This window comes from Humulus lupulus, chromosome 5 (genome assembly GCF_963169125.1).
Source record: "Humulus lupulus chromosome 5, drHumLupu1.1, whole genome shotgun sequence".
Lineage (NCBI taxonomy): Eukaryota > Viridiplantae > Streptophyta > Magnoliopsida > Rosales > Cannabaceae > Humulus > Humulus lupulus.
Genome location: NC_084797.1, coordinates 127618634 through 127690722, shown reverse-complemented (window position 1 = coordinate 127690722; position 72089 = coordinate 127618634). Strand labels below are relative to the sequence as shown.

Sequence of the window (72089 nt, the reverse complement as noted above, 5' to 3'; positions counted from 1 at the left end):
CTCACCCGCAACAAAATCCACAATCAGATCATCCCCAACATTACCAAAATCCGCCCTGCTGCTCAATAGGAGAGTCCGTTCTAGGATCCTGAGCAACAGCCACCATCTCGCACTAGTCGAGATAATCCCCAACAGCAAAGGCAAAATTGGGTTGGGCAGCGTCCTAAAAGCCCTAAACGCTAGACGACTAAGGAACAAAACCCCTCAAGCAGAGGACAGCGTCCTTCTGCATGTAGAAGGCAGGTGGAATCAGGCTCTACGGTCAGGGGTCCCCCATGACATAATAATGCCCGGGGACCTACCGACCAACGTAGGCCTCCACCTACCTATCGGGACATTCTAGCAGGGAGAGAGGGAAATAGAGCGAACAGCTGGTCGCACCGTCATTGGTCATAATTTACAGATGGCCATAATTATAATGAGGCAGATTCTGGCAAGAGGAATGTTGGTTGATGGCCAGAAGAGAGGGGTGAAGAGTAGAACCCTCCACCAAGGGAGAACCGACCAGTAAGCCAAAATGCTAAGGGCAACCTAAACAGCCCAACATCTTTGATCGACTGGGTGCGAGTGAGAAAAGGCGTAGAGATGAAGATCTGATAGATGTTCTCAATGATAGAAGGGAGAGACACGACGAGTATTTCCCCCAGCACCGGTTGCTTCAATAGTACCAGATGTTGTGCAGGCTCAGCTTAATGCTTTAAATCTGGCCATCCAGCAACTGGTTGGGAACTGGACATCCCATATAGAGTTTGATCGGAGAAAGGGCACTCCATTTGTGCAAAGAATCGTTGTGGCAGAAACTCCAAGAAAATTTAAAATGTCAATCTTGCCCAGCTTCATTGGATTAGAAGATCATGTATCACTCATTAACAAATTCGAGATACAGATGGACATCCAAAAGGTGTCAGATGACGCTTGGTGCAGAATTTTTCTGGCAACCCTATCTGAAATTGCTCAGGAGTGATTTTTCAAATTCCCCTCAGCCAGTATTGTCTCTTAGGAAATGTTTGTAAAGGATTTTTATGGACAGTTCTATGCTGGTCAGGTGCATCCAACCGAGGCCAATCAGCTGGTCAAAATATGCCAGAAGGAAGGAGAAATCCTGAAGGAGTATGTTCAACAATTCATGCGAGCAGCTGCTGGGGCCAAGACGGTTGGGGATGAATGGAAGATGATGGCTCTTATATATGGGGTACGATGCCACTCATCTCTTTGGAACAGTTTGCGGAAGAATGGGGTCAAGAGTACTCAGGAATTTCTTAATCGAGCAGACAGGTACATCAAGCTTGAGGAGGCCATTGCTAATGAAAGAAAGTCTCCCACAGATGACCAGGGCCCGAAAGAAGATCCTACCAAAGCTGCCAATGGGTCTGGGAAATCCAATGGCAATGGCAAAAACAATGGGAAGAATGGGGGGAAAAGGGCGAACCATGAGCCGATGACATCTGATAACAAGCGCCCGAAGCAAAATAGATATAAGCCGAGGTTCACCAATTATACGGCCCTAGTCAATATTCGAGCGGAGGTGCACTAGGCCACTCACACTACTGTTCCCTTCAGGCGACCAGCCCCAATCAGGAAAGATATCTCCAAGCGAGATACTACAAATTTTTGTAGTTTTCATAACGATTATGGCCATGACATCAACGAGTACAACCGACTTAAGGATGAGATTGAGTTCCTAATCAGACAATGACACTTGAGGAGGTACGTGCGAGCAGGCGCTGGTACACCAACGCTCACCCCCTTTACAACCAGCTCCAGTTGCTGGTACATTGCTGACCATCTGCAGAGGACCACACATAGCAGGTGACAATGGGAAGGTGAGGGAAAGATATGCCCGAACCTTACGTCACGACTAGGATATTGAAATGCTAAATGTAGAGGAGCGAACTCCCAAAAAATCTCGAACAGAGGAAGAATTGATAACTTTCTCCGAGCTTGATGCTCAGCATGTTTGATTCCCCCATTCAGATCCTTTGGTCATAGACACACAGATTGCCAATATGATGGTCAAGCGGGTGTTAGTAGATACAGGAAGCTCACTCAACATTCTATATAAATCTTCACTGGAAAGGATGAAATTGTCAGTGCAAGATTTGGAACAATGCAACCAAACCATTTATGGTTTTCCGGCAAAGGGCTCGCACCAACCGGGTCGATCAGGCTTCCAGTCACAGCAGGGGCTGCACCTGCAAACATGACATTACTCGCTACTTTCATAGTAGTTGATTGTCCTTCTGCATATAAAGCTATGATTGGAAGGCCTATTCTAGTCGATCAACGAGCTGTGACCTCAGTTTGGCAATTGGCCATGAAGTTTCCAACCGACGCAGAAGTGGAATGCGTGTTGGAAAACCAGCGAGAAGCGTGGGAATGTTATAATTCCTTGATCACCAATGCGAAAAGAGGCGGATTGGGGGGAAAATCCGAGAAAAGGTTGCTAATGGAAAATGAAGTAAAAGCCCAATTAGGTGAATAGGTCACCAAATAGGGTGTTGCCCAAAGCGAGGATAGAGACTTGGATCCTCGCTTTGGGGATTTTGCAGAAAATGTTGGACCCATGGAGGACCTCAAGGAGGTCCAATTAGAAGAAGCAAATCCGACCAGGGTTGTGAAAGTTGGTAAAAACTTAGAGACAACAACAAAAAACAAACTGGTGGAATTTTTGAAGGAGAACCAGGAGGTGTTTTCCTTGTCGCATAAAGATATGGTTGGAATAGAACCAGTGGTGATCAGCCATGTCTTAAATATTGACAAAATCTTTCCACCTGTACAACAAAAAAGAAGGTTTCTCGACAAAGACAGATCGAAGGCCCTAAAAGATGAAGTCGAGAAGCTGAAGGAAAATGGATTCATTAGGGTAGCATTTTATCCATCTTGGGTCTCTAATCCCGTACTGGTTCCCAAGTCGAATGGCAAATGGAAGACGTGCGTGGATTTCACAGACCTTAATAAAGCTTGCCCGAAGGATTGTTTCCCACTTCCAAGGATCAACCAACTAGTCGATGCTACATCAAGGCATGAAATTTTATCATTCATTGACGCATACTCTGGGTATAATCAAATCAGTATGCATCCACCTGATGAGGATCGCACTAGCTTTTAAACAGATACAGGACTTTACTGTTACAAAGTAATGCCCTTCGGTTTGAAAAACACTGGTGTGACTTACCAGCGACTGGTCAACCATATGTTCAAAGAGCTGATCGGCATTAGCATGGAAGTATATGTTGATGACATGCTGGTTAAGTCGAAGAAAGCTGTAAAACACATCGAGTACCTTCGAAAATGCTTCAACATCTTGAACAAATATCAGATGAAGCTAAACCCTCTCAAGTGTTCCTTTGATGTTGGATCAAGGAAATTTTTGGGATTCATAGTAAACTCGCGAGGAATCAAAGCTAATCTCGAAAAGATTCAGGCCCTGATTGAGATGCAATCTCCTACCAAGATTAAAGATGTTCAAAGCCTAACTGGGAGGATCGCCACCCTCTGTAGATTCATATCCAAGTCAATGGAAAAGTGTGTCCCATTTTTCAATCTACTCATGGGAAACAAGAAGTTTGAATGGATAGAAGAGTGCGAACATGCTTTTCAGGCGTTAAAGTCCCACATGTCACAACCACCAATCTTGTCCAAACCAGTTGAAAAAGAAACTTTGTTCATCTATTTGGCAGTCACAGAGTATGCTGCTAGTGTTGTTTTAATCAGAAAAGAAGACAACGTTCAGAAAGCAGTTTATTATGTGAGCAAAAGGTTAGTGGGAGCAGAATTGCGATATCCACCCATTGAAAAGTTAGCCTATTGCTTGATTCTAGGCTCAAGGAAGTTGCAGCCTTACTTTCAAGCTTACCCCATCGTGGTGCTCATCGACCAGCCATTACTGCAAGTCTTACAAAAACCAGAAGTCGCTAGTCGATTATTAAAATGGGTAGTCGAACTAGGGCTGTTCGACATTTCTTATTCTCCACGAGCAACTGTGAAGGGGAAAGCTCTAGCAAATTTTGTCGCAGAATTCACTGGGATCCCAATTAGCGAGCCGATGGAAAAACTGAAAGTCAAAATCAAACTCCTCCCTGGAAGTTGTTTGTAGATGGCTCTTCCAACAAGCACAATGCATGAGCAGGTTTGATATTAATCACACTCGAAGGACATCGGTTCCATTGTGCAATCAAATTCGAGTTTATAGCATCCAACAATGAAGCTGAGTATGAAGCTCTGCTTGCAGGATTAAGACTAGCTAGCACATGGATATAAAGTCACTGGAAATATATAGCAATTGTCAGCTTGTAGTTAATCAGATTACGGGGGAATATCAGGCTAGGGGTCTCAAGATAGTTGCTTATTTGAACAAAGCAAAGGACTTATTGGCACAGTTTAAAAAGTATACTCTCCAACAAGTGCCTCGCGATTAGAATTCAAATGATGATTCCTTGGTCAAGTTAGTGAGCGCGAAAGATGTTGACACCTTGAACATAGTGCAAGTTGAACACTTTTCGACACCAAGAATTCAAGCAGAAGAGTCTTCACTGGTGATTCAAGCGACAGACACATGGATGACGCCCATCATCAAATATCTCGAGCAGGGATTGCTACCAGCAGATAGAAACAAGGCGAGGACACTTCAGAGACAGTCGGCTTGATTTATTCTAATCGACGGAATTTTGTATAGAAGAGGATACTCAATGCCTTTGTTGAGATGTATTTCTAAGGAGAAAGCCAAGGAACTGATGCAAGAGGTCCACGAAGGCTTCTGTGGAGATCATGTTGGGGGGCAGAGTTTGTCGAAGAAGATCTTAAGGTAAGGATATTTTTGGCCTACCATGAATGAGGACTCGATGGATTTTGTTTGAAAGTGTGACAAGTGTCAAAGATTCTCCAAGATACCGCGAGCAACCCTAAATGAGCTCAAACAGATGCAAAGCCCGTGGCCATTCGCAGTTTGGGGGATTGATTTGATCGGGTCTTTACCTACAGGAAAAGGGAACGTCAGGTATGCAGTAGTTGTTGTTGACTACTTTACAAAGTGGGTTGAAGCTAAGCCATTAGCAACGATAACGACCAAGAAAGTATTGGACTTTGTCATCAAAAACATCGTGTGTTGGTATGGGTTGCCAAGGAAAATTGTCTCGGATAATGGCACACAATTTGACAGTGACCTTTTCACTGATTTCTGCTAGAGGCATGGGATTAGAAAAAGTTTTTCATCAGTAGCCCATCTGCAAGGAAATGGACAAGTTGAGGTTATCAATAAGACTCTGAAGGACACACTAAAGAAAAGGCTCGAAGAAGCAAAAGGTGCATGGCCAGAACAGTTACCAGAAGTACTTTGGTCGTATAGAACATCCCATCGAACAGCAACAGGACATACTCCATTTTCTTTGGCCTATGGGTATGAAGCCATGTTTCCTGTTGAGCTCAACCCACATCACATAGAATGTTGATATATGATCAAGCACTAATGATTAACTATTGATGGAGTCCTTGGACTTGGTCGATGAAAGGCGCGAGCAAGCTCAACTTCGAGTAGCAGCTTACCAGCAAAAGGTCGCTCGATATTTTAACTCTAAAGTATGTGAAAGAAATTTTAATGTGGGAGATTTGGTACTTAGAAGAGTGTTTATCAACACTCGCGACCAAGCTGCCAGAGTGCTCAAACCAAAGTGGGAAGGTTTGTATCAGATTGAAGAAATTCTTCAACCAGGTACATATAAACTTGCTCGCTTAAACGGAGATCTCATTCCTCACTAATGGAATGGAGAACACCTGCACAAGTATTATCAATAAACAGTTCATTTTAAAGAACTGGCTTGTATTAACTTTTTACAAGTTTATGAAAAAGGGCTAGTCAATTATATGACTGGTCGCTTAAAAGTGTAAGATCAATTTTTGATCACTCGTATAGACACGATTTTGTCCATTTATTACGAGAAATAAAAGGAACTGTGCACAGCCAGTTATTCTTGCCAAATTATTGTATTTATTACAAGTATTTTCTCATTACGTGTGTTGTTTTGCTATATTATCATTTTTTATTATGAGTACGTGAGCAGTAATGTTCGAATAGGAATTGGTCATGGAAAGTGACCGAGAACCCTAAGCTCCTCAATCACTTGGGGGTATATAAGATACTAAGCAAGCAAAGCATATCAACAGGCATATGCAAACACATGAGCAAATAAGGGAAAGCATACTATGGTACTTAGAGTATTTTTTAAAAAAATTGGTTTAAATTTTGTAAAATCATAACAAAGTGTTATGCTAAGTTCGATCTATGAACATATGTTATAATAATACCAAACATTATAATATCATAGCGAAATGTTTTTATGCCACGAGTAGTTACTGCTCGGATGTAATTAATAAATTAAAAGGAAAGTCGCCTTGAAGCAGCAAAATTGTCTCGACATTACGAACCGTAGTTCATATGTTCCAGTTACAAATATATATATATATAAAGTATTTAAATCACTGAGCAACAGAAGGATCTGGCTGGGGTTGTTGGCCGACTGTGGTCCACGCATCCTCTTCAACAGCTTCGGTGTCGGTCGCCAACGAGATTTCAGGAGATTCCTGAGCTCTCTTCTCCTCTTCTAGGCAAGCGGCACACTTTGCTAGTTCAGCTTGCTTTACCTGCTTGGGAAGATAGTCGAAGTTCGCCTCTGGATTGTTTTTCCAGAATAAGTAGAAGCAGTTGAAGGTCACTCCTTTGAACTTCTCCAGATTGAGAGTGTTGGTTTCCTCGAGCAGTTTAACTTGCCCCTCAAGCTCAGCAGTTTCCTTCCATCTGATCACCAGGTCATTTTGAAGCTTGGTTGCTTTTTGAAATTAATCTCCGAAGCCTCCTTACAATAATCCTTGATGGCAGTAACTTTGGCCACCGACTCTTGGCACTTCCTTAACTCCTCGCTCAGGCTGGAAATTCTAGCCTCGGCCGCTTTAATCTCCTCGGCATGTCTGGCCTCGGTCTCCTCAGCTTGACGCCTGCTATGCCCTATGGTCAAGATACCATGCGAATAGAAAAAGAAAAGTAAACCAGTCAAGGGCAATTAAAGAAAGTGTTGTTCGACTAAAGAAAAGAGAAGAAATACACTTATACTGAGGACTTCAGACAGCCCACGGCTAATAACCTGGCTGTTCTTTAGCGGAGGGAGATGAGAAAAGGCTTCCTGGCTATGGTGATGCCTGGATAGCCTTTGTAGCTTCTCATGGGTAGTGTTGTAGGCACTACCCAGCAGGTCGTTGGCCATGGATCTCCCCGCCTGCTCGGGGGGGGGGAGCTATTGCGAGGAGGAGGAGGAGGAGTTGTAGTCCTGGATGGAGTGGGCACTGGAGGGTCCTCCATTCGAGCCCTTTTCTTGGAGGGATCATTAATGCTCTCCCCACGGTGCCGCCTGCTCGTTTTCTTTTTGCTCGCAAGAGCTTCGACATTTGTGTATATATCGAAAGCATCTCCAGAAGGCATGACTACAAAACAAAAACAGACGATCAGACAATGTAATTTAAAGGAGTAATGGAATAATGAAAAGGGAAATTCTAAGTAATATACCCGAGCTATTATTACTGGTCGATACATTATTTATAGAACTACAGCTACACTCACTCTCTGCCTCGAAGAAGTCTGAATTAAAATTACTGGTTGTAAATTTAAAGTTATGATAGGGGATGGGCAAGCTAGCTATCTAAGAGTGAGAAGAAAATATTGTTCTCGTCAGAAGACTCAAGTACAGGGCCAGTATACTCTGATAGTTTTTACTTGCCCTTCCCATGTTGGCTAGGGGCAGTAGCAGCCCGAGGGTTGTTGGATGCTTCCCGAATGGTCACTCTTGTTGCCCATCGCCTCGAGGGTTGTGACACATCTTACTGCTGCTTGAGGATTTCCTCTCTAGTGGCACTCCTCGCGGTGGACTCCCTCACTACCTGGTGAGGTGCCAAAAGGCTGACCAGCCTCAGATTTCTGTTAGTGACCAACTCCTTGAGGCTCTTTTCAATGTTCGTCATGCTGGCTAGAGCTGCGGCCCTCATCTCCATCTCTGGAGTGGGGACTGGTCGGTACTATAATGCCCCAAATTTCCTAATGAGGTTTAGGACCTTGATTAGGAGGCTGGGAGGGCCATAATTCATTTATTATGCAATTAAATGATTATATGCATGTTTAGGTGTATTAAATATGCATGTGAACCCATTTCTGATTAATTGGGTGATTTTCATATTTTGGCCATTTCGGGCATATATGTGATATGTGTATGGTGCTTCATTATTATTTGGTTATGCTAGGGTTACTCAGCACGAGACAATCCTAGGAGGTAAGCTAGTGGGAAAGTCACAACGGGATTTATACTTGACTTGAAGTGAGTCAAGGGGTATTTAGCGTTACCGGGTTATTGGGTAATGGAAATACATATTTGATGATAAATTAGGAGTTAATAAGATCAGGGGAAATTTTGGAAGTTTTGACTATTTTTACCCCGGGAACATTTTTGGGACCCCGAGCGTTAGGATTTGTTTGAGGCTACTTAAGCTTGAAGAAAATTGTTAAGAAAGAAAAAAAAAAAGAAGAACGTTATCTCTCCTTCAAAGTTCCATTTTTGTCTCTCGATCACATTTTCAAAGAAAAATTGAGTTCTAGGACTCGGATTCAAGGGAGGATCGAGGCATAGTAATCCTAGGGAAGAATAGAAGCTTATTAGCTAGAGGATTTAGTTGGAAAACAACTCAATCGGAGGTAATCCAAACTTTAATTCTAAGCTTTTAAAGTTCTTAAGCTTGGATTGGATTTTGTATTTTGATGAGCTTTTGGATGATTTGAGACTCGGGTTTTCATGGTTTTGGATGATTAGGATGTTTGGGAACTTTAATTATGGAATTCGGAGATGCTTGTGTAGGTTTTAGGAAGGTTTTAAAATGGTAAAATTGAGGTTATGGCTGGGTTTTGAGCTTGGTGCAGGTGGGCGGTGGAGCTAAAGGGCATGGGGGCCGCGGCACTTGGGAAGGAGGGTCGCGGTGCTTGGTGCAGGTGCCTGATGTTGGCGCCTCTGATATGGCTGGGGGCCGCGGCTCAGTGAGATGGGGCCGCGGCGATTGAGGGCATTTGTGGCCAAAGTGATGTTTTGATCATGGGAACTCAAACCTTAGGGCTCGAGATCGTTCCTACTATCCGGTTTAGTAGGATTCGACGTCCCGGAGGCTAGGTCTTTGTCCGGGAACCTTTTATTACTCATTTTGATGAGGTTTTATATTATGGTTTTGACTAGGTTATCACTAGAGGCTTGGAGTCACGATCGTGCTTGTGGCTTGTTTATTGGTAACCTGTGCTTGGGCCAAAGGTAAGAAAACTGCACCCCGTATGTGATGCAAGTGATGCATGAGAAACATGTGGTTAGGGCATGCCATGGATGTTAAATATGAGATTGGTCAGAGCTTGAGTCTCTGTGTTTGTGCATGATCGTAATTATGCTAGCAATTGTTAAGTAAGCATGATGAATGCCCTATATTCGGATATTTGACATATGATATATGCCTGGTAGCATTGATTACTTGTGTGTGGCACTGACTTACTAGTCAGAATTGGCAATGGTGTCAAAACTAGCTGTGACTTACTAGTCAAGTTCGACAGTAATTTTGAGCACTGGTCGTATGTTACTAACCTAAGTGTCATGAACGTAGAGCCGATAAAAGATTAGATCTAATCGACATCTGCATTGAATGACTCATTATGAGCATTAATGCCGGACCGACCCCAAGTTCAATGAAAAACTATAAGCGCTTGTCTAGTCTATGACTAGTTACTCAGGGCCAGGGCCAAAAGGCCCAGATGACCGTATCATCACATGGCTAAGGGTGCAGATCCCATGTTAGTGACTTACTTCTCAGTCACTCATTTGATTAGGGCTATAAGCCCCAGCATGGATATCAGAACCTCAAGTGTTAAATCACTCATTTGATTAGGGCTATAAGCCCCAGCTGGTTATCAAAACCTCAAGTGTTAAATCAGTCATTTGATTAGGGCTATAAGCCCCAGCATGGTTGTCAGAACCTCAAGTGTAGAATCACTCATTTGATTAGGGCTATAAGCCTCAGCATGGTTATCAGAACCTCAAGTGTTAAATCACTCATTTGATTAAGGCTATAAGCCCGAGCATGGTTATCAGAACCTCAAGTGTTAAATCACTCATTTGATTAGGGCTATAAGCCCCAGCGTGGTTATGGGAACCACCAGTGTTAAATCACTCATCTGATTAGAATTGACTTGATAGTGATCCACTCAGGAGGGCAGGATTTCTTATCCTGGATACCCCATTGTTGCAATATTTTTGCTATGCAAGTGCACACAGTCGCAATTCGTAATAAAATGGTAAAACCAAGTATCGTCCTCAAGGACTGATTTATCAATTACTAGTCAATTAATTTCTTGTTCTATTTGATGAATTGAAATTCTTGATTTTTTTGTAAAAACAGCAAAAGAAACTATAAAGTGCATAAACAATAATTGAAAATTGAATGGAATAACAACTAATAGAAAAACTTTTAATTTAATCACTGAGAAACAATTAGGATATTTAATCTCATCAACTATCCTCCCTATTATTCCCTAATGCAAAGTGTGAATTCTTCTTCTTTTTACCTAATTCAATTAACAAGTTGATACAGCAGCCTATAATCATACTATGAATTATAAACTCAACCTAGGTGACAATTTCCTATATTTCTATGGTAAATTGAACCACAAAGGTAGCATTAATCTCGACAACTTAATAACAGTTACACAATTAATTCAGATACTTTCGTTCTAAATTAGAATTATGTCCAATATAACCACAGCAGAATTAAATCTCACTTCTCAGATTTTGACTTAAAAACATATGTATATGACTAAAGATGGCCAATCAATAATCAATCTATAAAAACAGGATATATGGAATTGAAGAAGATTGAAGAAGAAGAAAATTGAAATTGCATTAGTTCATAACAGGGATTCAAGTGATTCAATTAAACATCCTAAACAGAAAATTAGTTCATAGTCATAATGCTAATCACAACAAAAATTAAAGATAACATCAGGAAGAAGAAGAAAAACATGTAGAAATACTCTAAGTCTTCAGCCTTCAAAACCAGCTCCCATCCCCAATCCATACGTATCCTTTTCTCTTCTCTTTTTCGCCATAATAAAACCAAGGACTTCAAATTTTAAAGAGGCGGGCCACGGCTCTACATACACTATGTCGCGGCTCGTGTCGACGAAATCTGGGTTGATGCTCTTCAATGCCGCGGCCCTCTCTAGCCATGCCGCGGCCCTAGGATTTCCTTCAAAATATTGGTTCTGTTTCCCACCTAGCCGCGACTCTACTTTGCTCATGCCGTGGCTCTTAAGGGATTTCTCAATTTTTCGAGTTTTTATCCCAAAAATTCACCAACACTTCCAAATTATGTTGAGAACCATTCTTCCTCGAAATATGATGAAAAACTTGGTTATTTCTTCCATTTCTTTGACATTTTCTTCCAAGAGCTCAATTCTTCCTGATATTCACAAAGACAGACAAACAAAGCATAAACCCACACTAAATGATAGAAAAACAAAATAAAAGACTACTAAAACATCACCAAAACATGATAAAAACTAGACTCAACACCCATCATTATCTGAACTTATTTGCATGTGTGATTAAGGCTATTATTGCTAGCCATGCACATTATGATTTGATGACAGGTTATTACTGTTCATGAGCATATTGAGTTCTCTTGCTGGGATTTAGCTAACAGGTGCTATGTGTTGCAGGTAAAGGCAAAAGAAAGCGGGACCATCCTTAAGTTGGATAGCTTAGGTGACGATGTGTACATATGCGGCTACTCTTCTACCACGACCAAGGGTCTAAAGAGAAACTAGGGTTAAACTCTATTTTACCGCTTAGGTCGGCTAGTTGTAAATATCTTGTTGCAATAAACCTTTAAATTATATTTTTGGGATCCCAATGTATACAACAAACGTTTTAGTGAAACGTTATGTCTGAACCAAAATTTTTAACCCTAAACCGCTAATCATACTTAGTTACACAATTATGGCCAAATGACTCAATTAGCGAGTTTAGCACTGTTCAAAATGCACACCGTAACGGTCCTTAGAGTTTAGGGCGTTACAACTTGGTATCAGAGCGAGCCAAGGTTAAGGGTTCCTGAAGACAAGCTACGCATGTACACTTGTCACTGAAGATAGCTTCACTCAGGGAACGGTAACTATTTCTGTGGTTATGTGCTTAACTGCTTAAATAGAATGTAAATGCTTTACCTGCACATTGTATTAGGGATCATGAGATTCTGATAGAGCCTGGCTCTTGACTATATGAGTACATGCTCCGTGAATATATATATATATGAATGTGATCATATAATTACCTGCACCATGGTTATATATAATTGTGATATTTGCATGCTGGAGTTGGAGGCATGGTAGATATGTTGGAAGAACAGGGATTATGATTAATGTATGAATGCCATGGGCATGTTTTTAGCACTGCAATGATTTGTGAATGTGATGTGGTAAGATTGTTCCTGTGGGGAAAGCTTTTGATATGCTCATTATGTTTAATGGGTCAAGCTATTGACTACAGATTCAATCAGCAGGTATGTATCTGAGGCAGATAATAAGGCCTGGTGGTGGTTATACAGAGGCTGGGAGTTACAGCCAGGGTTTTAGTTCTTCATCTGCTCCTATGAATTTTCAGCAGATGTTTACAGATGTGCAATTAATATTGCAGAGGCAAGAGGAAAAGATTAGGTGTTTGAAGCAACAACAGAATTTGTTGGAGAACACCTCTTCCATTGTTATGCCAGGAGTGGCACCAGTTTTGGCTCAGCCTAGGGTTGAGAACAGATGGGAATTTCTCTGTGGAAGATTCCAAGAGTATTACCCTCAAGTCTTCGAGGGAGGCCTAGATCCATTCAAAGCTGAGTAATGGATGGGCATGATCAGTTCCATTCTTGACAGTATGGGGCTGGTAGGTCACGATGGGGTGATCTGTGCTACATATGTATTGCAGGATGATGCCGGACGTGGTGGGAAGTGGTATTCCAGACACGAGACACAGCTGTGATGGACTGGAAAGAATTTAGGCAGTTGTTCAATGAAAGATATTATTGTGATGCAGCCAAGACTACTAAGGTGAATGAGTTTCTGAACCTCGTTCAGGGAAATGCAACAGTAACCAAGTATGTTAATAGATTTGATGTGTTGGTTAAGTTTGCTTTTAATATGGTACCCACAGATGTAGCTCGAAAGGAAAAGTTTATCCTAGGATTGAATTCCAAGATAGGTCAGGGCATTAGAGTTACCCCAGTGCATGAAATCTCTACCTTCGCTCAAGTGGTAGGGAAGGCTCTTGCTGTTGAGAGCACGGGAAATTAGATTGAGAAGGAGAGTGTTGGAGGGCACTGAGCTCAGATAGTGGTACCTCCATTTATTGGATCAAGCAGGAAGAAGGAGTGAAGGACTTACCCAGAATGCACTCGGTGTAAGAAGCGTCATCTGGGAAAATGCCAAGCAAGGGTATGTTAACTTTGTGGAATGGTGGGGCATTATAAGAAGAATTTCCCAAAGCTAAGAAAGGATAAGCAAAAAGGGATGGACAACTTGACTCCAGCTCGAGTGTTCGTTCCGATGCAGTCAGAGACTGAGACTAGTTCCTCAGGAATGGCAGGTCAGCTTTCTAATTCTAGTTTTGTATTATGCTGACTGGTTTTGGTGCCATGTTGTTTCTTTGTTTGATGCTTCTTGAGGGGCATAGAGATGCTATGCAGATTATATGCTTATGTTGTGATGGGAATGTGATATTGTATTGGTGATCTAAGAGATGAGTTGGGTTATGATAAAAGGACTCATCAGTGATTTTGATAAAGTTGGTTATGACTGACTTCAGTATGATCCAGGATATGGATTCGTTAAGTAATTATGGGGCAAAGATAAATGGCAAGGAAAGGATAGTAACTCTTGGGTTTGAGAGTGGGAAGCCTTGTGACAGTTGGCACTGTGCATAGATTTGGTATGCTGATGACATCTGTATGAGAGCTAGAGATCTATTGTAGGAGGATGCATAGAACTCTTAGCTGGTGTGGTGGATACCAGTTAGGTTGTGGCAGTGAAATCAGGACAGACTGGATTAGTTTGTGAGTATCTGGATGTATTTCCAGGTGATTTTCCAGGGTTTCCTTTATGTGAAGAGATAGATTGGTGAGTGGATTAATGTCAGGGATGGAACCAGGTCTACGGCACTGTATTGAATGACTTCAGCAAAGTTGTAAGAATTAAAGGTTCAATTATTGAGTAAGATGGTATCCTCCAAGGTGGATCTTTGATTTGGTTAGTACCAGCTGAAGATCAGGGAGAGGGATATGCAAAAAACTGACTATTATATTAAACAAGGGCACTTGGAGTGCTGGGTATGTTTTGAGAATTTGGTTAATGCCAAGTGCTTATGAATCAGATGAACAGAGTATTCAAGGGTTATCTGAATTGAATTTGTGATCGTCTTGGACGACGGTATTATGGTATATTCTCAGTTGGAGATTTGCCAAGGTCAAGGAATGCCTTAGAGGCAGAGGTTTCCTTGGACAGGCAGAATATTACATGTACCTTGGGAAAAAATTCTGAGTCTTCTTGCAGATCAGAATCAGTTGTAGGTTGTTATGACACCTAAGTGACAGGGAAAAGTGATTGCCTATGCATCGTGTTGGTTAAAGGATATGACCAGAACTAGAGTAGAGTTTCTGGTGGGCCAGGTGGCCAGCTTTATGCTTGAGATTATCATTTTGGAAAGGATCAAAAGGAAAACGATTAAGTGAACCACAAATAGGAAAGATTGAGTGGAAAGTCTTAGCTAGATTAGCTAAGGATTAAACAGTGTCAGGTATGAATTTATTGAGATATAAGGATTGGATCTGGAATCCGATGGACACTGAAATTAATTGGGAGATTCTAGATGAATCTTATGCTATTCTTTTATTCTCTTCATTCAGGCATCATGGAAATGTAACATGGTATGAAAGCTTTATAGTGGTGGCCTGAGATGGAGAGGGGCATAATGGAATATGTGGCAAAGTTCTTAACCTGTTAGCAGGTCAAATCAGAAATCAGTAAGGCCATTGTAGCCTTTGAGTATTCCATAGTGGAAATAAAAAAACATCGCGATGGGTTTCGCGGTGGGGCTGCCCAAGATAGTGGGCCAGTATGAGTTGGCATTGGGTCATTATGGACCAGTATTCCAAGTGAGTTCATTTCTATCAGTAAGGACAAGTAATGCAGCTAATCAGTTTTCAGACCTCTTTGTGAAAGAGGTAGTGTGCCTTCATGGAATTTGGGGTCTATCTTATCAGATGAGGACTCAGTTTTACTTCCAAGTTTTGAGGAAGATTGTAGAAGGCCATGAGTATATAGATGGAATTCAGCACAGTTTATTACTCTCAGACTGATGGTAAATCAGAGAGAGAGAGAGAGAGAGAGTTATCCAATTATTATTGGAAGAACATCTTTTAAGATGAATGAGATATTATATCTGGATCCTGAGGTACCTCATGGGACCATTGAGATTATTAGAGGTTAGAGCTTGGATGCTCACTTCTCAGAGTAAATGGAAAAGTTTTATTAAATTGAGAAGTAGGAACATGGAGTTCTAAGTAGAAGATTGTATCTTCTTTAAAGTATCACCATGGAAGGGGTGATGGAATAAGGGAAAGTTGAACCCTAGATTTATATGACCGTTTGAATCCTGCATAGGACTAGTTAGGTTGCCTTTGGATTGGCCTTATCATTGGCACTATCAGTTGTACACAGTGTAGTTTGTATTTTCATGTTGAGGACATGGGTTAAAAGAAACTCATGAGTTAAGTTATGAGAATCTGGGAATTTAGGCTAAGTAGCCAGTTTAGATTTTGACAGAAGGAACAAGGTTCTGAGGAACAAAGTTTCACCTTAAGTTAAGGTATGATACAAAAATAGTGAGGTCGAGGGAACGACCTAGGAAACTGGAATCAGTTGTGCGGAATTTATATTTCAGGTGGTTCAGATAAATTTCGAGGATGAAATTTCTGTACGGAGGGGATAGTTGTAATGCCTCAAACTTCCTTATAAGGTTTAAGACCTTGATTAGGAGACCGGGAGGGCCATAATTGATTTATTATGCAATTAAATGATTATATGCATGTTTATGTGTATTAAATATGCATGTGAACCCATTTCTTATTAATTGGGTGATTTTCATATTTTGGCCATTTCGGGCATATTTGGCATATATGTGATATGTGTGTGGTGCTTCATTATTATTTGGTTATGCTAGGGTTACTCAGCATGAGACGATCCTAGGAGGTAAGCTAGTGGGAAAGTCACAACGAGATTTATACTTGACTCGGAGTGAGTCAAGGGGAATTTAGCATTACCAGGTTATTGGGTAATGGGAATACATATTTGATGATAAATTGGGAGTTAATAAGATCGTGGGGAAATTCTGGAAGATTTGACTATTTTGCCCCCGGGGACATTTTCGGGACCCCGAGCATTAGGATTTATTTGAGGCTACTTAAGCTTGAAGTAACCTGTTAAAAAAAAAAAAAAAGAACGTTCTCTTTCCTTCAAAGTTCCATTTTTGTCTCCCAATCACATTTTCAAAGAAAACTTGAGTTCTAGGACTCGGATTCAAGCGAGGATCGAGGCATAGCAATCCTAGAGAAGATTAGAAGCTTATTAGCTAGAGGATTTAGTTGGAAAGAAACTCAATCGGAGGTAATCCAAGTTTTAATTCTAAGATTTTATAGTTTCTTAGCTTGAATTGGATTTTGTATTTTTATGAGCTTTTGGATAATTTGAGACTCGGGTTTTCACGGTTTTGGATGATTAGGATGTTTGGGAACTTTGATTGTGGAATTCAGAGATGCTTGGGTAGGTTTTATGAAGGTTTTAAAATGGTAAAATCGAGGTTATGGTTGGGTTTCGAGGTGGGGCCACGGCCCTGTTCTTGGGCGCCGCGGCCCGAGCTTGGTGCAAGTGGGCGGTGGAGCGGAAGGGTCTGGGGGCCGCAGCGCTTGGGAAGGAGGGTTACGGTGCTTGGTGCAGGTGCCTGATGCTGGCGCCTCTGATATGGCTGGGGGCCGCGACTCAAAGAGATGGGGTCGCAACGCTTGAGGGCATTTGTGGCCGAAGTGATGTTTTGATCATGGGAAATCAAACCTTAGGCCTCGGGATCGTTCCTACTACCCAGTTTAGTAGGATTCGATGTCCCGGAGGCTAGGTCTTTGTCCGGGAACCTTTTATTACTCATTTTGATGAGGTTTTATATTATGTTTGTGACTAGGTTATCACTAGAGGCTTGGAGTCGCGATCGTGCTTGTGGCTCGTTTATTGGTAACCTGTGCTTGGGCCAAAGGTAAGAAAACTGCACCCCATATGTGATGCATGTGATGCATGAGAAACATGTGGTTAGGGCATGCCATGGATGTTAAATATGAGATTGGTCAGAGCTTGAGTCTCTGTGTTTGTGCATGATCGTAATTATGCTAGCAATTGTTAAGTAAGCATGATGAATGCCCTATTGTTGACTGTCTTTTTAGCCAACGACGTGAGAACGTCAAATACGACAAGCCTTCAAGAGAATATAAACGACAACAGACGGTATAAACAAGAAAAGTAAATAACACATGAGATTTTTATAGTGGTTCAACCCCGATTGTCGGTAATAGCCTAATCCACTTAGAGTTGCGATTTATAGATCCGTACTCAAGATCAGATGGACTGAGCCAACTGAGTTTCTTCAGTACAGATTGCAAAAATACAATAATTCTCTCTTATTTCAGCACTTTCTCTCTCTAGAATACTCAGACCCAATTTTCTCTCTCTAGAAAGAAGAAGCAGCAGAAGCCCTTCTTTTATCCCATAAGCTCTCTATTTATAGGCCTGGGATCCTCAATGATATCCCCTTTCGATAGGGATATTTTATTATTCATCTTATATTTATATTACAATAAATGTTTAAAATACAACTGATTCCTCAATTTGAGTGAGGAGTGAGAGATTCCCGGGTGCCTAGACCAATTCTTGCTAGAGTCGTTCTGGGGACTTTGACGTAGTCTCACATGCATGTTGATTACTCCTTCAAGCTTTTCTTGGACCAAAGGTGGTATATGCATGGCTCTCCTCGGACCAAAGGTCATGCAAGCTTGGCTTCTCACCTTGGGTTGGTCCGATGCAATTCTCTTGTTTCTCACCTCGGACAACTTTGAGCATACCTCCTCCATTCAAGGTCCCTTCGGACCTTGTGGCCTTCTCCTCGGACCAAGGTGGTCCGAGGCATCCTCCTCTTGCCTTCTCCTTGGACTAAGGTGGTCCAAGGCATCCTCCTTGACATCTCACCTTGGACAAGCCTGAGGCACTCCCCTTTAGCATCTCCCAACTATGTCCGATCGGACATTGTGTAGGCTCTCCTTGGAAAAATCTAAGTCTCCATTCTTGGCTTGCATGGGACTCCTCCTCCTTAGCTACTTACCTTGGACACGTTCAAGACAACACTTAGGAAACCTTGGGAGGCTTACCTCAAACACACCCTTGGGGTCTCCTAGGACCACATCCTCCTTGGGGTCTCCTAGGACCACTCTCTTGGGGTCTCTTAGGACCACATCCTCCTTGGGGTCTCCTAGGACCACTCCCCTTAGCCTCCTAGGATGCATTCTCCTATTTTTTGGGTATAACACCTATATTCGGATATTTGACATATGATATATGCCTGGTAGCATTGATTACTTGTGTGTGGCACTGACTTACTAGTCAGAATCGGCAATGGTGTCAGAACTAGCTATGACTTACTAGTCAAGTTCGACAGTAATTTTGAGCACTGGTCGTATGTTACTAACCTAAGAGTCAGGAACGACATAAGTGTCATGAACGCAGAGCCGATAAAAGATTAGATCTAATCGACATCTACATTGAATGACTTATTATGAGCATTAATGTTGGACCGACCCCAAGTTTGATGAAAAACTATAAGTGTTTGTCTAGTCTATGACTAGTTACTCAGAGCCAGGGCCTGAAGGCCCAGGTGACCGTATCGTCACATGGCTAAGGGTGAAGATCCCATGTTAGTGACTTACTTCTCAGTCACTCATTTGATTAGGACTATAAGCCTCAGCATGGTTATCAAAACCTCAAGTGTTAAATCACTCATTTGATTAGGGCTATAAGCCCCAGCATGGTTATCAGAACCTCAAGTGTTAAATCACTCATTTGATTAGGGCTATAAGCCCCAGCATGGTTATCGGAACCACCAATGTTAAATTACTCATCTGATTAGGATTGACTTGATAGCCATCCACTCAGGAGGGCAGGATTTCTTATCCTAGATACCCCATCATTATCTGAACTTATTTGCATGCGTGATTAAGGTTATTATTGCTAGGCATGCACATTATGATTTGATGACATGTTATTACTGTTCATGAGCATATTGAGTTCTCTTGCTGGGCTTCGGCTCATGGGTGCTATGTGGTGCAGGTAAAGGCAAAAGAAAGTTGAACCATCCTTGAGTTAAAGAGCTTAGGTGACGATGTGTACATATGCGGCTGCTCGACCACAACGACTGAGGGTTTAAAGAGAAACTAGGGTTAAACCCTATTTTGTCGCTTAGGTCGGCTGGTTGTAAATATCTTGTTCCAATAAACCTTTAAATTATATTTTTGGGATCCCAATGTATACAGCAAACATTTTAGTGAAACGTTATGTCTTAACAAAAAATTTTAACCCTAAACCGCTAATCATACTTAGTTACACAATTATGGCCAAATGATTTGGTTAGCGAGTTTGCACTGTTCAAAATGCACACCGTAACAGTCCCTGGAGTTTAGGGCGTTACAGGTACCATGGTCTTAAACACAACACCAATTTTCTAAGGACGGTGAAGGAAAAACTGATAAAAAGAAATGACCAGAGATTGAGAAATTTACCTCCTCATGTGAAGGCCAAGTTGTCGACGACCAGGTCCGTCGTAAGGAATTATTCCTGGGAGTGCTTTCCTACATTGGATTTATAGGTGACGTCACTCAAGAATATGTGAGCAGATTCCTGGTGACAGAAGTGGAAAAACCCCCATGTTGTAATGGTTGGGGTTGGACTTGAGATCGAACAGATAATTGATCTCGTGCGGTGTTGGCACAGGTCATTTTTATGGTTGTAAAGGATATAGAGTGTTGATAGTACTCTATATACGTTGGGTGTAATTTGGAAGGGGGCGACCTCGAAGTAATTGGCCACCCCTTGAAAAAATTCGTGCAAGGGCAAGATTGCCCCTGCCTCAATGTGAAACCTCGACCAGGCGCTGAAGGCGCCTCCAGGCACATTTGCCCGTTGGTCGGAGGTAGGTTTGATTAAGATAACCCAGGAAGGTCGTACTTCTTGAGGTATCTTGTCACCGTCCTAGCCGATATGACACTAGGAGGCGCGGTGTACCAGTCAACTTCTGGTCGAAGGTCGTCGTGAGGCTGGGCGTTGGGTTGAATTTCTGGTGGTGCAAAATTTATAGGTTGAGGATCATTTGAAGGACCCTCAATGTCGGTTGTTTGTTGGTTAGAAGGAGATTGAGTGGTTTTCTTTTTCCTAGGAGCTATGTGTTTAACACGACCCGTGTGTGGCTAGCGGTCTGGAGAACTAGTCGTGGGTTTTTTTTGTGAAGATGGAAAGTCAGAGAAAGGAAATGACGGTTGCTCTTGATCTTCAAACAACAACGCGAGAAGATCGTCGTCTATTGGCCTCTCACCTCCCCAAGGATCGTGCATGAATATCTGAGAAGAGTAAGGGAAAGTGAGAATCTATGACCAATAAATAGAACAAGAAGAAATGTAAGGATAACGTTGCTCGTGTATAAAAGTTAAGCTTTTATACGACTCGCAACATCCTAACATAAACACTAAAAACATGCGAGAAGTTTAATAAAATAGATCAAAAAGTGGAAGTGAAAAGTTTTTTTAAGAAAACTTATCGACTCCGAAAAACAGGCGGGAAAACCCCAGTTTTTCCGAAAACAGTAAAATCAAATTTTTACTTCGATTTCGGGCCCTAAAACAGTATTCCTATTTTCCACATTAATTTCTAAGCCTCACCTAATGTTTTTTACTACCTAAAATTCCTAGTCTATCATGTTTCTACATACGAACCCGATTACCCAAAGTTTTTCTCAAGAACATTAAAAACCCAAACCAGAAAACTTACGAAATTTATTTTAAATTGTACAACAAAGAAGATGAGTTCAAAAATTACTTGGATTGCGGTTTTCAGAGAGATCACGAAGGTTGTTGCTCGGAGCTGATCGAACACGTCTCGGATCACCAAAGCTTTCTGGGTTTTTCTTGGGAAGTTCTTCTGAGTTCTTGAGGAGAGATAAGGATACGGTAAAAAGTGGAAAGTGTGAAAAGTAATATATTTATACTGATCATGGTGCATTTAAAGAGGTAAGGATGGGGGTAAGGTTTCGATGCATGGGAAATCGCATTAGCCGTCAAAATATTTTTGGGAAACTGTAAAAGTCATGATTGCTTACTTTTTCGAAAAGGTGCTCACAGATGTGACAGGTCAGATGAATAGCTAGTCGAGTAAGTTTATTAAATGCTAGTCGCAGTAAAATAAACTTGGGGGCAAATGTTTACCCAAAAAGATTCTTCTGATGATGTGGCAAGACCAGTACGCACGTGGGATGCGCGTGACCATTTAAGCAGTTACGTTTTTGGTCGACCATCGACTAGAGGAGAATTCACTCGGCAGAAGACATATTTCATGGGCGACCAGGCTGGTCGCAGTATATCAGATACTACCTATTGATACGTGATCTCGCATTTATGTTGTTGGCTGTGAATTTAGCCAACGACGTGAGAACGTCAACTACGACAACCTTCAAGAGAATTATAAACGACAACAGACAGTTTTTTATGAACGGAAGTAAATAACACAAGGTTTTTATAGTGGTTCAGCCCCGATGATCGGTAATAGCCTAATCCACTTAGAGATTTTATTACTATATTCACACTCAAGATCAGATGAACCTTGTCAACTGAGTTTCTTCAGTGTGAGATACTCCAGAATACAAAAATGGGTTTTTCTCAACACACTTTCTCTCTCTAGAATACAGATTCACTCTCAATTTTGCCAAAAGTCCTTTTACGATCCTCCCAAGTCCCTATTTATAGACCTGGGTTCTCAACTGATATCCCCTTTTGATCGGGATATTCTATTATTTACCTAATATTTATATTACAAAATAAACATTCAAAATATAACTGATCCCTAATTTCGAGTGAGGATTGAGTGATTCCCGGATGCTTAGACCAATTCTCACTGAAGTAGTTTTCGGGCAGTTTGACGTAGCTTCTCATGCATGTTGACTATTCTTCAAGCTTCACGTAGGTCAAAGGTAGCATACGCATGGCTCTCCTTGGACCAAAGGTCAACTACACTCGAGGTATACTCCTCCATTGTGTCCGATCGGACACAATGGTTGTCTTCTTTGGCTTAAGGTGGTTCAAACCACCTTATTTGACTCCTTCAATCAAGGTCCAATATGACCTTACACTTTGCTCCTCGGACCAAGATGGTCCGAGCCATCTTCTTCCTAGCATATCCTCGTACCAACATGGTCCAAGCGCTCCTGCAGGCGTCTTGCACGATCGGGGGAGGTCATGTGCGATCGGGGGAGATCTTGTGCGATCGGGCATAATGCCCCTTTACTTGGACCTAAATGGTCCAAGCTTCCTTTGGCTAACCAAGGTCCGATCGGACCTTGGTCCTCTCTCTTCGGACCTAGGTGGTCTGAGCCACCACCTCTCCTTGGATCAAAATGGTCCAAGGTACCCACAAGACCACGTTCGATCGGGCACACATCCTTCTCCTTAGGCCAACTAGGTTTGAACCTCTTCGCTCAACCAAATGCTCGATCGGGCATTAGGCTTCTCTCCTCGGACCAAGGTGGTCCGAGCCACCATCTACTTCTCCTTGGACCTGAATGGTCGAAGGTACCTCCTATGTGTATGCTCGATCGACCACTATGTGGCTTTCCCCTTTTGAGTAAAACTTGAGCCTTATTCTTTTTGAACTCATTCGAGCCAAGCTTAACAAGAGGTCCCCTAAGCTTAGGTCCGATCGGACCTACTGTTTTTATATCTTGAACCAAAATTCATACCTCCCCTTCACTTTCTTGGACTTGGCACCAATTTAATTATATGGGTCTTTAAACTGAGGTCTAAGCCAAGCAATCCCCAGTCTAAATACTCTCTTCGATCGGGCGTATTTGGCTTGACTATCTGTCTCATTCCTTAACTGATGTATTGGGCCATTACTAAGCCAGATCACCCTACTGACTCATGCCACGTGTCAATTTCACTGTCACGTCATTCCTTTCAAATTTTTGGGATAACATATGTAATAATTGTAATTTCCATTATTATTTGAGATACGCTTGTATTAAATGTAATCTAGGCCCAAAGGCCCATAAGAAGATCCTTGAGCCTATAAATAAGACTCAAAGGGTTCATTTAAGGGATCTTTAGATCTGGAGAGAGAGAATTATTATTTTCAGGCAATACCTTGTATCTTTTGTTAGGCTTGTGAAACTCAACCCTAGTTTACTGATTGCAGGTTTTCATTACATTAATAAGAACACTAAGTGGACATAGGTCATTACCATCACCTGGGGCCGAACCACTATAATTCTTTGTGTCATTTATCTTTCTGGCTTGAATTCATCTCATTTCTATCTTTTTATCTGACTTCGTGTCGTTGACCAAATCGAGGGTCAACAGATAATAATTGATTACTTTGGTCATCCTATCAAATAGGTGATTTGGAATTCCACATTCTAAATCACTTTGGCTATATCTGTATAGAATGGATAAATCTAGACATGCTGGATGTCTAAAGTTATTTTTGTAATATTTTGTTTCAAGAAGAAATCAATTTAAAAACTTAAAGGAGAATTTTAGAAACAAAGAGATTTCTAGAATTAATATTCAAGGAAAATGTTTATCTTGGATATTGAAGTATAAAATAATGGGGGTGTTGACTATGGTCAAACTCACTATTTTAAATATGTAACTATTTTAATCAAACTATAGCTAGCAATAAAGTTTGAATAAAATAATGAGAGTGTTTAAGTATGCATACATGAGAAATGAAATGATTCAAATGGAAACATTTCTACAACTAAAGGGATGAGACTTAGACTACCTAAAGAGATTCACGATTGATGGTAACCTATCTTAATACTAGTAACCAAACTAGTATTAGGTTCAATAGGTAATAACAAGTCAATCAACTCAATCGTAGTAGCACTCAAATTTTGTCCCATCTGAGATATGAGTACTAGTGTGTTACCAAAATGAGGGTTAAAACCAAAATGTTTTTTAATAGAACTCGGTCTTGAAAAGACAAGTATTTTAGGGTAACAAAATACTGTAAAAGTTCTACCTATATAGACTTAGGGGTGGTGTCGCCCCTCATGAGAATTGTGAGTCATTCTCAAGAAAAGTCTATGAATGGAATGTGCGCATGGACATTAACAGTGCAAAAGCGAGACATTGAGGTCTCAAGTGAACATAGCAAAGGTGTGTGGTTATCACCGGTTTGTTATCAATGGATAGTGGTTCAATGCTTCAGCAACCAAAGTTTCAACAATCTTTGTAATAATTACACTAAGGTAAAATTCATGTCGAAAGACATTTTAATTTATGCACTAATGCAAATGTTTCTATAGAGAGTGATTATTTAATCAAGTGGGGGAATATTATATTTTAATATAATGTTTGATTGATTAAATAAGTGTTACAAGAAGTGATTATTTAATCTAGTAGGGGAATGTTATTTTATTTCATATAATATAATGTTAGATTAAATAATGTGACAAAATGTGATTTGTGACACAAATGTGATTAGTCACACCTTGTAACATATTATTGAGAATCACAAAATTGGACACATGTGTGTGCCAAAATGAGACATATTTTGGAGTTACAAAATCAGTTACAAATTTGTAACTCCCAAATACTACCTAATAATGTGTAGATACACATTTGAGATTGGATTTCACAAAGCCATTATGAAACATGACTGTTGGAGACATGTTTTTAAACTCCCATTAGGTGTTTGAAAGTTACAAAATCATGTGGAAAATGATTTGGGACGTTTGGAAAAATGACATTTTTGAGTTGAAAATAGCCTGTGGCTACGGCCAGGAGCATTGGTGGCCGCAGCCTGGGGGACAGCAAGCCACAACCGCAGCTAGGCATGCTAGTGGGCACGACCAGAGATGTGTTCAGCCAATTTTCAACCCTTTTTCCCACTTTAAACGGTTCTAACACCCCAAGTAACTTCTTAAACTCTTTTTTAATTCCATAAACATCCAATTAATCATTAGTGACAACAATGAAGGTTGGTGGAATTTGAAATTCAAATGGTACCTCAAAACTCTACAAATAGAAGCATAATGCTCACTTGTAAGACAACTCTATTTTTCTATCCACTAGAGCACTTGGCAAGAATACACCTAAATGCTTGATTATTCCAGAGAGATATTTTCAATATTGAGAAAATCCCTTAGTGCTTGAGATAGGGGAAAATAAGTTTTTGGGCAAAGGTTGTAAACCTTGTTCAAGTTGGTGATCCCCAATGCTCTTCACTTTGGTTGTGTGAGTGAGAATGTTTTACTTTTTTGTTCTTGTTATTTCTTCTACCATTGCTTTTATCTTCTATTCTTCTATTTTATCTTTACATATTTATTTTTATATTTTGTTTTAGAGTTGTAGTCCTTATCATTCTCTTCATATATTTTTTTTCTATATCTATTTGTATTTTGAGTATTGACTTGTAATCTTATTTAATCAATCATTGTGTTTTTGTATTATTTTGCATAGAGTTGTAATAGTATTTTTTATTTTTTATAGAGACTAAACAAATATCTCTAACAATCAAAAGCTTAAAACCCTTATTTGTTTCAATGGAAAAAGAAATCATAGAGATCTTGTGAAAAGATGGAGCTTTTTAACATGTTGTGCTTTCGTGCTAGTCCATTCATTTTTTTCGTATGGTGATTTCAAATTTTCTATGTCGTGTCATGTACAGACTTATATCGTGTCATGCTAATTTATAATATCGTGTAGTATCTGATTCAGGCTCATATTTTCTTCGTAGTGTATTATGTCGTGGCTTAAAGGCTTATGCTCATTTCCGTGTTGTGCCAAAAATATTGAAATATATATAGAGATTTAGAAAAATATTTTCTATTCTTCTATTCGTTTATTAGATTAAAAATAAGGTAAAGTCCATAGTAACCAGCAAATCAATAAATGAAGTTTGTGATTTGCTCAAAAAATAAATGAAGTTTGTGCTGAGAATTAAGATCCATGTGGGCGCCCCCCTCAAGAAACTGATTAGGATTCTGATTGTGTTTTGCTTTGCTCTTAACAAATTTTATTCGGTAATGACAGCTGTGTGTGTATACCTAAAATTTCTCATAGGAAAAAACGATGCAAGTTTATTTAAAATAAATAAAAATAAACTCTAATTGTCATCACGACCGTCTCACGTGCATTTCCAAAAGAGATACCAGACAGAGAGGAGTAGCTCTCCATCTCTTTCTCTCTCTCACTAACTCCAACTGCCAACCAACCAAAACAAACCCATTCCCACGGAAATCCCCAGGCCCCACGTTCCGGCGGGTCGTCCCGCCAATTCTCATGACCCGAACCTACTCTCGGCAAACTCAACAAGACCCGACCCGAAACCCCTCTGGAACCACCGCCATGCGCCTCATTGTGCCACTCCAAGGCGTGGTGCAAGGCAGAGGCGGCCTTATCTGGGGTTCTCTTATCCCCTGCGCCCTCTTCTACTTCCTCCAGTTCTATCTCAAACGACACCGTCCTCCGAGTACATCCTCGAATCCTCCGTCGCCGTCCCAGTCCTCCTCGAACCTTCCTGAACTCCAACGGTCGTCTTCGAGGTCAAACTTGTCCAGTCGTGGATCCATCGGCCGGGTCACGCTATCTTCTCGGGGAACTTTCATTGCAAAACCGAACGACTCGCCTTACTATATTGGATTGGATAAGGTTAGGGAGGATCCATATGATAGATTGGGTAACCCTAATGGTGTTATTGAGCTTGGTTTGGCCGAGAACAAGGTGAGTTTTTTTTTTGGCTTGTTTAGCTACTAGACCATTATCGAGTGTCAATTTGGTTTACTTTGGCTTGGTTTTGACTGTTGCAGTTGAGTTTTGATCTGATTGATAAATGGGTTTCTGGTAATTTGACTAATTCGATAATTGGAACCAATGGTGGCGATTTGAATATCAGCGGCATTGCAGCATACCAACCGTTCGATGGATTGACTGAACTGAAAGTGGTGTGTTGAACTTCTTTAATTTTGCATAGCTTGATTCGTTTATAGTAATGTAAATATGTGATATGGTTTCCAATTGACTTTGAAGGCTATTGCTGATTTCATGACTCGAGTCGTGGAAAGAACTATCACATTTGACCCATCTCAAATTGTGTTGACCGCTGGAGCAACCCCTGCTACTGAAATTTTGAGCTTCTGCTTGGCAGACAATGGAAACGCATTTCTTGTTCCCACACCTTATTATCCTGGGTAATTGTAATTATACTGCGATCTTATAATACTGATGAAACGATTTTTCTAAACGAGAAAGGAACCAGTTTTAGATTATTATACATTGCATTAATCTTTTTGTCATCTAATTAGAAAAACAAATCTGCAGCTTTGATAGAGATGTTAGATGGCGAGCTGGGGTTGAGCTAATTCCTGTTCATTGCCGTAGCACTGATAACTTTACTTTGAATATCACTGTTCTTGATCAAGCATTCAATCAGGCAAGAAAGCGAGGAGTAAAAGTGCGTGGAATACTAATTTCAAATCCTGTTAATCCCGTTGGCAATGTACTGTCCCGGGAAACACTTTGTGGTATTTTAGACTTTGCCCAGGAGAAGAACATCCATGTTATCTCTGATGAAATATTTGCTGGGTCCACGTATGGAAATGAGGATTTTGTGAGCATGGCAGAAGTTATTGAGACAGAGAATTTCGAAAAGAGCAGGGTTCACATAATATACGGACTGTCGAAAGACCTATCTATTCCAGGCTTTAGAGTTGGTGTTATTTATTCTTACAACGAGAGTGTTTTGGCTGCTGCAAAAAAGTTAACAAGATTTTCTTCAATCTCTGCTCCTGCCCAGCGTCTTCTAGTATCGATGCTTTTAGATACAAGATTCCTGGAGGAATACATGAAGATCAACAAAGAAAGGATGCGTCATATGCACAACTTATTTGTGGCAGGTTTGGAGCAATTAGGAATCAAGTGCGCAAAGAGTAGTGCTGGTTTCTACTGTTGGGCTGATATGAGTCGGTTAATTCCATCGTACAGTGAGAAAGGGGAACTTGAGTTATGGGATAAGCTGTTGAATGTTTCTAAGATCAATGTAACTCCTGGGTCAGCTTGCCACTGCATAGAGCCAGGCTGGTTTCGTTGTTGTTTTACTACTATAGCTGAAGATGATATTCCTGTAGTTATGGACCGGATCCGAAGAATTACTGAAACTGGTATATCTCACGGTTAAATTATTTGTTTATTAAGAGTTTTTTTTTTTCTTGTTCTGGGAAATCACCTTGTTTTACAAGTTTGAACTCTTTTGGGCTTTCAGCCTTAGAAGTAAGGGATCTAGATATAAAATTTTCTTGTGAAGTTTCATACAATTTCAGCTAAACTCTCTTTTACAATGCACTTTTTCAATTAATTTATATAAGAAAAAAAAACCAGGATAGGAAAACTAAAAATGCTTCAGAAACTAAATGAAGAACAACCTATTCCAAGGTGATGTTGAAACTTGGTTGAAGTATTAGCTTTGTCTTTACCATGCCAGTTTCAGTTGGGGCGATTGTTTCCTCTTGATGCCCAGTTCTTCTATCATCTTGCTGCTGTATCCAAAGATGCAGCACCCAAAAGCCCTTCCCTTCGTGAATTCCTATCATAAAGTCACATCCCGAAAGATAAAATAGGTGTTTAAGATTACCTTGTGAAAAGTAGCGAATGATTGTGTTTTCTAATGTGTTTATTCCCATTATTGTGCCAAAAAGAAGTGTAACCCCGTTGTATGTGTAATTTCTTTGCGTTATTGTTTACAATTTTTTGTTATAATCTTATTTTTTTCACGGCATGTAGTAGCATCATTAGTAAATAGTCTCAGACTCTCAGGTAATAATGGCATTGGAAGTTGTAGCATGAGATGGGAGGTTTACCATTGACAGATTCTGTTTTCTCATTTGGACAGCCTTTCTTCGGTAGCTCCTCCTCCGGCTCATCATTATCAACTCCCCTAGTGTTTGTGGCCCCCTTACCATGTGACTATCGTTACTTTCATGATCAAACTTTTGATTCCACACTTGTTGTGGTGTCACGGACTCCTCTGATGGCCCAACCTTTCCAAGAAATCCAGAATTAGGTGGAAACAATGGGAAGAGGCATTCCAGGAAAGAAGCCCCCGCAAGGCTTGAATTTCCAGTTGCATAGCTGCTTGTACTGCTGTCTGTTTCTGATGCTGGTGAAGATGGGGAGTCTAGCATATCACTGTTGTTGTCTTCAGTTGAGGAAGTGTTGTGTGCTGGAACAGCGGTAGAAATCGCGGCCGATGACACCAGGCAGTTTGCTAGTAGAGAGGGAGCAGAACTATATGAATTGTCTGTTCCCGAACCATATGTTTCAAGATCCAATTTAAACAGACTTTGATTTTCATATTCTCCATCATTGGAATCACCACTGCTGTAATATTCGATATTTTCATCAGTTTCAACATCCTTGGAGCAGTAACCATGTGTTGGTGGTAATGGAAAAAGTGCAGTTAGTGATTCTTGTGGTGGCTGTGAAAAAGAAGGTAGTGGTGTCCCAGGCTTTTCTTCCCACTCAAAAGGAACCGAGGCAATGAGCTTGAGTGGAGGAGTTGAAACCGAAGTACGTGAAGGAGCCTCTGGTTTCCAGTCCTTTTTAGGCATCCCTGGCCTTACTTCCCATAGAAATGGAACTGAAGGTGGTTGCCTCTCCTTCTTTCTTGAGGTTTGTCCCAATACTATCTCTGCCATTTCTCGAATTGATGCTACTATGTTTCAGGCCACTTTCCTTTATAAGCAGGGAGCGTAAGTGAGTGAGAAAAGGCTTCCTTAGTGGGTTAGAAAAGCTTGCTACCAACTTTGTTTATGCAATAACTACTATCTAATCCATCTTTGGAAGTGATTAAGCTCACCTGCTCTTTCTCTCTCTTGTGTTAGTTAGTTGAATAAAATGGTCCAAACTAACTCAACGAGAACAATCTAATACATTTTATTATCAAAACAATAAGCATAAAAAGAAATATTTGAAATAGAAATGACCAAATTCTATCTAGCACACCACAAAAGTAAATATTAAAAAAATACATATAAATTTAAAATATGATTCACTAAATCTAATACATCACAACACAGGAAACAAATATTCTGAAGTAACAACAAATTTATACTTCATCAAATTTAAGGGGGGAATAGAAGACAAGGTGGTGTTCTTCTCCAACAGATAAATGGCTTTGCGAGCAAACGCAATCCAAGTTGTAACAATCAGTGTTTTAAATTGTGTATTATCTAATATTTAGAGATTTATTTGAATTTGTTTTCTAATTTATAATTGTAATGCACCATATTGTACAACCTTAAAAAAATTAGAGAAATGATCATATAATTTTAACTAAATATGATATATCACAATACACATATATCAATCTAATAAAATTATACTTCATCAAAATTAAAAATAAAAAAGATATATAAAAATAAATTTGAAATGAGATTAACAAAATAAATCTATATACCATGACACAAAATCTATATTGTCCGTGTTTTCGCCAGTTGACACGTGGCACAATTAAAGAACGATTAAGACTCCACTGAAGTTGTTTACCTCCATGGGAACTGTACCTATACGCCCTGATTTTCCCACGGGCTGATTAGCAGGCCGAGCTTCGGACTAATCATGGTTAGTCCATAAACATCCCCCAGACCGGAGCTCCTGTCTTGAGGTCGTACCCCCCTTAGCTCGAGGAATCCTCAGGGACTCGCCAAGACTCGCCAGGACTGGAGCAAGGAATCGGAAGGCCGAAGGTCGGGTCAAATGCGCAGCTCGTGGTACGAGCTAGATATGGAGGCTATGACCCCTTGTAAAGTCAACACACGCAAGATAAACGTGCATATATCTGACATCACGTGTCCGATATCTCCCTGACTTCTCGGACACGCAGCAGGAACGTGCGTGTTCAGACACCCACAGCTGGGTTGGGCCGTGCGGCCCATTATCTCCTTACCTATCGATTTGACCACACTTATGTGTCAGGTTTAGGAATTAATCATGAATGTCACAGAGTTGATAGGACAAATGAGAAGGTCACGAGATGACCTCCTTACCAACTTCCAGGTGCCTTCTCCTATAAATATGGAGACCCTGGGAGTTGATAAGGGTTGGAAAAATAATCTCTTATAAGAAATACTTTGTAACCAAATACTGAGTATAGATCAATAATATTGACTAGTGGAGTAGAAGGATTTTAACCTTTGAACCACTTAAAAACCGTGTCTTGAGTCACCCCGTTCGTCCCCTAAGATCATACATCTATTTCGGTTCACGTTTAACTCTAATCTTTTTCTCTCATTCTCTTAATTACCTGTTGGCGAAGAACCGCGTCAACAGTTTGGTGCTTTCATTGAGAGCAAGTTCGATTAGTGCTGCTGCAAACATCCAACTATGGTGACTACTTGATCCAGGCATGGCAACGAGACAGAACAACATGATGGGCAAGAGGCTCATCATACCGCCATCCCTGATGAACAAATTCCTGAAGTCCAGCAGCGGCCAGGAAAGCAGCCGGCGGGCCAAGACGATACTGTTAGTTCGGCGCCCCGGCCATCTAATCCGAACCCGTGTTATTATACTGCGGTGGAGATGGAGAACGCTCAGCTGAGGAGCCAGTTAGCAACAGCTAGTCAGCAAATCCAGGATATCCTAGCCCGACTACCCCCTCTCACAACCAACGTTAACGTTGGAGAGAGGCAAGGTGAGGCTCCTAAGTCTCGCCGGGGTAATCGGTCCAGGCATAGCCGTTCGGATAGACTTCCAGCAGCCAACTCCACCCCTTCATCGCACCATCGAGAGGCAAACTTCGGGGAAATGCCTGGGACCAGACAACAACAATACAGCCGTTCGGTTAGGACATCAACTCCTAGCTCTCAGCCATCCTCGAGGACGCCCAGAGGAGCTCGAGGAAATTCCCGAAGAAGATCCGGGGAGGGCCCACGACGTCAGCCCATCCCCGAAGACCTTCCTGCGCCTTGTCCAGATCGCCCGGCGCGGGACCAGCAAGTTGGCAGGGCCGAAAGGCCCCCACCAAACTTGATCCGTCCAGACGGAAGTAGGATCGCCTCTCCAGTCAGGCATCCTCCATCTCCGATCAGATATCCGTCTCCTCCTCGGCCAGTCCGGGACATCCCAGCCTATGGGAGTAGTTGGAGAAACCCACCGTCTGCTGGACCTTCCCGGCGTAGCAGGGCACCAGGGGAAAGCTCAGATCGTCACCACCAAAGGCGGACTCCTAGCCTATCCAGCAGGAGCCATTGGACCGGTAATCGTCAGAGTGATCTCTCTGGAGGAGACCTGCGTCAGCGATTAAGTTCGGCACAAAGTCACCAGACCACCTAGGGAGGCGACCTTCGGGATCACCTTAACTCTCACAGAGAGGATCGAGCTAGAGATGGTAGTCAGGCTCGCTCGAGGGGGGGGGGGGGGCCGGTCAGGAGTACGTAACGGAGGGAATGTCCCAAATAACCTATCTCAAGATAGGAGGGGCAATAACCCACCTAATATGTACAATGGATCCGGGGTTGTCGAGCAGCCCCGGAATAACCAAGGATCTCAGGAACAAACCCTCGAGCGCCTGACTCAGATGGAAGAACTAATGAGGAAGCTCCTATCAGAAAAGGAAAAAGACGAATATGATTCGAGAGACGAGATGGAACTCTTCGCCCCCAACATAGCAGCGACGGCATACCCATCTGGTTTCCGTATGCCTCACTTGTCAAAGTTCAACGGGGACAGAGACCCGTCGGACCACTTGGGGATGTTCAACACCCTAATGATGGCCCATAACATTGGCCCGGAGCTGCGATGCTTAATCTTCCCCTCCACACTGACCGGACCTGCCAGGCAGTGGTTCAAGCAGAGTAAAAGACAGTCAATCAGCTCCTGGAAGACTTTCTCAGCTGACTTCAAAAGGGCGTTCCGCGCCTCCCAGGCCGCCCAAGTCCAGGCCGACTCCCTAGCTAACGTGAGACAGCAGCCCAGTGAGACGCTGAAAGCCTACTTGAGCAGATTCGCGAATGTCGCTGCTCGAGCCAGGGACGCAGATGATAGCTCCAAGCTCATGGCCATGAGAACCGGAATCTTTGTCGGAGGAGACCTATGGAAGGATATACAGAGGAAGGGAGTCAGCTCGGTCAACGAATTCCTTAACAGGGCCCAAGAGTGGATAAACTTGGAAGAAGCCGAGGCCTCAGCTACGGGAACCAGCCAGGTTCCCGATCAGCCTGCAGGGGTAGGGGCGGAGGTTCCGGCAACAACCCCGAACGTCGCACAGAGCAACCAGCCTGGTGGAGGCAAAAGAAAGGGCAATGGCGAAAACAATCAGCATGGCCAAAAGATGAACAAGTCGGTAGACAAGTTTAAGCCCGTGTTCGCGACATATACCGAACTCACCTAGTCCAGGGAAAGTATCTTCCTGGCCAACTCTACTCGGGTCCCCTGGAAGAGGCCAGAGCCATTGAAACACCACAAGGGGAAGAGAGACACTTCCAAATTCTGCCGTTTTCATAACGACGTCGGCCACAATACCGACGATTGCAAGCATCTCAAAGATGAGATAGAGACTCTCATCCGAGCAGGCCCCTTGGCTCAATACTCGCGTAACCGGGTCCCAGCGAGCCGACCTGCTCCAGAAGCCCCAGCCAGTCAGCCCGGGTCTCGGATAGATCAGGACGTCCCTCCTCCCGTGGTCGGAGGAGAGATATCCACCATCTCTGGAGGTCCGCACATGGCTGGCACAGGCAGAGGTGCCCAGAAGAGATACGTGAATGAACTAAAGGCTCCTAACGGAATGGAGTTCATCCCGAAGCAGCGTCAGTCAAAACAGCAGCGATTGGAAGGACAACCGATCATTTTCACGGAGGAAGATGCAGGTCATGTCCAGTTCCCTCACAATGATCCCTTGGTTGTAGCAGTCCAGCTCGCCAACCGGAGAGTGAGAAGGGTGCTAATAGACAACGGGAGTTCGGTGAACCTTTTATTCCGATCCACTTTAGAGAAGATGGGTCTGACTGTTGCCGATCTAAAGGCAACCTCCATGATGCTGTATGGTTTTTCGGGAGAAGGATCAGCAGCGATAGGGACGATCGAGTTGGTGATCACCCTAGGAGAAGAATCTCGAACAGTATCCAAACTACTCGAATTCGTGGTCATAGACTGCTCCGCTGCTTACAACGCCATTTTGGGCCGACCCACGCTCATAGCCTTCGAGGCCATCACTTCCATCCGACACCTCGCCATGAAGTTCCCCACCTCGACGGGAATCTGCACGATCCAGGGCGATCAGCTCGCTGCCAGGGAATGCTACAGCATTTCCATGAAGGGAAAGTCCAAACCCGGGCAGCTGGCTATGGCCATTCAGAGTGAAGAGGAATCTCAGGGACCCCTGGCGGACCCTGAGATTGAAAAACCTCAGAGCGCCGAGGAGGAAAAAGTCGTCTTAAGTGAGGATATCGACCCCCGAATAGGCGAAGACAGATCCGAGCTCCAGGCCATTGAGGAGCACGAAGAAGTAAACATTGATAAACAAAACCCATCACGGATGGTCAAGCTCGGGAAAAACCTCTGTAGCAAGAGGAAGACGGAGCTGATTACATTTCTACGGGCTAACTTAGATGTATTTGCTTGGTCCCACGAGGACATGGTGGGAATTAGCCCGAGTGTCATCATGCACACGCTCCATCTGGACAAAAGCGTTCCTGCCAAGTCTCAGAAGCAAAGACGTTTAGGAACAACCCGAGCTGAAGCCCTAGAAGAAGAAGTGACCCGACTCAAAAAATGTGGCTTTATCCGTGAAGCCAAATTTCCAATTTGGGTCGCCAACCCCGTGCTAGTTCCAAAGCCCAACGGGAAATGGCGGACCTGCATTGACTTCTCTGATCTGAATAAAGCCTGCCCCAAGGATTGTTTTTCATTGCCAAGGATCGATCAGCTGGTGGATGCCACGGTGGGACACGAGCTCATGTCCTTTATGGACGCGTACTCAGGCTACAATCAGATCGTGATGAATCCGGCGGACCAGGAACACACCAGCTTCATGACCCCGACTAATGTCTATTGCTACAAGGTCATGCCGTTCGGTCTGAAGAACGCCGGAGCTACCTACCAAAGGCTAGTAAACAGAATGTTCGCGGACCAGATCGGAAAAAACATGGAAGTGTATGTTGATGACATGCTTGTCAAGTCAAAGACTGCCGACAACCATGTTTCCGACCTGGAAGAATGTTTTAAAATACTACGAGAATATGGCATGAGGCTCAATCCCCAGAAATGCACTTTTGATGTCGCATCCGGGAAATTCCTGGGGTTCATAGTCAATACCCGAGGAATCGAAGCAAACCCCGACAAGATCAGGTCACTGCTCGAGCTTCCTTCGCCTAGGTCGCGGAAAGATGTCCAGGGCTTGACAGGGAGAGTGGCCGCACTGAACCGGTTTATTTCCAAGTCAACCGATAAGTGTTTGCCCTTCTACAACCTGCTCTGAGGAAACAAGAAGTTTGAATGGACAGTAGAATGCGAAAGCGCATTCCTTGACCTGAAGGCACATCTGGCTGAACCGCCCGTGCTATCCAAGCCCAAGGCAGGAGAGCCTCTTTTCCTCTACCTGGCCGTCACTAAAGACACGGCTAGTGTCGTACTAGTACGAGAAGAGGACCAAGTTTAGAAGCCCGTCTATTACATCAGCAAGAGACTCCTCGGGGTAGAATCACGATACCCACTGATATCCCCCGAGGGACATAGGTTCCACTCGGTGCTAAGGTTCGGGTTCAAGGCCTCCAACAACGAGGCGGAATACGAAGCTTTGCTGGCCGGCCTAAGGATAGCTAGGGAGTTAAAGGCGAGCTCCGTCCAGTGCTTCAGTGACTCCCAGCTCGTGGTTAACCAGGTCCTGGGCGAATATCAGGCACGAGGACCCAAGATGGCCGCCTATCTGGCGAAGGTAAAAGCCGAGCTGTCCGCGTTTGAGCGAAGATCGATCGAACAGATACCTCGAGAACAGAACACCAATGCAGATGCTCTTGCCAAGCTCGCCACCTCGGGAGAGACAGAGACCCTGGGGTTGGTGCCAATAGAATTCTTGGAAAAACCAAGTATAGAAGGATATCGGGCAGAGGTCGAGATGATCGACACCAGGCCAACCTGGATGACCCCCATTCTTGAATATCTCGTTGAGGGCAAGCTGCCTGAGGGACGTAACGACGCGCGGCGAGTCCTATATCAAGCTCCGAGATATACGATAGTCAATGGAGTGTTGTACCGACGTGGGCACTCCTTACCTCTCCTCCGGTGGGTTCTTCCAAGTGAAGCGAAGGCCATCCTGCAGGAAATTCACGAAGGATTCTGCGGAGACCACACTGGAGGGCAAAGCTTGGCCTTAAAGGTTCTCAGGCAAGGTTATTATTGGTCGACTCTGTCCAAAGACTCGATTTCATACGTGAAGAGCTGCGACAAGTGCCAGCGATTCGCTGCGGTTACCCGAGCTCCTCCAGTCGAGCTAAAAATGATCTCGGCCCCTTGGCCGTTTACCGTTTGGGGAATAGACTTAGTAGGCACCCTGCCCACTGGAAAGGGCGGGCTCCGTTACGCCGTGGTCGCCATCGATTACTTCACTAAGTGGGCCGAGGCAGAGCCGTTGGCAATGATCACGTCTAAAAAGGTGCTTGACTTCGTGATTAAAAGCATCATCTGTCGATTCGGCCTGCCCAAGAAGATCGTCTCCGATAACGGCACTCAGTTCGACAGCGACCTGTTCACTAAGTTTTGTGAAAGGCACGAAATTGTGAAAAGCTTCTCCTCCGTGGCCTATCCGCAGGCGAGCCTCAAGAAAAGATTAGATGAAGCGAAGGGAGTCTGGCCGGAACAGCTCCCCCAGGTCCTATGGGCATACTGGACCTCGCATCGGACTCCTACGGGTCATACTCCTTTCTCCCTAACCTTCGGGAGTGAAGCAGTCCTCCCCGTGGAGGTTAAGGTTCTGTCGCATAGAGTCCGGTCCTACAACCAAGGTCGGAACCATGAGCTCCTATGCCATTCCCTAGACCTAGTTGATGAAAGGCGAGAGGATTCGCAACTCCAGCTTGCCTGTTATCAGCAGAAGATCACTCGCTACTTCAACACCAAAGTCAGAAAATGCGCCTTTAGCGTTGGCGACTTGGTCCTAAGGAGAGTCTTCCTGGCCGGGAAAGATCCCAAAGATGGAGTCTTGGGACCAAACTGGGAAGGACCCTACCAGGTCATCGAAGTCATCAGGGGGGAACTTATAAGTTAGCTCGACTTGATGGAGGGGCCGTCCCACGGACTTGGAACGCCATCCACTTAAAGAAATATTATCAATGATCCACTTGTAAGGCCTGGAAAGCCACTTTCTATGTATTAATAAAAATCAGCTTTTTAAGCATATTTGCAAGTGTAATCTTAAAGTAACCACGAAAGACCCTTTCCCAGTTACTTGGGGGGCATATGGTACCTGGATATAACCAGGTCTCCTTAACGACTTAGTTGTTGATCCTTATCTATGGATCGTTGCTCTTCTTAAAGAGCTCGAGATATGGATAAGGGTTAACTCTAACTAAGTCCTATCCTGGTTTTAACCGAGTCATAAAACTTAGAAGTTGATTTAAATCTATTTCTCGTTGTTCTTCTTAAAGAGCTTGAGATATGGATAAAAGTTAACACGAACTAAGTTTTCTAAATAAGTTCCTGGTTTTAACCGGGTCATAAAACTTAGAAGTTGATTTAAATCTATTTCTCGTTGTTCTTCTTAAAGAGCTTGAGATATGGATAAAAGTTAACACGAACTAAGTTTTCTAAATAAGTTCCTGGTTTTAACCGGGTCATAAAACTTAGAAGTTGATTTAAACCTATTTCTCGTTGTTCTTCTTAAAGAGCTTGAGATATGGATAAAAGTTAACACGAACTAAGTCTTCTAAATAAGTTCCTGGTTTTAACCGGGTCATAAAACTTAGAAGTTGATTTAAATCTATTTCTCGTTGTCCTTTTTAAAAGAGCTTGAGATATGGATAAAAGTTAACACGAACTAAGTTTTCTAAATAAGTTCCTGGTTTTAACCGGGTCATAAAACTTGGAGGTTGATGTAAGTCTATTTATCGTTGTTCTTTTTAAAGAGCTCGAAATATAGATAACGGTTAACATTGACTAAGTTTATCGAAAAGATATATATATTGTAGCCAAAAGCATAAAAAAAAAAAACATAAGTTAAAGGCGTCAAGGCAAATTGTCTCGAGGTGAAAACACCTCATGCAAAGGTTACATACAAAAAACTTAAAATTATTCAAAGGTAAAAAGAGAAAAAGCGCCCTAGGCTCCGTCAGTTGGCCCTTTGGAGGTCGCTGTTTCACCCTGCTCCGCCGCGCCAGAGGCTTCCCCAGTTTCCGAAGGCGGCGCCTCTTTCTCAAGGCGAGCTTGAAACTTCACCAGCAAGCTCGTCCAAAGGCTCGGTGACATGAAGGAGAAGTCAGCCTCCGGGTTGAAAGCCCAGCAGTGATAGAACAGATCCTGCAGGGACTGCTCCGATGTGGCCCGTTCGGCCTCCAAGGCGACCTAGAGCTCAGTCCTCGCAGCCTCGAGGTCTTTCCGCGAGGTGGCAAGGGAGGTCTCGAGCTCTTGGACCTTCAAGCGGGTCTTCTCCAACTCGGCCTTCGAGGTCGTCAAGGCATCTTTAGTCACCTTGGCCTCCTGAAGGATGGCCTGGTGCTCGGTCCTCATATCCTCGAGCTGAGTTTTGGTCCTGGCGATGCTCCGGTGAAGAGCGACGACGCCCTGCGGGAAATGAAAGATAAATTGCCTTAGAGGAAAAATAGGGCAAAGTATAATGGCAAAAGCCTAAGACAAAGAAGAAAGGAGGGGGCGGCTTACCGTTAGTGTCATGCCCATTGAAGACTCCATTACGTCAACCGGGCTCATTGTCTCAATAGCCGGAGCTCCTTCTCGGTGAACTTATAGATATGGTCAACGGCGTAGTTCGCCGATTCGTACACCGTTCCCCGGAAGGCCTCGGGGATCTTCTCCAGGTTCTGAGGGTTGACTGGAATGCGCACATCGGAGGCCACCGCAGCCGGAGCCCCGAGCTCCGTCCCTGTGTCCTGGGTGACGATTGGAGTTCGCTGAGGTGGTGGAGGCATTTGGCCTGCTCCGGCAGCAGGAAGAATCGCTCCCGCGTCCTGGGCTGACGGGGTTTTCTCCTTCTCCTTTGCCGGGGACTTGGTGGAGGTCCCAGTAGTGCTCCTGGACCCCCGAAGCCTTTTCAGTCTTGGCCCGGCTGAGGGGTTTCCCCCGAAGACTGCGCCTCGCAAGCTCCCCTCGGGCTGAGATATCTCTTCTGTCAAACAAAAAACATGTTTATTACAAGTTAACAATCATACAGGGATAAAGACAAAAGGTTAAAGCTAAAAAATATATACGAATACTAAGGGAGCTCTACCCCCCGAGCTGGAAGAACCTAAGATGATTATTTCCCGGACTGGCGCAGGTTCTGGCTCCGGGTCCGATTCGGGGCTAGATTCCCCTACGTACTGCCTAAGCTCCGGAGCATAGATACCCCTCTGGAGTGATGACCATGTGCGTAGGTTTGTCCCATACTCCTGGAAAAGGATCGACCTAAAGGATAAGGTGTTATCTACTACTACGGTACCCCTAGGCCGGCTCTCCTGGTGGTCCAGCACGAGCTGGTCGACACAATGGAGCAGGAGCGTGTTCAGGTCCGGATTGCTCCTGTGACGATGGACGAGCTGCCTAGGATTGAACCTAGCTAGCCGGGGGTCTGCAGCGGCCCTATCTAGACTCCTAAACAAGTAAGGGTTACCTTGGCCAGAAGGACCCGCGGCTGCTCCGGATTGGATCCTCTCCTCGCCCGTCGTCTGGGCGACCTCCAAAGTCCTCTTCCTGCTCCTCACGAGCGGAACTTCGTCGCCCTCATCCTCCTCGTCTTCATCTTCCGCGACCTCCTCCACGTTGATAGGTCTGGTGTCCCGAGCTGGAGGCGGCCTCTGGGGCCTCTTTAGGTTCAGGGTTTGTTCGGAAAAATCAATTTGCAAGCCACCATCGTCTCATCCATCACGAGCACGCGATAATCCTTCTCACTGGGGGGCAAGCCCGCCAATGTTTCATACTGTGCCCCGAGGGTCACAGATTTCTCTGTCCTCGCGAAGATGGCTGCGTAATGAGTTTAAGTCAGAAAGGGGTGCAGGAGGAGCTAAAGTGATATTTAAACACACGAGCTAGGGTTAGAGAGCACTTACGAGGACGATTGAAGTAGTGGTGCTCGCAGTTCCGGAACCCAGTTGACATGAAGAACTGGTCCTTGAAATCATTGGGGTGGCTGGGCAGCTCGATGACCGCCGCCTTGTTGGGAAAACGGGTTAAATAGTAAAACCCGTCACCTCGCCCCCGCTGGTCCGGGCTAGCTTTGAGGCAAAAGAAATATAAAATATCCGCAGGAGTGGGGACCTCCCACTCTTGCTTCTGGAACAAGTACCTCAACCCTGCCAGCAGACGATAGGAGTTGGGGGGGAGCTGAAATGGGGCCAACCCCACGTAGTTCAGGAAATCAGCAAAGTACTGATCCAGGGGAAGGAAGGCCCCTGCCTTAAAGTGTTCACCGCTCCAGGCCGCGAAAGATTCGTCGAGCGGCGCGCAGCTCCGCTCGCCATCCGAGGCAGGTCGGGCAATAACGGAGGCTTTCCCCAGCGCGATGTTGTGAGTGAGGAAGAGTTTGTTAATCTTCCTCTGATCGATTATCTTTGAGACGATTCTCTCCGCCTCAAAGAATGCGTCAGGGGCCACCTCGACCTCCTTCTCCACTGCCGGCCCGAAACGGGGGATCGGGGAGCTAGGCATCACCGCCTTTCCTTTCTCCTGCTGGGAGGCCGAGCTTCCAACGTTCTTCTGGGGGAGATTCTTTTTTGGAGCCATCTGGTCGCCTAACAAACAAAAGAAAACACTTTAGAAAAGGCGACCCAAGCAGGAGGAAGAAGCAATTATTACTTGCACGAGCTGAGGTAAGCCCAGCCCGTGGAGAGTGGAGCCACGCGGTTCAGTGAACACGCGCTCATACTCCCAATAGATCCCCGATTACTCGGAATTCGTGTGTCAGGAGGTTCAGAATAGAATTTTCCTTGGGGGGAAAATTTCAGTAGGCAGAAAATTGCAAAACCGCTTGTGAGGCGTGTTCCCTAAGCTACCCGGTTTTCCACCCAAAAATTCCCAAAACTCCTACCCAGAAATTTTCACAGGAAAGGCATCTTGAAACCCATATTCTAAAGCGATTTCCTACAACAAATATACCCTAACCTAAAAAGGCTGTCATCCTCCATATCCACAAAACCCAGAAAACCCTTGCATGCGGCTACAGTAATTTTTTTTCCCTAAGTTACAGTAGCATGTTTTCAAAGCACACAGGGTCAGGAAACTTACAGTGTATGACTGGGAGGTAGACGAGAGTGTTTCGTGGGTAGGAGCTTCGTCGGTGTAGTAGCTTCCAAAGCTTCGGAGAAATCCGTATGCCTAAGCTTCTTGAACGATGAAAATGGCAGCAACAGAGTCGAGGGTTTCGTTCTTCGGGAATATAGAGAGGAAAGAGGAAAAGAGGTTTGGAGAATTTCGAATGGAAGGGTGGCCACCCCCTTTTTATATGCGTGAAGGATCACGTGTAGAAGGCTCTTGGATGGCCCTGATGAGGGATCCGAGGCCCTCCACTCGAAATACGAAACGACGACTGGGCATAGGCTAGGCCATTAAATGCGGTTCTCGTAAGATGTACCGTCACCACCCACGATGTTCCACGTATCAGGCGCCTTCATAAAGAGTGGAATGCGAAGAGTTTGTAGGGAAGTCTAAAAGTCCCTACTGTGGTCTTATATGCGACGTCATATACCACGAGCAGGAGCTTGGGGGGCAGATGTACGCCCTGATTTTCCCACGGGCTGATTAGCAGGTCGAGCTTCGGACTAATCATGGTTAGTCCATAAACATCCCCCAGACCGGAGCTCCTGTCTTGAGGTCGTACCCCCCTTAGCTCGAGGAATCCTCAGGGACTCGCCAAGACTCGCCAGGACTGGAGCAAGGAATCGGAAGGCCGAAGGTCGGGTCAAATGCGCAGCTCGTGGTACGAGCTAGATATGGAGGCTATGACCCCTTGTAAAGTCAACACACGCAAGATAAACGTGCATATATCTGACATCACGTGTCCGATATCTCCCTGACTTCTCGGACACGCAGCAGGAACGTGCGTGTTCAGACACCCACGGCTGGGTTGGGCCGTGTGGCCCATTATCTCCTTACCTATCGATTTTGACCACACTTATGTGTCAGGTTTAGGAATTAATCATGAATGTCACAGAGTTGATAGGATAAATGAGAAGGTCACGAGATGACCTCCTTACCAACTTCCAGATGCCTTCTCCTATAAATATGGAGACCCTAGGAGTTGATAAGGGTTGGAAAAATAATCCCTCATAAGAAATACTTTGTAACCAAATACTGAGTATAGATCAATAATATTGACTAGCGGAGTAGAAGGATTTTAACCTTTGAACCACTTAAAAACCGTGTCTTGAGTCACCCCGTTCGTCCCCTAAGATCATACATCTATTTCGGTTCACGTTTAGCACTAATCCTTTTCTCTCATTCTCTTAATTACCTGTTGGGGAAGAACCGCGTCAACAGTACCCAATTCTTATCATTGTTTACCACCACCGAAGGAGTACATCTTCTGAGGGGATTACCTCCCGAAAACCTTGCTAAAGAGAAGTGCTCCAGGTCTCGCAATGAGATCACTTCCTCCAAACATGCGAGAACCCTTCTCTAGGTTAGGAGGGCAGTCGCCAAGTGTCAAGCAAATTGACTCTAGAGCACAGACAACTTTCTGACACCTATTGTTATATGGATCGTAGTGTCAATTCTGTACAAGCGGCAAAAAGGATGTCCCACGATGCCGCCTGACATAGAAAAACATGCTGCTACCGCCGTGACAGTGTCAGAGGCGCTTTCCCTAACAAAGTAGTGGGTTGAACTTCCTCGTATTGGGCCCAATGAGATATGTTGGAGCCCACCAACTTATTAAATCCAGAATGTTCATTTATGTTGTAACAATCCTCCATAAAGAGAGGATAATTGTAGTCAACTCCAATCAAAGAGTTTAATTGTCTTTGCTGCCTATAAATAGGGCTATGTCACACATTGTAAATTATCCGAATTTTATTTTTCAGAGTGAGCACAAGCACTGCCTGAAAACCCAAGAGAACTTGAGTTGTGTAAGTTTTTCATCATCCTAATACAAGTGACTCGTGGACTAGGATTAATTAATAACCTAAACTATGTAAGATATGCATTCTATTTTCTTTTTTATTTAAGCTTTTCTATTATTTTAGTTGTTGGCGAAAAAACTAGTCAACATTTTGGTGTTTTCATTGAGAGCTTGAAGAAAGCAAGAGTTTCAACAATGGTGAACACTCACAACCATGAATGGAGACCTCCCAGCCACAGTGGGAGGAGAGCAAGTCCGACAACCTCCCATGGGAATTCCAGAGGCGGCGAACAATGATTGGTACGACAGAGATGATGGGGACAACAAGTCTTCATGCTCATCTCAGCCCACAAAACTACCAGAAGTAGTGGTTTTGAATAGTCAAATCGCCTCCCAACAAAGGGAAATGAAGGCTTAGAAAAGCAACATCGCTGCCTTTCAGGAGGTGGTGAATGCCATGAGGGCCACGTTTGTAACGCCCTGGATAGTCAAGACCGCTACACTGTGTACTTATAAGGTGCAGGACTTGCTAATCAAGTCATTTAGTTAAAAATGTGTCACTAACCATAAAAGTGCTAGGGTTAAAAAGGTTTTGGTCTCAAGAGTTACACTTTATATAATTTAACAGTTTTATACATGGGATCCAAAAAAAAAAACAGTGTTTAAAAGTTGGTTTATAGAATCTCCAAAATACAGACGACCATCGGCCATACTAAGGCAAAATAGACATTTCTGGTTCTCATGTTCCTATCTTCTCTCCAACCGTGGCAGCTAAGCAGCTGGTCATGTACATTCGGCTCACAAAGCTCTCCAAGTCAGGGCTGGTCAAGTTTGCCCTTGCCTTTACCTGCACCACGTAGCACCCGTGAGCCAAGGCCCAGCAAGAAAACATAATATGCAACACAAACATCAATAACAGATAGTCAATTCTTTAAGCATGACCAAACACTTATTACACCACATTAATCACTCAGCACTTGTTCAGAACCAAAGACGCAACTAATCACAAATACCAATTAGGTCACATAATAGTCAGGGCCGACAACTTAGGCCGCACTCTCTGTTTACCCCACTGACTCCGACCCACTTAAACCGAGCTCAGTGCATAATAAGCTATCCTCGGCTACCAGTGGCCAAGCCGCGCCCTGTGCGCTAGTGTAACCATTGGCACTCTTAGGTCGTTGGTTCACTTTTTACATGGCATAATACCATCCTTTCAAGTATTCATATTAGGGAACCCTTAGTCATATTACAGGTACACAACTGGGTGCAGTTTTCTTTCCTTTAATTTCTACGTTCACTGATTATGAGCGACGTTCCTTGAGCACGATCCGTTTCCCGAGCCCTAGCTTTAACACCTAGTCACAACCAAGGTATTGGATTGCATTAGTACTCAAAGAAAGGTTTCCGGGTACAATACTAGCTCCTGGGACATCGAATTCCACCAAGCACGGTGGTGACAATAATCCCGAGCACCCTAGGCTAGATTCCCGCACTTAAAATCCCCAAATGATCAAGAATGCACCTAAGGGCTGCAACCCTTGAAACCTAGCCGCGGCCCGCACCAAAATAGAGCCCAAGGCCCCCAGCAAGCAGACACGCGCCGCGGCCCTGCCCAAGGGCACTGCGGCGCTCTCCCTTGGCCGAGCCTCCCTGGCTCTCTTGCTTCGTAGGGCCGCAACGCTCTAGAACAGAGTCGCAGCCCTCCCCTTCGTGCCCAGAAAATCCACAATTTCTAGCATCCTAACCCCATCCAAAACCATCCCAAAGCTCCCTAACTCAAAACCCATTAATCACAAAACTTTTATCATGACTCTAACAACATAATCCAACAGAAATCCAGGTTAAAACCTACTAAAACTCCATTTCGATTTCTAAAACCCAGCAACTCAAAACACCAAAACCAGTCATGCAATACTCAAATTTAAATCTCTAAATTACGAATTGAAGCTTACCTCTTTCGTTGAACCACTTCCTTGACAACCTCTGAGCTAAAAACCCAAGCACTTATCTTCAATTCAGCCCTTAAACATCAAAATCATAAACACCTTAATATTCAGCCAAAAACTTAGAGTTCTAACACCCAAAAACATAATTCAACTCTTACCTTAATCTTGATTGAGTGACCCTTAGTCTGAACTAAGCTAAGCCTTCATGAATTCAGCTCAAACACAGAGTTTTCCCAGCTGATTCCCTTAGGTTTTCTGTAGTTTCTTGGAAGAGAAAAGAGAAGAGAAGAGGAGAGAAAGCATGGGTCGGTTTATGTTTTATTCCTCTGTTTTTCATTAACTTAATCTAATCCTAGCCAGTTAAGTCAATCCCGAGGCTCGGGTACCGGGAACGTCCCCGAGGGCAAAACGGTAAATTTCCCCAATATTCCCGCGTAAGCTTTCTATCCTCAAATATATCTTCATATATTTATTTCCATAACCCGATAGTCTAAATAACTACCCGATACCTAAAATACCCCTGAATTATCCAAAGTCAAATATTAAGCCCCGTTGTGACTTTTCCCACTATCTCGCTCCCTAGGATCGCCTCAAGTCGCACTCTGCAAATATACCCACATAATAATGTGGTTCTCACAGATATAACATTTAACCACATTTACATTCATATAATCATACAAGCATGCATTTAAATCAATAAACTCACACATAAACCAATTATGCCTTCCCAGCGCACTAATCAAGGCCCTTAAGCCATATTAGTGATTTTGGGTCGTTACAACGTTGGCAACCCAAGGGCTGCAAGTGGATGCCCAAGTCGAAATACCACTGTACAGCCAGCTGGTGTACCACATGAAAAACTTGCTGGGATACCACCTGTGCGTCCATCTGGAGCACCACCTATGCATCCAACTCATGTGGGAGGAGAAAGAGCTAAGGCTCCCCACAAACAAAAGAGAGCTCGACGAGCTTCAGAGCCTCTTGAAATTTCGAGAAGGGTACGTGATTCGGAAGCATTCTACGGTGTCCGAGGATACCCCAAGGCCCGCAATATTCGAGGAGCCCAGGGCATTCCGCCAAGGCATGCTGTAATAGACCGAGCCAGGCCACGGGAAATAGGACCCTTTGTGACCCAGCAGCCTCGGGGAAACCCAAGGTTGGGAGCCAACATGAGAGATGTCTGCATGGACCAAGGACGACACATTAGCATCTCAGTTAACAACGACTATGTCAAGTCTGATGGGTAAACAGAAGTTGGATTCCCCGAGGAAGGTTTTCACAAGCACGCACAGCCTGACTTGCGAGACAATCTCAATGCCACAAGAATAGGGTCGTGCCCGAGGACCTCCACAGGAGATACTCTCACACGGACCTCTGAGATAACCCGAATGCTCAGAGAAAAGAAGCAATGTCTGGCCAAGACGCATACCCAGCACACAGTGCCCAAAATGACCCTCTCCTGGTGGAGTTGGAAAGTTTGAAAAACATAATACTTAAGATGGCCAAGAAGCAAGGTCATGATTCAGACTCCGAGGACAAGGACAGTGAGCCGTATGCCCAACACATCATCGAAGCCCTACTGCCTAGAGGCTTCAAAATGCCCGACATCACCCTGTACAGCGGGATGACTAACCCATCCGACCATTTGTCCAAATTCAATCTGTTGATGTTTGTGCACCGCGTCTCCGTGGACGCGAGATGTCACTACTTTCTCCTAACTTTGACGGGAGCAACAGATGACTGGTTTAAGAAACACAGACCAACTTCCATCCAGTCCTGGTCCCAAATGTCCTCCGAGTTTCGGAGATAGTTCATAGCAGCTCGGAAAGTTAGCTTTGAGGTCAATGCCTTGGCTAACATCAAGCAAGGGTCGTTGAGACCCTCAAAGCATACATCATGTGCTTTAAGGATGAAGCTGCAAGGACCAAGAGAGTCGATGATGGTCAACAACTTATGGATAAACATGCTGGTATTCGCCTAGGTTCCCCACTGTGGGACGACCTAGAAAGACATGGATGCCACAGGCTCGATGACTTTATTCGTCGGAGCCAAGAATACATACACTGGGAAGATGCAAAAATTTGGGCTTTTAGGAGACTAATCTTTGTTCCAGGTCCTACCATCCTAGCGACTATAACGCCTAACTCCCACTTCTTTCCCTACACTCCCGCACAGACAAGTGTGATGAGTGCTCCAAATACAATCGCACTACTCCACAAGCCAGCTACAACGCCATGCCTATTGGGTACGAAGCAACTCCCATTGGATTTGGTGCTTATCAACATGCTTTTAGTACTGGAGCAGATGCTCCCTCCCAGTCAACGACGTTTAGTGAAGGCCCCAGTGGAAGTAAGCGTGGGGGTAAGAGCAAAGGGACCAAGAAAGTAAAGAAGCTCTCAAGGAGAAGTACTCAGCCCAGTATTCTGAGTACATTGATCTCGTGGATACTCAGGGAAAATATATTTGGCCACGGAACAACAAGTCCACTACTGGAGGCCTCAGCCCATCCGAAGAGAAAGGGAGAAGAGGGATCCATGCAAATTATGCAAATACCACAACGACATTGGTCACAATACCAATGAATGTAGGAATTTGCGAAATGAGATAGATAATTTCATCAAGTTGGGTCATCTACACTAGTACACCAGGGGTGGTGCACGCCCTGTGCAAGCTCCCTTGAAAGCACCACCCTCGAATCAATTGGGGGCTTCTCCCCAAAACCAAGGCCAAGTACCCACTACTCCGCAGCCTATGGCCCAAGGTCCTCCTACGGTAAATGGAAGAGTGGGGACCATCTCAAGATGACCCCATTTAGGGGGAACGTCGATGAGTTCGGAAAACAAATATGTACGAGCCCTCAACCATGATGACGAAGTTTATGCACTGGTCTAGCTCTTGACATAGATGCCTCGGATAACGGACCAAGTTATTACCTTCACTGAGGAAGATGCTTGGAGAGTGCACTTCCACCACCAAGATCCTTTGGTAATCGAGACCCAGATTTCCAGCAAAATGGTTGCTCGGATCCTAGTGGACAATGGGAGCTTTGTGAACATCCTATTCAAACGGGCCCTCGAAAGAATAAGACTGACAACGAGTGATCTCTCCCTATGCACTTCGACCCTCTATGGCTTCTCGGGTGAAGGGTTAATCCCAATGGGGCAGATCAAGTTGTTGACATCGGTTAAATATATTGGTTAAGATGTTTATACGATGAGCTCCAAAACACTTAACAATTTTCACTTAAGTTGAAGTGAAAACATTAGATTGTGTAGTAGGCATCTAAAAGTGACTTTTATGGGTCTAAGTGATACAATGAGGTATATAAACATTCCCAAAACGTTTGGAGGCATTTGGAGACATTTTGAGGTCATGTTTGGGGCATTAAAACCGAGGCATCTGCGTTGCGTCGCTTGTGGGAGGCGACTAAAAGTACCTAGGAGGAAAACCCCCCAGCAGGTGATGCATCGTCTACTGGGTGGCGACACATCGCTTGGGCAGTCCGTACATGACCATATAGATGACTGACTTAGCTACAAATGATGTGTTTAAAAGCTCTAATCTTATTGGTTAGACTTAATGACAGTGCATACACTATAAATAAGGGTTATTAGAGTTGAAAATCCTTGATCACACTTTTCAACTCTCTCTAGATCTCAAAGACCATAAGTTTTCTCCCAAAAACTCATCAAGAATTGCTTGACTTGCATGAGTTTCAAAGCTTGTTAAATCCCAAATCTCATTCTACTTTTGAGAAGCTTCAAGAAACAAAGGGAAGACTTGGAATAGTGATTTTGGACAACAATATACTTATTGTGTATAAGCCTTAACTGTTCCCCAAGTTTGAAGATTCAAGTTGCTCAAAATCAAAGGTTGTATATATCTAAACCCTAACTTTGTATTTGTGTTATTCTATTGTGTTTTCATTGTTAGTATTGATGATTAAATGTTTCTAAGATCATATTATCATCATTTAATCACTTAGTTCCTTATTATCAAGATTCACATTCATAACATGAATATGTTTATTTGATTATTAAGTTTTGCATTCACACTTTGAATAAGGTTCTTGATTAGCATCTAGGGTTTCTAATATTGAATTATTCTAATTATTCATTGTTGACTTAGAAAGTATAAAGCCATAAATTTCCAACGCAAGTTGTCAGTGACACTTGGAGAATTGCCTAGACATGCCTTCAAATATTGCACCTTTGTGATAGTGGACTGCTCTTCCGCATACAATGCCATCATGGGCAGACTAGCCCTAGTGGAGTTTGGAGCAGCCACTTCCATCAGACACTTGTGCATGAAGTTCCCCACAGAGGCAGGAATCGGTGCAGTTCACGGGGACCAAAAAGAGGCCCGTCAGTGATACAATGTGTCCCTCAAACACCCTATAATGGTGATTGAGGCAGAGACTCCCGAGTAGAATCCTCCAAAGGAGATGGAGGTCCAAGATGTCCTTGAAGAGCAGAAGGAGCCCAATGAATTGGATCCCATATTGGGTGATGAGAGGGTGATAGAGCCCCTAGATGAGATAGAGGAAGCTATCCTTGATGAACCCAACCCAGAAAAGAAAATAGAGGTAAGGAGAAACATCAAGGCGGAAGTCCGAGAAGCAATGGTGAACTTTCTCCGTGAGAACCAAGATGTGTTTGCATGGTCCCCTGCAGACATGATGGGTATTGACCCAAACATCATTTGCCATGCCTCGAATGTGGATCCCAATGCTGCCTGATGGACCCAAAATGGGTACGTTTTAAATATTTATAACTCGCAAGCGCACGAATCGTATATGTAGTGTTCGTGTAAGCACGAGGTCGAACTCAAAGGAATTGACTAACATAACAAAAAATTATTTGAAACCAAAATTAAATAAATTCTAACCTAGCTCCAAAGATTGATAATATTTAATGTCAAGAAAATAAAAGATTGAAAATAAAGCTATTTAAGAGAAGAAAAATAAATCAATTATGATTTGTAAATAAGTTGTAAAAGAAAGATTATTAAGATACTAGAATCCACAAAATATAAGTTTAATAATATGTATTAGTATATTGATTCTCATGTTTTAGTGATAGTTAAAATAATTCAAACTATCATTTTCTAAATAGATTTATAATTTAAGCACAAATTATTTCTAAAAAGATAGAATTTTTCTTCACTTTTCAAAAAAAAAATATAATTTCAAAGTATTTAATGTGAATCAACCTAATGAAACAAAAAAAATTAAATAACATTATTTATAAGGCAAAACATATTATTTTTGTTCTAAACATTGGATGTGTACAATTTAATGACACATTTTAATCAAAGAATATTATGTTTTGCAAAATGAAGAACAAAGTGTAATATTATCTAACGATCCAAAATACAAGATATTAAACACCTTGGCTGGGCAGACGGGTTGGGCTGGCTGCAGGGAAAGGCTGGGCAGGCGGGTGCGGGCCGAAGGCTGGGCAGGCGGGCTGGCTGGCGGGCCTGGCAGCTTGCAGGTCCATGGAGAGGAGAAGGGAGGCTGGGAGCTGCTTTCTTTTGGGTCGAGTGTTCCTTGCTGAGCTGAATGGAGCTGAAGGCCTGACTTCAAAAACACTAATTTCTTGTTCTTTTCTTTCAAAACTAATACTTTTATTTTCTTTCTTTTTCAGCTCTCAACTTTCTTGCTCTTCAAGCACAAAAATGCACCAAATTCCCTACAACATAAACATAAATTAAATTAGAATCAAATATTTAAATTATAAAATAAATCATATTAATTCTTTAAAAATATTAATTATAACTTAATTTAATTTAACATTTAAGTTCAATAAAAGTGCATTTTTTTACTTCTAACTTAACAACACTAATTTCAAATAATTCAACTACAACATATTACAATAAAATATCTATAAAAATCTAAAAAACTACAATAAGACTAATAAATTCAAAAATTACTTAAAAACTCAAAGACTAAGCAATAATTAGCATAAAAAATGTGGTAAAATAACTATATTTTGTAGAGTTATCACTGCCCTAATGAAGAAAAAAAAGAAGATTGCTTTTACCCGACAAGGGCGGAAGCACTAAGAGCAGAAGTCGACATGGTTCTCAGGAACGAGTTTATAAGGAAGGCCCAATATCCAAATTTGGGTAGAAAATCCAGTGTAGGTCCTAAAGCCTAACGAGATCTGGAGAACATGTGTTGACGCAGTCTTTCACCAACAGTGAATTAAGAAGTTTGAGGTTGAATTTAGGCTTTAATTAAATCGTATAAAGAAAACACCAAGAACTTTACGTGGTTCAGTGGTTAAAATCCACCTAGTCCACGTGTAACGCCCTGGATAACCCAAGACCGTCACACTGTGTACTTTAAATAGTGCTTAACTCGCTAAACGAGTCATTAGGTTATAAACGTGCATCTAAGTGTTATTAATGGACCAGGATGAAAATCTCGATTAAAAAGAAAAAGATATATTTTACTAAAAACATTATACTGTACATGGGATCCCATAGAAGTGTTTACAAAGTTATTTACAATCCAAAATGGTCATTACAGTTCAAAAGTTACAATCCGTCGACCTAAGCGACAAAAATAGGGATAAACCCTGGTTCCCCTGAGAAACACATTGGCTGTGGTGGTCAAGCGGCCGCATATGTACACATCGCCACCTAAGCTCTCCACTCAAGGCTGGGTGAGCTTTTCTTTTCCTTTACCTGCACCACATATGTAACGACCCAAAATTACTAATAAGGCTTAAGGACCTTGATTAGTGTGTCGAGAGGGCATAATTGGAAGTTAAAAGAATTAATGGTAAGAAAGCATGTTTATGGGTACTGGATAAGCATGCGGGCCCTGTTTGGATGATAAGGGCATAATTGTAATTTTAGCCCGTTAGGGCATAAACGTGATTGTGTGTGGTAAATTGTTGAGACCACATTATTATGTGCATATATATATATATAAATATATGTGCTTATGTGTGTGTGCAGCTTTCAACACGAGGCGATCCTAGGGAGCAGGTAGCGGGAAAGTCACAACAGGACCCGATACTCGACTCGGGGTGAGTCAAGGGGTATTTGGGATATTAGATGGTTATCTAGGTTATCGGGTTATGAAAATAAATAATTTGAGATATATTTGAGGTTAGGAAGCTTAGGTGGAAATCCTGGGGAAATTTTACCATTTTCCCCTCGGGGACGTTTCGGTACCCTGAGCCTTGGGATTGATTTAACTAGTTAATGATAGATTAAGAAAAGTGTAGAACTCGGTGGAACAAAGGTTAGAACCAACCTTCTTCTTCTCTCTCTCTCTTTCTCTCTCAAAGGGACCACAGAAGCAAGAGGGGAATGGCTGGAAATTCAGAGAAATTGAGCTGAGACTTTGGGGATTAGCTCAGGGTTAGCTAAAGGATCTAATAAAGAGTTAAGGTATGTTCTGAGTTTTGTTTCTGGTGGTCAAATTCTGTGTATATAGCTGAGTTTTAAGTGTTTATGGGTGTTGACCGCGTTTTTGGCCAACGACGTGTAGACGTCAAAAACGATAAAACCTTCAAGAGAAAATAAACGACACAGACGATTTTTATAGTGGTTCAGCCCCAATGTGATAGTAATAGCCTAATCCACTTAGAGTTGTGATTATAGATCTGCACTCAAGATTAGATGAACCTGAGTCAACTGAGTTTCTTCAGTGCAGATTACAAGAATACAAGAATTCTCTCAAATACAAGTACTCTCTCTCTCTCTAGAAAATTCGAATTCGAATCAAAAGTTCCCAAAGTCCTCTTTATGATGCCATAAGCCTTGTATTTATAGGCTTAGGATCGTACAGATGATATCCCCCATAATCGGGATATTTTGTTATTCTCATTATATTTAAATTACAATAATATTCAAAATATAACAACACACTATATTCATGGGATAAACTGAGAGATTCCCGCGCAAGCCAAGACCGATTCTTGTTGAAGCCATTTCTGGGATCTCTTGCGTAGCCCTGCTCTGTCTAGTCGATCCATATCACATTCAGGCTGGTCAAGCAAACCTTTGCTGGGCAGACATGCACACTTGGCTGGGCAGACATGCACTTAACTGGGCAGATATGCACTTGGCTGGTCGGACATGGTCATGACTGGTCGGCCAAGGTCATGCTTGGGCAGACAAATATGTGACTGGTCGGACAAGGTCATGCCTGGGCAGACAAACACATGACTGGTCGAACATGGTCATGCCTGGGCAGACAAACATGTGACTGGCCAGTCAAAATTCTTCACTGGTCTACCGAGTCACTTCTAAGCCAGATCACCCAACCATTCCTTGCCATTTGTCATTTCTATTGCCATGTCATCGAACTCCAATTTTTGGGGATAACATTTTCCCCCCAAGTTTATTATATGATATACTCACATAATAAACTTTTCTTCTAGCAAAATGCTTTTGAGGTCATCCAAAAGCTTCCATTCGGTCGATAACTTTCACGTAATCCCACGATTGAACTTGTCTTTTGATTTCTTCAAATTCAATTTTTTGATCTTGTGGTAGTATCCCATGAGTAAGAAAACATGTTTGTGCCCCATGTCCTTGAGATTTATTGTCCTTTTGGACCTTATAGACAATTGGTTTGTTGGAAAATATGTGTATAGTCAATCGGCCATTATCATCTAACCACTCGGACAATGGGTATGCCCTAAGCTGCTCAGACGCAAAAGATTTAGTCTTGAATTTTTATGCCCACCGATCAGTCACCTTGATGCCCCTCGGACACCTTGATGCTCCTCGGACATGCACACCACCATCTGCCAAGACGCGCCCAACTGCTCGGACGAATAACCCCCACACCGCTCGGATGCAGCCAGCTGCTCAGACTAGCCTCCAGCCGATCAGACACCACAACATCCGCCCAGCTATCACGCGCATCTGCTCGGTCAAGTCCTCAAGCCGATCGGACATCACGGCATCCGCCCAGCCATCACGCGCATCTGCTCGGACTAGCCTCCAGCTTATCGGACATAATGGATACGTATCCCTCAACTCGGACACCACTAACTGATTGGACAAAGAGGCCCAGCTCCTCGGACGCTTGCCAGCAACACCTCGAGTGTAGCACTACTCGGACACGCGTATACACGGCCACCCGATCGGCCATCACCATCCGCTCGAACAGCAGGTGCAACTTCTCAGCACTCTCGGACATACCCAATGCAGCCGCTCGGACATACACACCCGTCCGATCGGTCATGTGTACTGCTCGAACACATGAATTCCCCCAAGCATTTTATACATCAAAGTCTCTTTTTCCTCATGCACCCTATATTCTTACTTCTTAAAAAATGTTTATCTAAGTAGTAAAAATAAATATTTTTCTGTTGAACTGACTTATTTGTTTGATTCACTCCAGGGACTCATCGATGTTATTCATGCTAAACAACAGAGTTTCCTACTCGACCAGTGATATATGCTTAGCCGACCAGGGAAGTTGTATCTCCTCTCCCGACCAAGAAAACTTTGCACCTGATCAGCTAAACCTTGTACTTGGCTAATAGTTTGCTCTTTATTCTTGTGAAGACAATTGTTGCTTAGCAGCTTTAATATTTTTCTCGTACAGCCGAGCTGTTGGCATTTATACTTTACTTTTCTTTGCTAACTTAAAACATTCTAAGTCTTTTTAGACTTAAAAAGTTATAAGTTTTTTGTGAATAGTAAAGTCACTCTGATGTATGCCTTATATTTTCGCATGAGTACTTAGTTTTCTAACTTAGAAATTCTAGACATTTCATAAGTCCATACTAAGTATACTTTCTCACACTCTTATTGCTCTAACATTTTATGAGCATAATGTTTATTGTCACACGAATATCTGCTTCTAACTTGAAATTTTTTTAAAAAAAAAATTCCAAGTTACTTAAGCTTTGTCAAACAAGTTAGCTTAATGGCCTTTTTGGACTTCTAAAATTTACAAGTCAGCCTAAAAATAGATATCTTAACTCGTGCTCTTATTGCCTATGTTAAATTATATACCAGTATACCCCATGTGCCCCCCAAGTGTTCGAGGGTTGAAAGATCCTTAGTCACTTGCTACTTGACCGAATCTGTTCGAGCAGTTAATTACTCGTGAAACACATAGAATAAATGGAAAATATTCGAGCAGTTGAACACTGCTTGAACGTATCGATTAGTTGAACACTGTACGATTTTACCGACCAGTTGAACACTGCTCGGATAATTAACACACATGCATATTTGTAGCAAGAATCGACCACGTTGCGCGTAATCTCTTTTATTACTTGTAAATTAAAAAGGACAAAACATGTCTAATAACGAGTCTTAAACAACCAAAATTGTTCAAACATAAAATGACTGGTTAGCAAATAACCAGCTCATAAACCAAACTTAAATAACAAGTCAAACAACTCAAAATCAAGCTACCACTCTGAAAGCGGTATTTAGAAATAACATATCCTCCAATGCTCGCCACTCCAGTGGTTTCTGATCCTAGCACTCTCGCTCAGCATACCTCTTCCTTTCTTCATTGCTATCATCAGCCAAGTGTGGACCTCCACATATAGTGTCTAAGGTAAAGTCCACAGGTCCGGGTTGCAAGGGTGGAGATCTTTGTCGTTTGAAACCAGGATTGCTGCTGCCTCCTTCTCCTTAGGGTGTCTCTGCCCGGTACTTCCTCAACTTGCCCGAGCGGAGAAGAAATTATATCTCGTCCTTGAGGTGATTGCATTCATTCGTGTCGTGACCATAATCTCCATGGAAACGACAAAACTTATTCATGTCCCTCTTCCTCATCTCTTTCCTGATGGGTGGAGGTTTCTTGTAGGGAACCTCTTCATGACTAGCAAGATATACTTTCGCTCGGCCAGCCGAGAGAGTGGTGTAGTTAGTGAATTGAGGCTCATACTTGGTTGGCTTTTCACTTGAATTCAACTTTTCTTTCTTTTCCTCATGGTGGTCAGACCCGTTATTTCCACGTTTTCTTCCACCAGAGTCAATTGATCCGCCCGGATTGTTTATGTCATTCTCCTCTTTCTCTATTGCATCATCCAATTTCATATACTTGTCCGCCCGGTCAAGAAATTGTTGAAGTGTTGAAATTGGATTCCTATGTATACTGTCCCACAAAGGGCTCCGATAAGTTATCCCAGCAGATATGGCAACCATCTTCCCTTCGTCTCCTACGACAGTTGCTCTATTGGCTTCTCTCGTGAATCTCTGTATATAGTTCTTTAAAGATTCATCTTTTCCTTGTTTGATATCTGCCAAGTGGTTGGCATAAACTGGTGTAGTCCGGGCAGTGTTGAATTGTCTACAAAACTCCTTCCTGAATGCTTCCCAAGAGGTAATGGAGTTCGGCTTAAACTTCCAATACCATTCCTAGGCAGTATCCGACAAAGTAGTCGGGAAAACTCTACACCGATAATCATCACTCACTCCGAGCATTTCCATCTGGTCCTTGAACTTCCCAACATGTCTGATGGGATCTGCCTTTTCTGTATATACTGGCAGAACCGGTGCTTTATATTTTGCCGGTGGCTGGGCTGCTTTAATCCGGTCACAAAATGGGCTGCCACTCCGGTGGTCTATCGCATCTCTCCCAGAAGGTCGTTTTGACAAACCTTGCACTGCAGCTGCTAGTACATCAAGCTAGGCTTGGATGGCTGGTGCAACTGACGAAGTTCCAAGATCTTGACCGCCTGGTCGGGCATTACCATCTGGCGCGCTGTCGTCAAGTTTTTCTACTTGACTGGCAGGGCAGTCCAGATTTTGCCCTTCGACCGGGACAGTCCTCCTCTTGTTGGTGATAACATCCCTTAGATCCTTCCGGGAAGCATGCTCTCCTACCCGATCGAACATCGTACTCTTCGATTTCCCAGAGGGCTTACTACACGTGACTTGCTCTCTCCTACTACGCTGCTGGTCGGGGTGCAGTGGAGGCCTTTCGGTATGTCCTGGGTAGTCTTTCCTTCCTTGTTGGTCGTTGCCCTCCTTTTCCTTTGACTAATCGGTGTGATGACTGTCAGCCTCATCACGACCATGCCCATCTTTGAATTGTGAAGTCCTCTTCTCTCGAGGAGTCTTGGTCTGATCCTGCCTGGGTGGAGTCTTTTTACTGCCCGATCGGTGACTCCCTGATCTAGAAGTCTCTGATCGGTGGCTCCTGGAGGGGGTTCTAGAGTGCTCCCTTTGCGTCGAGACAGTTCTGGATCGGTCCCCATCATCTTCCCGACTAGGGGGGTTACTCCTGCTTCTGCCCGGTCCTCGAGAATCGGCTCTGTCAGTGGTCCTTCGACCAGCGTCATTATTTCTTGCTCCCTGGGTGGCTGCTTGTGCTGCAGCTTGAGCATTGGCTTGGGCCAATTGGGTAGCTGCTTCTAGAGCAAGTGCTGCTTCACGATGTCTCCGATTGACCTCCTCCTGTTGTTTTCTGAGCTCTTCGCTTCTGGCCTCCATATCGCGCCTTTGCTGCTCTAACGCGGCTTTCTGCCTGGCCATCTCTTCAGCGAACGCCTCCTGTCTGGCGTGGAATTGTGCCATCTCCTCCTGGAAGGCCCCCATGGCTTCCTGGAGTTCTTCGACTTCTGGAGTCACGTCCTCGAGCATGACCTTAGGCTCAGTCTCATGGTCTTGTGGGCCAGGACCCTCTGATCTAGCAGGCTCTTTAGAGGAGCCTGTCTTCTTGGAGGCTGCATTGGTGCTCTTAGGCGCCATAATACTTCAAGGTCCGTCTGTCTTTCTCTTTAGGCTCTCAATGAAAGCACCAAAATGTTGACCGCGTTTTTGGCCAACGACGTGTAGACGTCAAAAACGATAAAACCTTCAAGAGAAAATAAACGACACAGACGATTTTTATAGTGGTTCAGCCCCAATGTGATGGTAATAGCCTAATCCACTTAGAGTTGTGATTATAGATTTGCACACAAGATCAGATGAACCTGAGTCAACTGAGTTTCTTCAGTGCAGATTACAAGAATACAAGAATTCTCTCAAATACAAGTACTCTCTCTCTCTAGAAAATTCGAATTCGAATCAAAAGTTCCCAAAGTCCTCTTTATGATGCCATAAGCCTTGTATTTATAGGCTCAGGATCGTACAGATGATATCCCCCATAATCGGGATATTTTGTTATTCTCATTATATTTAAATTACAATAATATTCAAAATATAACAATACACTATATTCATGGGATAAACTGAGAGATTCCCGCGCAAGCCAAGACCGATTCTTGTTGAAGCCATTTCTGGGATCTCTTGCGTAGCCCTGCTCTGTCTAGTCGATCCATATCACATTCAGGCTGGTCGAGCAAACCTTTGCTGGGCAGACATGCACTTGACTAGGCAGACATGCACTTGACTGGGCAGACATGCACACTTGGCTGGGCAGACATGCACTTAACTGGGCAGACATGCACTTGGCTGGTCAGACATGGTCATGACTGGTCGGCCAAGGTCATGCCTGGGTAGACAAACATGTGACTAGTCGGACAAGGTCATGCCTCGGCAGACAAACACATGACTGGTCAGACATGGTCATGCCTGGGCAGACAAATATGTGACTGGCCAGTCAAAATTCTTCACTGGTCTACCGGGTCACTCCTAAGCCAGATCACCCAACCATTCCTTGCCATTTGTCATTTCCATGGCCACGTCATCGAACTCTAATTTTTGGGGATAACAATGGGTTTTTGCATTAAAGGTTGAATTTGGGCAGAAAGCTTGGGAGATAGCTCAATGAGTGTTTGGAGGATGGATTCTTCAATGAAGGTAAGCTCTAATTTGAGATATAGTATTTAAATTCTGGGGTTTTTCTAGTTGGTTTTGGAGTTCTTGAGTTGTTGGGTTTCAAAGATGGAGATGTGGTTTTGATGAGTTCTAGACTAGGTTTCTGTTGGGTTATGTGGTTGAAATCATGTTAGAATGTTGGGGTAATTGGATTATGTTATTGGGATGATTATGAGAGGTTTTGAGTGAGGTTTGAGGGTTGAAAATGGTGGTTTTTCTGGGTTCGAAGGGGTTGGGCTGCGACATAGTTTTTGGTGAGCCGCGGCCCTTTGAAGCTGATGGTGCTGGAGAAGGAGGGCGGGCCACGGCCCGTGTTTATTTCTGGGCAAGGTTGGGCTCTGTTTGGGGCCATGTCGCGGTATGAGGAGGCTTGAGCCGCGGCCCTTAAGGAATTTTGTGTCCTTGGGATTTTAATCATGAGAATTTAACCTAGGGTGCTCGGGATCGATTCCACTACCGTGTTTGGTGGAATTCAATGTTCCGGAGATTAGAACCTTATCCGGAAGTCTTTTACAACTATTAATGGAATCCTTTATTATGGTTGTGACTAGGTTTATGCTTAAGCTCAGGGTAGGATCGTGCTCGGGAGTCGTCTTTTGTAACGCCCTACTTCCTTAGAGCCGTTACTAAGTGAGTTTTTAAGACAAAACAGTGTGCAATGGACTCGCTAACCGAGGTTTTGAAACAAAAGTGTGACTAATTAAAAGTTAAGGCTGTAATCTTTGAAAATGCGTCATTTCATTAAAACTTCTATTATTAAACATTTGGGATCCCAAAATAAGGTTTGAAAACTAATTACATCTTGAAATAAGGTTACAGTTGAGAAATCATAAAATCATAGATTATTACAGCCATTTTCGAATAAACCCCCAACCAAAGCAGTCGGGTAGACCAAACATGTACACGTCGCTTCACGCTCTCCGTACTCATGGTTGGTTGACTCAGTCATTACCCTTACCTGCAACACAGAGCACCCGTGAGCCGAAGCCCAGCAAGAAAACTCATGCAGAACATAACATATGCAATGTATACAGTTTTATCATAACAGATAATCCACAAATAAATAAGTCAACCATTTAGACTAAGCAAACACATGTATCCACCGGGCCCCGCCCTGATTATAGCATAACACATGAATCCACCGGGCCCCGCCCTGATTATAGCATCCCATGTGCTAGATGTTACTTTCGGCCCACGGCCGCCCCGGCTTACGCCGTACTCGGCCCACGGCCGCCCCGGCTTACGCCGTACTCGGCCCACGGTCGCCCCGGCTTACGCCGTACTCGGCCCACGGCCGCCCCGGCTTACGCCGTACTCGGCCCTTGCCGCTCATTTCATCATAATCACACATATAGCACATTCGAAATAATCATTCACACACATCATGATTCATTTAAGGTTTAAACATTTGCACATAATACAATCTGGGGCCATGCCCTAACCTCGGGTGTTATAGTTTTCTTACCTTTCCCTTCAATAGCTTAGATCACCTGACTCCTTGAGCACGATCCCACACGAGCCTTAGCGCACACCTAGGCACAAACATAGGTCAAAGTCAACACCGAACCCCAAGTCCGAATACCTAGCCTCGGGACCAATCCCGAGCCCCCCGGGAAGTCCCAAATCCCCAAAACAAAGTGGCGGAATCGAGCCCCGAACCCTAGGTCAAAATCCCTCATCAAAAACCCAAAATTCACCTCTGTGAACAGTGCAGCGCTACAGCGCTCTAAAGAGGGCGCTGTAGCGCTACAAGCAGAACACTCCCCCCAGAACAGGGGCTAGCGCTACAGCGCCCACTGACTAGCGCTGTAGCGCTAGTTGCAGCCGAGCAGAACCAAAAATCGCATCTTGCGATTTTCTCCTCCCATTTCAACTCCAAACTTGTCCAAACCTTTTCCAAACCCAAAATCAAACTTATACACACTCCACTCATCCCAAACATCCCAAGAACTCAAAACCCAATCACATTCAACCCAAATCTCAAAATCTAACATGATGAACTCAAAAACCAGAAATTCATTCAACAACAAAGTTAAAGGCTTAGAATTCTTACCATTGATGCAATTTCGACCTTGATTCAACCCTAGGCCTCCTTAGCTTGTTCATCCCCAAAGCTTGCCCAGAAATCCCCTAAAGTTCCCAACAACTCAGTTCAAAACACAGCTCAAACCAGCCAAAACCCTAAAACAGAAATCTCCAAGAACTTACCTCAAACTTCTGATGTGATCTTGCTAACCCCTAGCCAATCCTCAAGCCTAACCCAAGATCCTTGATGCTCAGCCTATCATTGGTCTCCACCAAGCTTTGCTCCAAGAAAAATGGAGGGAAAATGGTGCAAGAGTGCACAACCGAACCACCCCTCTGTTTTCCCTCTTCTTTTCCTTCTTTCCTTTATTTCTTTCTTTCCTTCAGCATTCACACTCTCTAACAATCCCACTCACAATATAAAGCCCTAAAAAATCTATCTTTAAAGGTCAAATGACCAAAATGCCCACCCTATTAAATTCTAAACCTTTAAGTCCATAAAGGGGCGTTTTAGTCATATTACCCAAATTCCCACTAATTCCTCAAGTGTCCCTAATATTTTCCCGTTGCTTCCCAACACCTGATAAACCATCAAATAAGTACTCCCCATCATCAAGGTACATCTCACTCTATCCTCTGAATTCCTGTTCATACCCCCAGGCTCGCTCCGAGCCGGGTATAAATTCCCGCTAAGACTTTCCGCTAGCCTGCTCACTGGGATCGCCTCGAGTCACAAATCACAGAAACATCCACATCACGGTGTGGTCTCAACAATCATCACATATCAATACAGTTATGCCTAACGTGGCCAAAATTACAATTATGCCCTTCTAACACGATCCGGGCCTACATGCATACTAATATACATAGTCATGCATCTCAGATAAACAATTAGTCATATAACCTGCTTTAAATCACAATCATGCATTTAATTTATAAATATCACACATAAATCTCGTCATGCCCTCCTGGCACGCTAATCAAGGCCCTTAAGCCTTAATAGCGAAATTGGGTCGTTACAACTATCCCCTCCTCATAAAAATTTCGTCCTCGAAATTTATCCAAACACATCAGTCAATAAACCCGCAGCTCTGACCATAACTTCCAAGGTCCACCGCCTTTACTTTACTTTTCAACAACACTCTTACAGGAGTAACAATCTTGCCTCTCAAGATTTTGTCTAATAGCCATGCTCCCGATAGCCTCTCGTTTACACCGCAACCCTGTTGAAGCCTCAGGGTCTGCCTTGATTACAATGACCAATTCATTGTCTTATTTCTGATTCCAGAGATACTCAAAATCATCACCTCTACTAGGTGGGATCAGCTTGTAGGCCCCGCTGGCCTAACCCTTAGTACAACTTCCGAATTTTATGCCGAATTAAGAATCAGAATTCTCCCTTCTTTCTCTGAACACCTTACAGATCCTCATCTATTATTACGCAGAGACGCGACTCTTTCTTCCCGGAACTTTATTTCCTCATAACTTAGCAATTTACCAGCTCTTTATTCTTTCGAATATGCAGACACTCCTGCCTTAAGGATTCCAACAACCTCTCTGGCTTTCTCTCTGAACCAATGCCAACTAGTAGTATTCATTACACTTCGTCTCTTACCATGTCCTATGTCGTGTTACTATAACAAGACGCCAACATTTGCCACCACGGCTAACTCACCAGGGATTACACTTCCCTTAATACCTCAAGTATTCGCCTACTCAGCGCTTAATTCTTCAAGATCTTTGATAACTTTCAGACTGCCATTCCACTTGCAATCAACTGATAATTCCAGGTTCCCACTCTGCTCTTTTCGTCCTCTAGGCCCATTCCAAAATTTAAACTACTAAAGGGTCTCAATTCGATATCATCGACGCTCCATCCTGAAACCAGTTCACTCGACCCAATCAACATTAACTTCAAACAACCGAGTTAAAACTCTTCATGTCCAAATACCTTACTTAAGGTCTAATGTGGTCTATCCCCATGATATACTACCACATCTCCTAAACACTGTCACCCGCTCAGCCCTCCCGGTACAACGTACCCTAGGAGGTGGAATGATGTCCATTCAGAATCCTCATTCAAAACCATATCCTACCTGGATCCTTCACTCGATCCTGGTATCCTACTGTAACACCATGACAGGGTCCTTCCCTGTTTCAACTCAAGCCAACACTTCGGATTCCATAGCTCAGTGGCACTCAACAGCTAACCCTTATCCATTGACATTATGCCGACCTCAGTCGTTGCTTTGTCCACCCCATTAAATTCTATGGCGCTATTCGCCGACTGACACACGCCTCCCAGCTAGGAGTTCCGTCTCCAATTAAATCTCCCCTCGCTCAATCGAGGATTCAAACACTGATCATCCGTCTAGTACTTTTCCCCACATCTGTGCCTCTCACGTTAACCTTTTTACTAATACCCAACACTCAAGTACCTCACCATAGACCAAGTCCTTTATGCCACCACTCTTAACTTAGCCATAACACACACACATTCTAGCATTCCCAGATATTAATCAATTCTTACCTTGTCTTCTGAATTTCTTTCTGACTCGACACACTCAGTCCGTCTAACCTCAAGTTTTGCTGTTCTTCTCATCTCTGATGTAGTTGTCCCCGAAGATGCTTGTGCAATAGATGACGCGCTTACCAGCCTCGTATGCCTTCAATTTTTCAGACGTTCTTCATTAGCTTCTTTGCGGCTTCAGATCAATTCTTCTCTTACCTGTCCTTTCTCCTTGTAGCTCAAATCTGAGCATTCCTGACGATGCTCAAACTAACACTCCATAGAACCTTACCTATGACTCTGCCTTCTGTGTACAACGTCTTCAGCATAATTATCAGTTGCTCACCATTTCCGTCTGGGAGTAATCCACATGCACTGCTCGTGAGCTTGAAGGGGACTTGCCCATACCATTCACGCATTCTCCGCCTAAAGAACTTACCTGTGCTGCTGCTGCTCGAACCGTTCCAGAATCCTTGTTACCAATTCCTCACACCCTGCCCGATGCAACCTAATCAATTCACGAAAAGTCTTTATCCTTGGTTTCCAACTGGTAGTAACCAGGTCGTAGATCAACTCTTGGGGACATCGTCCCATCTTGTATCCAACATTAAACTCTTGTGCTAACCCGACGATGCCAACAATCCCCGCAGTATAGCACACTGGCTACACTAGGCTCAGATTCCTTCGATCGCTTCAATAGACTTTCTGTCGGCCAAAACCGTCTTTTACAACATTCCTTATACCAATCCTATCTGTAGTCTGACCTTGAAGTATCCCCTAAATCTTTCTTTACATACCCACGTAACTTTCCCACTGGTCAGCTCTGTCTCCTTTACGTACTCCAGATGAAATCCTCAACAATCCATCTGCCAGAGTTTCTAATTCCTTCTCAATAAGTATTACTGTCCTCGGCCTCTCAAATGGCACCTTTGAGGCAACCTCTCTATGTCCATCTCCCTCGCGGAACATTCTCAACACCGAGCCCTTCTAGTTCGTTACATGCCCAAAGCATAAGCTCGCCAGTTAAATACTCATCCTTGAGGACTCAGCCTCGAACCTCGAATGTATCGGTGCATTCCAGTTCTCCGTTTCCCGCACCATGGGAAATCCATCCTAACATCTCGAGTCATTCTTCGTAGAGGTCATGTCCTCACCTGACCTCCTCTCAGGTGGCATCCTCTTCCTCATGTGCATACCAATTAACCTCCTGGTTCCTGTCGCCATCTCGATAACTACCTTTTCGATCAGGCTTCTTTCCAATCTCAATCTAGGTGCCCAAGCACTGTCTGGAGTCCTTGTACCTCAAAATTGAGAATCCGACCTCGCTGCGTTCTATCAACAAAAGTACCGTCTTATCAGTCAGACTTTTCCCCTTTTTCTTGGCAATCCAAAAGCCACAACACTATCCGGGGTTCTTTCAACTTGATTATCACGAATCTATCTGTTTACCGAGTTTTTCGGAAACGAATAACTAACAGAATAATAAAAAGATAAGAACTGTAGAAATACTGAAATGTAACTAAACAAACAGTGTTTTTACGTGGTTCAGGCGTTAACAAGCCCTAGTCCACGAGTCGATGTTATTATACTTGGAAAAGATTACAGTAAGATGGCTGGTGCATAAGAACTTCACACACTCACAATGTTTCTCTCGGGTTCTCTTGAAGAAGATGAAGCTAGAGAGATTTTAGTAGAGTTTTTGCTATATGATTTGTTCGTCCCTCTTCTTGTAAAATGAAGGGGTCTTTATAGCTAGGGTTTTGGATTAGGGTTTTTCTCTACGTACATGAGTCTTAATTACACCAGCCATAAATAGGGATACAATTACTGTAGTAGCATGGCTACAAGACTCTATGTGGGTATATTTACGTGAAAGTATGGGGAACACACAAAGTCAGCCGTCTTTTCCAAGTTGTCAGCGGAACAGTAGGCGAAAAGGTACCCTTAGGCGTGCTGGGATGTGTGCGGCTTTGACCTGACGGGCGTGTCAGGCGGGATCCTGTGTCAGGCGGATATCATTCCAAATATGCCTCCTCCAGGACTCGACCGTTTGGCTTTGTTCCGTGCGAGGCACGGAACTGCTTCCGCGGAGACCACTCGAAGAGCTTCTCCTGGAAGGAGCTTCCCCGAAGGATACCCCTTCGGGAGTCCGGGAGAGTTGACGAGTTTCCGTATTGTGTTTGCTTGGAAGAGTAATCCGGACACCAAGCGGGAGAGGTGAAGCCTTTCTGTATATCCGCGAGCTCTGGTCACCTATCGTGAAAGACATCGATAATTCTGCTTCCCCGAGGCCATCAATCTAAATGCTATCCGGAAATCTGGATAACATTTACCCCCCAAGGTCACGGAGCTTTGAGGGATCCGGGAGCTTGTACAATCGGTTTCTTAGATTAGGCGAGGGGGCACCTTCTGTGTTCCCGGAAGGGTTCCTTTTTCCCGCCTGAGTGTTAGTATGGAAAAGAAAGAGAATTTCTTCTGTTTGAGATCAAGTACTCAAGTGCGGCAAGGACCACGTGTCATTCTGGGAATGGTTCTGCGACCAAGACGTGTGCGTGAGGCGACTGGTTGAGTATGCGTGCGTCAGTCATCTAACTAATGATTTGACGGTTTTTAATGGTACTCCGGGCCCGAGGTGGTGTAATGATGGGAAATAAATACTTTATTCCCATCCGAGGAGTCATAAATAGGATCGTCGCTTCCTCTCCAGCCGTTGGATCTGATGCACACGGAATGGGAAGATCGGGACCGTCCACTTGAGGAATTCGAAACGGCCTCTTCCCTGCTATAAAAACGAGGGAAAGGACCTTTCTTCCTCTTTACGCTTTCAGATTCTCCATCTTTAGGATTTTCAGATTTCCAAACCTTCGAACTCTCAGGCTTCCCAGCTTACGTTCCCCCGAACTTGCCATTTCTTTTGGTAAGTATCTGGAAACTTTTCTTTTTGATTTGGCAGTGGGTTTATTCCCCGAAGTTCCTGGTTTGAATCGCCGTTCGTCTTTGCAGCTTTTACTTCTCGCGATCGTGCTGTGCAGTGATCCAGTTACTCCTTCAACCTCCAACTACCCGAATATCAGTAAGTATTTCTACTTTGCTCTTTCCTCCCAAACCTTAGGTTGTTGGTAGTTGTTAGAGTAGAGGTTTCTGCCATTATTGCTTATGTGCATTTGTGAATAGGGCTTTGGTAGGCATGTGATTGATTGTGAGTCGATAAGTAGCCTTTTCTGCATGTTTTGGCGATTTGCGTTTGGAAAGTCGTCCCTTGTTTTGCTGTTTTAGGGCATAAGCATGAACGCCTTTAGGGTGTCTTTCTCTGGAAAAACACTTCTTTTGGTGGGCTTAGGCTCGGGGTCTGAGTCTGGTTCCTTGCTGTCCTTCGGGTGGCATGGTGCCAATCCCTCGGTAAGCTCGGTGGGAGCCTCTCCAAGCAGTTTTCGAGGAGGGTCTCCCCGACGCCTTTGATACCACTAGGGTATGACAAGGGTGCTGACTGCTTAGAGTGTTTTCTTCTTTCTTTTCTTTTGTCCAGTGACGAACATCTCGAAGGAACAACTCCTTGCTGCGGGGGAGGCTGATTCTGCCCAAGAGAAGGGCTCTCCTGTCGCTGGTGGAAAGGGGAAAGGAAAGGCGAAAGCGGTCGCGGCTAGCCCACCAACCTCCAATAGTTCCATCTGGGAGATGGACCAAAAACCGAACCTTTTCAGGAATTATGGCATGCTGGAGCTGTATTCCTCTGAGGCAGGCCTGAAGAACATCCCAGGTCTGATGTGGCACCGTCTGTCGGTGCTGGGCGAGTCAGCTAGCCAGAGCCACGAGGGCTTTGGTGCCTGGAGTTGGGCACACATAGTGTGCGGAGCGCACTTGCCCCTAAGGAGTTACTTCGCCAATTTCTGTGTGAAGGCGGGGATTGCCCCCTTCCAGTTAATTCCTCCCAGCTACAAGCTCTTAGCGGGGTGGTTCATCTTTTGCAAGTCCCGGAGACTGGAAGCTCCTACCCCGGAGGAGGTGCTGTACTTTTATGGGTTGAAGTCTCAGCCTATGAGGGGTCACTCAGACAAGGTGGGGTTTTACAGGCTAGAAAGGCACCCGGATGTGATGTGCCCCACTTGTCATACCGCGAGGGTTCCAGACCTCCGGGAATACTGGTTCCTGACGACTGGCTTCCCGCTGAAGAGGGTGCCAGCTCTATCTTTGGATTTCAAAATCCCTGGTAAGTGTTTCCTCTTTTCCTTTTCAACTTTGTTTCTTTGTGTTTGATTTGCCTTTTGGGAGGATCTCTAACGCTTGTATTTGATTTTTGCAGAAGTCGTTCCGCGGACACCTCGCTGCGCGGAGATGATAAGGAGGTCCAAGTTCTACGAAGGGCTTTCCGAGGAAGAGTTGAGAGTGGAGGGACTTGTGACCTCCGAATCGTTGAGGGAGTATGGGTTACTCGCCTCCTTCCAAAATATCGAGCCAGTAAGTGGTAGGGGGCAGACTCAGGTGTCGGCTGACATCCGGGAGCAGATTGCCCTGGAGCTGTCTAAGGTGATCACCCAAGCCGCTCGGGACGAAAATACTCTATCTCCTAGTTGGGCGGAGAGGTTCCCCGACCCCCAGCCGGAGGGAGAGGAGATCGAGGCTCGCCACACCGCGGCTTACCCTAACGAAGGGGCTCCGGGGGCTAGTTCCTCCGGGAGAGGTAAGACTAGTTTTCGATTGATCCACACCCCCAGCCTGTCTGAAGTTTCCCAAACCTCTCAGATGGGGTTTGATCCTCGTTTCCTTAGGCTAGATCCGCGTAGGATACCTTTCGACAGGTACTGTGATAGGGTAGATGAGCTCCTCTGGTGTCTGAGTGATGGTAGTCTGCCAGAAGGTGTCATCATGGTTGACCCTTCTTCTCTCAGCATGTTCTTCCCGGACTTCAAGGAGTACGGGAGCTTCCTGGAGCAGGAAGCGATGTTTTTTTTTGCTCGGGGAAGGCCATCCACGTTTCTCGTGCATGGTCGTCCCTTTCAAACTTTTCTTTTTCTTGTTTCTTGTTCCCTGCTGGCGGGCTTGCTTGTACTTTTATGTTGCTGATTGTCTTGTCTTCCGCTTATCTTCTTTCTCATTTCTTGTTGGTTCGTTAACCTTGCTTTGTACGTTTCTTGCAGAGTATCCCGAAGCCAAGATGTTGGGGAGGGTTACTTTGCTTATTAAGAAGGCTGCCACCAGCCAAGACCCGCCCACGGGGAAAGGACGGAAGACCAAGGCTGGTAGGGGAGGTAAGGCTGCCTCCCCCAAGAAGACAAGTGGCGAGGCGCAAGCGTCTCCGAGGGTAGAGAAGTCCCCTGCTGAAGGGCCTTCCGAGACTATGATGGTCTCGAGTAGCAGTAGCGACGGGGAAGGGCTTGTGTTCCCCGTGAGGACAACTGGGGTGAGCAAGCGTCCCGGAGAAGATGCTGAGGGTGCTAAGAACAAACGCCTTAGACACTCTTCTCCCGGTCGAAGGCAACAACAACAGCAACGACAGCAATCACAACTACAACAACAGCAGCAACAGGAACAAGAGAGACAATCACCAACGCCGCAGCAGCAGCAACAGCAACATCCAAACCAGCAGCAGCAACAAGGGCAATTACTTCTGCTACCGCAGCAGCAAAAGCAACAGACCGGGGCCTTAATACCCCGGCTGCCTCCTCCTCCAGCCCAAAGGGGGTCCACCCTTCCGGGGTCTCCGTCTTCTCAGACAACCAATCTTCCCCTGCCTGGCCTGAAGTTCCACTTTCCGCGGAAGCCGACCAGTTTTCCCGCTGCCCTCCTGGAGGGTGTAAGACGGGCCGATAGTTTTTTGAAGAGGCGGCTAGAGGCGGAGAAGGCCGTTACTCAGGGAAGGGCAGATAACTTGTCTGCCGTGAAGAGGGCTGAGCTGGCCGAGGGGGTGAGATCTCCTCACCCGGCCGGAGCGGTTCTGGATGGTCCAGCCTTGGAGAAGAGGCTGGTGCCTAGGCTCGGACGTGCATTGGCGCCGTTCGGAGCTGAGATGATGGAGGACATGGCCCTGAGCTTATGCGAGCTCAATTCTGAGAAATGGGCCATCAGCAGCAGCAAGGATCCGCTGTTGCTGACACACGCTGTGAAGCAGCAACTGTCCGGGGTAAGCCGTCAGTTGTTATTTTTTTTTTTTTTGGGACCATCTGTCTTTTGGTCCTGCTTTAGCTCATTCTGTTGTCTTTCCTTGCAGGCCTCTATGATCGCGGAACGCTCGTTCCGGGAGGTTGGTGCAGCTCTGGTTCAGCTGGAGGAGAGCCAACTGGCTCGCCAGGCCTTGGAAGCGGAGAAACAGAAACTGACCCAACAGGCCTTGGGGGCTTCGGAGAAGATTGATCAGGCCCGGCGCACGGCTGAAGAAGAGGCGGAGAAGAAATATCTTGCCAAATATCAAGAGTACCGGGCCAAGGCAGAGAATGAGTTTAGACAGCGGTCGGATGGGATTAAGACCGAAAACTCCAAGCTCCGGGAAGAGCTGTCCCAAGCCAAGGTGGAGAAAGATACCCTGGAAGCCCGCTTGCAATCAAAGAACGATCTCCTCCTTAAGCGGCAAGAGGAATATTCCACTCTTCAGAGTAAGCTGCACGACGAGGAGCAACTCCATAAGAGGAGCAGGGATCTCGTGTCTATGCTTCAGTTGGGGCTCGCCGAGAAGGATAAAGAGATCGGGGCTTTGCAATTCACTGCCAGGGGGCATGTGACCGAGAAGCAATCCGTGCTGAACCAAAATAGGGAGCAGCGCAAGGCGATTGATTCTCTTAAGGGGGAGCGGGATGCCTCCAAGGCCGAAATGGAAAAATTGAGGGCCCAACTAACTGCCGCGGAAGCACAGCTGGCAACCTCCGAGGCGGAGCGGTTGAAGGAGAAGGAGGATGCTGAGGTGATACTGAACAGGACTATTAATATATCGCATGTGGTCCTCATGCATCAACTCTGGAAAGTGAACCCGGAGGTGTTAGGCTATCTGGGAGATGATGCCGAAGCCATGAGGGAGAAGCTACTCGTGTGGGATCAGGGCCCAGAGGCGTACGTCCAAACTTATAACATTGACGATCGTGCTGAAGCTCCTGAGGCGGGAGATCCCGGAGAGGCGGGGACCTCTGAACCTTCTCATGACCAAATTCCTCCTTCCAATGAGCCGACTCCGTCAGCCTCAGCTGAAACAGATGCCCCCGAAGCTGCGGTCGTGGACGCTGTAGTTATCCCCAATGCTTGAAGGGGTTTTATCTTTAATTGTTTTTCATTTTGAGTTTTTCATTGCGGACAATTTTGCCATAATCATAGCATTCTCCTTTCTTTTTCTGCCGAGTTCTTTATTTATCTTTGCGCTTAGGGTAGACATTTATACGGTAGAAACTGTTGTAGGGGCGTATGGGGTTTTGGTTCCAACGGCCAAAACTTATGCACTTCCCAGTTGAAGCTTTAACGGATGATGTCTTTCCCCACGTAGTTTCTAGGTTACGAAGGTTTTCTGGTTCCAACGGCCAGGCTCCTTTCACCGTACTTTATCTTTCCTGAGGCAAATAGCCAATCCCGGGACTTGTAGTTATACTGTTCGCTGGGATTGCTAAGGTGAGTCGTTCCATTGTTTGGAACGGGAGTTCTTTTGGTGAGCGTCGCTAGACAGACTTAAGGTTAGATCTTTGCGAAGCAAAACTAACTGTTGTTGCGAACCTCATTGTGGCTGAGTTCAGGGACCTGGCATGGAGCCCTGCGAGGCAAGGCTTATTGCTGTTGGGGAAATCGCCACGCCCACCAGGTGTGATCCTGGAGCAGGGGCTTTGCGAAGCAAAGCCGGCTGTGAGTGGGGGGATCAAGCATGTCTGCTTCTGGAGCTGAAACTTGCAATGGCCATGGAGCTTGCCATGCATTATTTTGTGAGATCCGGAGTTGGAGCCTGCGAAGCAAGGCTTACAACGGTCGCGGATCTTGCCATCTTTCGCCTCGCTGGACCCGGAGCTGGAGCTTGCGAAGCAACGCTCTACAGCGCTCGCGGATCTTGCCAACTTTCGCCTTGCGGGACCCGGAGCTGGAGCTTGCGAAGCAAAGCTCTACAGCGCTCGCGGATCTTGCCATCTTTCGCCTTGCGGGATCCGGAGCTGGAGCTTGCGAAGCAAAGCTC

General features: G+C 44.1%; 1 protein-coding gene across 5 annotated transcripts; it reads left to right on the top strand.

The window, feature by feature from the left end:
• Positions 1–26578: 26578 nt before the first annotated feature.
• LOC133777642 (probable aminotransferase ACS12) lies at positions 26579–55358 on the top strand. 5 transcript variants are annotated; one of them, XR_009868743.1, is made up of 6 exons: positions 26579–27183; positions 27270–27404; positions 27490–27650; positions 27781–28619; positions 29325–30126; positions 55034–55358. XR_009868743.1 is itself a non-coding variant. In XM_062217327.1 (5 exons), the coding sequence occupies exons 1-5, from the start codon at positions 26743–26745 to the stop codon at positions 29516–29518; spliced, it is 1770 nt and encodes a 589-aa protein (XP_062073311.1). In that variant the 5' UTR covers positions 26579–26742; the 3' UTR covers positions 29519–30365. The 5 variants fall into 5 exon arrangements, 4 of the variants coding, with proteins under 4 accessions (XP_062073311.1, XP_062073312.1, XP_062073314.1 ...); XM_062217327.1 differs by lacking the exon at positions 55034–55358 and having other exon boundaries at positions 29325–30365; XM_062217328.1 differs by lacking the exon at positions 55034–55358 and having other exon boundaries at positions 26580–27183; positions 29272–29336.
• The last annotated feature ends 16731 nt before the right edge of the window (positions 55359–72089 follow it).

Bases quoted from the DNA above. Each gene is read 5' to 3' on its own strand.
- LOC133777642 (XM_062217327.1), top strand. From the start codon at position 26,743: ATGACCCGAACCTACTCTCGGCAAACTCAACAAGACCCGACCCGAAAC. The intron at 27,184-27,269 runs GTGAGTTTTTTT...TGACTGTTGCAG, and splicing joins TTGGTTTGGCCGAGAACAAG to TTGAGTTTTGATCTGATTGA. The intron at 28,620-29,324 runs GTATATCTCACG...TACCATTGACAG, and splicing joins CCGAAGAATTACTGAAACTG to ATTCTGTTTTCTCATTTGGA.